Genomic DNA, 72,089 nt, shown 5'->3' with positions numbered 1-72,089 from the left:
AATTTTAAATAATCTCTTGGAGCTACTCTTAGACAATGTGCACATTAGGGGGCGCAAGCAGCAACGGCGATTGGGGTGGGACGTGTCGTCGCCCAGTCCAATCATCACTGCTTGTAGGATTGTATATTGGGCAGCATAAGTGGCGTGGCCAGGGCAGGCCCTAAAAATTATGGGCCCTCCTAATCTGAGCATCTCCAACAGTACCTAAAAAGTTCTTCCTAAAATCATTCAGTTTTCCAAGTCCCAAAACAATATTGGAAGCATCACAGATGGGTTTCTCTAATAGTTTTCTAAAAAAGCACTCCTAAAAAATAAAAAAACAAACCCAGTGGCATTTTCGTAAATGGCGCATCTAAAGGTACCGAAAAAAGCATCGTGTGCGTCGCTGCGGTTCGACTGCTCCTCGGACTCGGCGAGGGGCGCGATGTCGGAGCCGACGGGCGCCGACTCACCGGCCGGCACCTGGACCGTGGCAAGGATGCTGTGCTGCTCGAGCAGTCAAGCTCATCACCGGCCGCCGCGCCATCAACCGCCCTGTTTGCTTGACTTATAAGCCATACTTTTTCAGCCAAAGAACAGTATTTTTCTCTTACAACAAATCAGTCAGCCAAGTGAACAGGACAAACATCGCCGGCCGTCTGGCGAGCTTTAAAAGGCGCAGGGCCGCGTCATCCAATTGCTGTGCAGCGGCACGAGCACGATGGGGCGCGTGGCTGTGGGTGCTCGTGAACGCTGGATTGGTGGTGTCTGAGCTCCGGTTGATTCCGTAGTGGATGCGTCCGTGTACGTAGTGGATGCGTCCGTGGGGGCTGGGGAGCTCGCGCGGCTTTATGTTGGAGCATGCGTGGCACGTAGCGGTGTGTCCGGACGCCGGCGATAAGCCTCTGCGGCGAGGAGCGTGCAGTCGATACTGGACGCCCAGGGTGCGGGGCGGATACGCGGACGCGACCGCGCGCGTATCTTTACGCGCAAACAGCTCGGTTTTCCCAAATGCTAAGACATGGGGAAGTGGGATTAGGAGAGGTTAGAGATTGGTTTTTTCCAATCTTACTAAAAATCCTAGATTAGGAGAGTATTTTGAGGACTCTTGGAGATGCTCTCAGTAATTAGTGACTAAGCTTAACTAATTTGAGCCCAGTTAGTCTAAGTGTCAGTTACATTTTTTTAGTTCTTTATGCAGCTTACTAGAATCAATGTGCAAACATTCACCAATTATCTACATTGCGATGTTCTAACTCTCGAGTTCACTATGACGACTCGTCTTCCACGTGATAATTCATTATTGGACCCGGCATTGGCATCCACTGACACTCAACGGCCAATGCATACGGCACGATGACAACGAGGAGGCGACACTTGCCATGACGAGTTCCTCCTAGCTGCCACTAGTTGGCCAGTTAGTCCTTCCTGTTGCTATCGACATGCCTTCTCAATTTTCATTCTGATCTAACTTTTCAATTAAGATAATAGTGTACTTTCTTGACTAGTAGTTCAATGAATGGTTGAGAAGGTGGTTAAATACCTATTTTATGTAGTTCTTATTATTGAAAATTGTAAGCTGTATAATGGAACCTAATTTAGTTATTTTATTTGTCAAGATATAGTAACATCATTTGGGGCCTGGCTGATTGGATCGGTAGTGTTAAGTTCACATGCCCATGACAAGAGTTTTGGTTTTTCCACTATTAATATTTAATAAACAAGAACATAAACATAGGTTGATTATAAGTTGCTTAAGCTATCACCAATATAAATGTGTGAATGTTTAACATAGACGGTTTATGTAAAACAGTCGTATCTATTAATTCATTTTCAGTGGTGGCTTAGTAACATAAACCATATATAAAAAATATTTTTAAAAATTCAAATGTTCCCCGTCATATTATAATCAGTAAAGCATAATTTAACATATAGTTATGAATAATTAATTAATCTAATTTAATAAAGAAATTCACCATCTAGATCTAGATAATGAAAATCTAGGTCTAGATCTATAACTACTCCACTCATGTATGGAGATTTTTTTTATTTTTAACACTTTTTGTAAATTAATTATAAATCTAACACTTTTTTTTTCAAAACTAACACTTTTGGCCGCGCCTATTGCCATGGCGCGGTGAAACGCCTGTGCCACACCATGCATGGTGGCGCGGCAGTAGGATGACATGGCGACGACCGGGGCTGCTGACTGGTGACGTGGCGGGGTCTGCTGCGCCACCGATCTTGGCGCGGCACTGACGCGACACGGCGCATGGCGCGACAGGACCTGGACATAGATAGAAGATCGGTTGCTGTTGGTGAGGATCGGCAGCGACGCGACCATAGACCCTGGCTTCCTCGACCCCTCGCCGGTGGGCTCCGACTAGGTGCTCTAGTCCAACATGATCGACTACTGCGCGTCTAACCAAGGTGCCTTCTTTGGCGATTTCGTGGCGGCGATGACCAAGCTCGGGAGGATCGGGGTCAAGACGCCGGTCACCGGCGGCGAGATACGCTGGGACTAACGGTTCCTGAACTAGTTGCTAGTTAATCTCGCCGGCAGTGCTGTCGCGACGCATTGAAACGAATATGAAGCAAATAAATGAAGTCCGTGCGCAAGTTGACAAGCTGCCACATAACATTTTTATTAGTTTGACATAAGTTCGACATAACATAACCAACTAAGCCTGCAAGTTTCGGACGACAATATTTGTAACACCCAAAAAAAATGCCTCTTTTGAAATAGAGCTAAAATGATTTATTTATGAATTTTGTGCACATGAAATATAGGGAAATAAAAATTTTCATTAATTTAAAATTCAACATAAGGTAGTAACATGTGTGAGCATACATGCTGTTGCATCTTATTCATTGTGATGAATGGTGTTGATCCAAACTCCAAAGTAATTTGGAATGCTTTTGAAAAGAGTTTGAAAATGGCTTTGAAATAAAAGAAAAGAACATTAGGAAATAAAAGAATTTAAAAAGTTGTATAAATTATTTTTGAAAACTTACTAAAATTTTCTCACTTTTATTGGAATTGAAAAGTATATTCAAAACTCTATTTGAAATTGCATTTGGTTTACATTAGAATTTGGATTTGAAAACTAAAAATAAAAAAGGGATTTTTATTTGAAAAACTTATTTTCTTCCCTTTTCAGCCCAGCACAGGAATAGTCCGGCCCTTTTCCTCCCTCCTCTTCCCGGCCTTGGCCCACTCGGTGGCCTGCTCCTCCTCCTCCCCATTCCGCGCACTGGCGGCCCAGCTCAGCTCCCGGCCTGCCTCCGCACCGCGCGCCTGCTGCTCCGCGTGGCCTGCTCGCGACCCGCATGCGCGCGCGGCCAGCCCACCAACGCAGCCCGTTCGGCCCTTCACCGCGTGCCTACGCCGCCCGCGCGAGCCGTCCGCTCCCTCTCGCTGCGCCTTGGCCCAGCTTGTCAGCCACCCACCCTCCCGTCGTCTTCCTTTCCTTTCTTTCCCCCTGCTCCTTTCCTTCCCAGCCGCCGTTGATGGCACTGCTTCCACGGCAAGACGCCGCGCCCACGCCGAGCAAGGCAGGCGACCAATCCCGCCCGCGCGCCTCGCTTCCCTTCCTTCCACGCCGCAGCACCCCCGGCCTATAAAGCCGAGCCGAACCCCCATTCCTTCTCCCTTTTCCCGGCCGCGCTCAAGCAACTCCCCGCCGCTGGCAATCTCCCTCACCCTCGCCTCAATCCCCATCGCCGAGGTGTCCCGGAGCTCCGCAGCGATCCACCGCGCCTGTAGGTACCTCCATATCTTGTTTTTGGTCACGTTTTGGTCGGATTCGCCCTCACCCGCGCCCTCCCTCTCTCCTCAGATCGCCGCCGACGGTGACCCGCCCCATCGAAGCCTCCCGGACGCCACAACCACCCCAGTACGAGTCTCGGTGAGCTCCTCGTCCCTTCTCTGCCCTCCGTTCGTCAATTAGTGCGCTAGAACGCCGTAACCACGAGCTCCGAACCACCAGTCATGGCGCCACCGCGGGAAGACTCTTCGGTTTGTTCTCGGTCCTCATTTTTGGCGCTCCGTTGAGTTCGCGAAGTCCTGCGCTTCACGTACGTACTTTCGGCTTCGACCGAGGAAGTCCAGAACGCCTCCCCGACTAAGGATGAAAACGGAACGGAAATATCCCGAACCGAACCGCATCGTTTTCTATATTTAATCCGACCGATTCCGCATTTTCTTGTCCGACTTTACCGTTTTCGCTTTCGCATTTGAGATGTTTCGTATTTCGAATGTAAAAGTAGAAAACGGTTTACACATTTTTCGACCGTTTTCTACTTTTCTACTTTTAATTTGAAATATTCCGAATTCAAAATTCTGTTTAAACCGAATTTGGCCAACTGCATAGGTCATACAGCCCAATTACAGGCTGCTCACCACGCAGTTGTGTTCTTTCTACCGGTGGCTAGCTGCCCTCTCTTATAGACGGCGCCCAGCCTCATCTCTCTTATTATGTATTTGGTCGTGCACTTGTTTAATGCTATGCACTTGAACTAGATCATGCACTTGTTAGTTGTGAACTTGTTATGTATTTGGTCGTGCACTTGTTTAATGCTATGCACTGTGGGTCGGTATTTCATATTGAATTTTCGCATACCGACCGTGTTCGACATAATTCCGCTCGAATTGGTTCGTTTTCGAAATTCTAGATATTCTGTAAGTTCGTGTTCGTTTTCGTGTCCGGCTTGTCCGCTTTCGCTTTCGCTTTCGTATTTCAAATGTAAAAGTAGAAAACGGTTGAGGAGTTTTTCGACCGAGTTCGACTGTTTTCATCCTTATCCCCGACGCCCGCCGCCGTGCTCGGCTCACCGCTAGCCATGGTGCCCTCGCCGGAGACGAGGAGCAGCGCTGGTCAATCGCTTGCACTCACCTGCACCACACGATCTTGGATGGATGGCCTGGATTAGAACGTAACGGTTCGGTTCACCGCGGACTGTGGACTCGGTCCACCGAGCCAAGTCAGCGCGCGTCCACCGCACGCGTGGCACACCGCGCCAATAGCGTGCTGCCACGTGGCTGCCCGGTCAGCAGCCGAGTCAACCCAGCAGTCAGCCACGCCTATTTTACAAAATAGCCCCTCGGTTTTTAGTGAATCAACCCGCGATCCAAAGCAGTTCAAAATAATTTCTTTTAGGCCCTGTTTTTATTCGTTGAGGACCCTGTATTTTCCAGAATTAGTGTGCCCAGTCCAAAGTACATTTAAATTCAGATTTTAAACTGTTTTAATTCAAATTTGAGTTCAAATATTCACAGAAATGCCACTGAACCTTATTTCATGCGTAACTTTTGCGTTTTAAGTCTGATTCGACCCGTTCGAATTGCGTTAGGATCGTAGGTGACGCCCGGGCGGCAACTCTCGCCGCGCTCGCCAGGCACGACGCGAGCAGAATCACCCCGATGTTACGCGAATCCAGGGTGACTCACCGCTCTCCGCCGGTATCCTACGACCAGCTGTTGGCGCAGGGTCCCTAGTTGGGGATCTGTCTAGCCTGAGCCTGGACAAGGGAAAAATGCCGGTGGCACCCAGTGACGCCCTGACATCAAGCTCCGCTCCACCACTTCCTGAGGAGCCAACTTTGGCAGAGCAGAGCCCGGCGACGGCACTATCTCCATACCCCTTCAGATTGAGAAATGCCGCTGCCTCCTATGCTTACGCCTATGCTTCCACTCACGCGGATCTCTCAGAGCGCCGCCAGCGCTTCGCTCTCATCTTTGACACCACCGCGTCGACCCACACCCACGCTGACTCCTCAGAGGAGGACGAGGCATGGGCCGGAGTGGATTTCTTCGACCTCCATGACCGCAAAACCATGCGCCGCTTCTCGGCCGCAAGTGACTATTGCTTTGGCTACTCCGATTCCGACGATGAAAGTACTTACGATCCCACTTGTGAGTGCTTCCACGTTGGACTTGGGATGCCAAGTGTGGGTGACGAGGACGAGGGGGCAGACAACCGCACTCCGCTTCATCAGGGAATGGGCGATGCTACGCCTTCGCACATTGTCCCACCGGCAGCATGGAACAAGAACCTTGCCCCCGGACAATTTCGACGCCCGGACCTAGAGAAGCTCCGTGAGCTTTAGGCCAAGGTTGAGCAAGATCGGCTCCTCCTGCAACAACTCCGAAACACTCTCGAGCAGGAGCAGCAGGGCCGTGGTGACAGCGGAGGAGCCCGGTGACGGGCTCGCGACGTACACCATCGCATCAACGACGATGAAAGGGACGATTGTCCCCCAATCTTTAATCACGCTAGCCAGAATATCGCGGCTGCAGCAATGCTAGTGCGCGTGATGCCCGAGCCCTCCACCACGGAAGGGCGATGGGTTCACGGTGAGCTCTGGGATCTCCTCGAGACTGCAGTGGTGCAGCAGGTAGAGAGTTCCGCCTCTCGGCGGTGCAAAGCCGTCTCGGACCTCCCCTCAGCACCACATCGATAGAATAGGGAGGCCTCAGTTCGTCCCAAGCCCGCTTGGGCGCCGATAATCAACAGGGTCCCCTCGGTCCATGACTGCCTCAACAACCGACGCGAGGCGCAGGGTGACCACGAGGTGGTCGGCCAACGACGGCGCCACGATAGTGAGGGGCCCGCTCGAGGCTACCATCTGCATCAAGGCGGCTGTTATGACAGTGAGGAAGACTGCAGTCCTTCTCCTGAACCACCTGGCCCTCGGGTCTTTAGCAGAGCCATCCACAACGCTCAGTTCCTAGCCCGGTCTCGCCAGCCTGCCAACCTCACCAAATATAGCGGCGAGACCAACCCCGAGCTCTGGCTTGCCGATTACCGCCTGGCTTGTTAGCTAGGCGACGCAGACGATGACCGACTCATCATCTACAACCTCCCCTTGCTCTTGTCAGACTCGACGTGAGCTTGGCTTGAGCACCTTCCTCCCTCTTAGATCCATGACTGGCGCGACTTGGTTAGGATCTTCGTTGGGAATTTCCAAGGCACATACGTGCGCCCTAGAAACTCCTAGGACCTTAAGAGCTATCGCTAGAAACCAGACGAGTCTCTCCGAGACTTCATCCGGTGTTTCTCTAAACAGTGCACCGAGTTGCCCAGCGTCGGTGATTCAGAGATCGTCCAGGCTTTCCTCTCCGGCACCACCTACCGAGACTTGGTCCGAGAGTTAGGCCGGAACATGCCACGCTCGGCTGCCATGCTCCTCGACATCGCCACCAACTTTGCCTTGAGCGAAGAGGCTATAGGGGCCATTTTCCCTGAGAACGACTCCAAGGGGAAGCGGAGGGATGAGGCCCTCGAGGCCTCGGTTCCCCACCTGCCCAAAAGAAAGAAGAAGGATCGCCAGGGGAAGCGGGCTGTCCTCGAGGCTGATTTGGTCGCGGCCGCAGAACACAAGAATCCCTGAGGCCCCAAGGGCCCCAGACCCATCGACGACATGCTTAAGAAACCTTGCCATTACCACCAAGGCCCGATAAAGCACGCCCTCGAGGATTGCTCCATGCTGCGGTGTTACTACGCCAGGCTCGGGCTCCCTGACGACGACGCCAAGTAGAAGGGCACCGGCGACTGGGACGATGAGAAGGACGACGGGTTCCCTGAGGTACACAACGCCTTCATGATCTTCGGTGGACCCTTGGCGTGCCTTACGGCGTGGCAGCAAAAGAGGGAATGCCGAGAGGTCTTCTCGGTCAAGGTGGCCACTCCCCGATACCTCGACTAGTCTCAGGTGGCGATCACCTTTGATCAAGATGACCACCCCAACCATGTTCCAAATCCCAGGCAGTACCCACTTATTGTCAACCCGATCATTGGCAACACCTAACTCACCAAGGTGTTGATGGATGGAGGTAGCGGCCTCAATATCCTCTACACCAACACCCTAGAGCTCCTGGAGATCGACCGATCGAGGCTCCGAGGTGACGCCGCACCTTTCCATGGCATCGTGCCAGGGAAACGCACGCGACCCTTTAGGCGCATCGACCTTCCCGTCTGCTTCGGCACCCCCTCCAACTACCGCAAGGAGGTCCTTACCTTCGAGGTGGTCGGGTTTAGGGGAACCTACCACGCCATCCTAGGGCGGCCGTGCTACGCCAAGTTCATGGCAGTCCCCAACTATACCTACCTCAAGCTCAAGATGCCAGGCCCCAGCGGTATCATCACAATTGAGTCCATGTACGAACATGCAAACAACTGCGACATCGAGTGCATCGAGTACGCCGAGGCTCTCGCGGAGGCCGAGACCCTCATCGCCAACCTCGACCAACTCAGTGGCGAGGCGCCTGACTCCAAGCGTCGCACAGGGATGTTCGAGCCCGCGGAGGCCATCAAGCTTGTCCCGGTTGACCCCGCCTGCCCCGACGACCGGGCGTTGAGGATCAGCACCACCCTCGACATCAAATAGGAAGCCATGCTCGTCGACTTCCTCTATGCAAATGCCGACATGTTCGCATGGAGTCCTTCGGACATGCCGGGCATACCGAGGGAGGTCACCGAGCAAGCATTGGACATCCGAGCCGGCTCTAGACCGGTGAAGCAACGCCTACACCGATTCGACGAGGAAAAGCGTAGGGCCATCGGCGAGGAGGTGTAGAAACTCTTGGCGGCCGGGTTCATCAAGGAAGTGTCCCACCCAGAGTGGTTGGCTAACCCCATGTTAGTTAGGAAGAAAAATGGGAAATGGAGGATGTGTGTAGACTACACCAATTTGAATAAAGCCTGTCCAAAAGTCCCCTTCCTACTACCCTGAATTGATCAGATCGTTGACTCCACTACGAGGTGCGAGACCCTGTCCTTCCTTGATGCGTATTCTAGTTACCATCAAATCAAGATGAAAGAGTCCGACCAGCTTGCGACTTCTTTCATCACCCCATTCGGCATGTACTCCTATGTGACTATGCCTTTTGGCCTTAGAAATGCGGGGGCCACGTACTAGCGGTGCATGACCCCGGTCTTTGGCAACCACATTGGGCGAACCATCAAGGCCTATGTGGACGACATTGTGGTCAAGTCCAGAAAGGCCGAAGATCTCGTCAACAACTTGAAGATAGCCATCAAATGCCTTAGAGAAAAGGGCATCAAGCTCAATCCCGAGAAGTGTGTGTTCGGGGTCCCCCGAGGCATGCTCTTAGGATTTATAGTCTCGGAGCGCGGCATCGAAGCCAACCCAGAGAAGGTCTTGGCCGTAACCAATATGGGACCAATCAGAGACATCAAAGGGGTGTAGAGGGTCATGGGATGCCTTGCGGCCCTGAGCCACTTCATCTCGTGCCTCGGCGAAAAAGGCTTGCCTCTGTACCGACTCTTGAGAAAATCTGAGCGCTTTTCTTGGACCCCCGAGGCTGAAGAAGCCCTCGATAGACTTAAAGCACTGCTCACAAATCCTCCCGTCCTGGTACCCTCGGCCAGGGATGAGGCCCTCTTACTCTACGTCGCCACAACGACCCAAGTGGTCAGCGCTGCCGTAGTAGTAGAAAGGCAGGAAGAGGGGCATGCTCTACCCACCCAATGACTTGTTTACTTCATCAGCGAAGTGCTCTTCGAGACCAAGACACATTACCCCCACATCCAGAAGCTGGTCTACGCCGTAGTCCTGGCCCGTAGCAAGCTGCGTCACTACTTTGAGTCTCACCCCATGACTGTGGTATCGTCTTTCCCCTTGGGAGAGATAGTCCATAACCAGGAAGCCTCAGGCAGGATAGCCAAGTGGGCCGTCGAGCTTATGGGGGAAGCCTTGACTTTTGCGCCTCGGAAAGCAATTAAGTCTCAGGTCTTGGCCGATTTTGTGGCTGAGTGGACCGACACCCAATTACCACCTGCTCAAGCCCAGACAGAATACTAGACCATGTACTTCGATGGGTCTCTGATGAAGACCGAGGCAGGCGCGGGTCTCCTCTTCGTCTCGCCCCTCGGAGTACACATGCGCTACATGGTGCGGCTCCACTTCATTGCCTCCAACAATGTGGCCGAGTACAAGGCCCTCATCAACGGCTTACAAGTCGCCATCGAACTTGGGGTATGGCGTCTCGACGTTCGGGGCGACTCGTAGCTCGTCGTCGATCAAGTCATGAAGGAATCAAACTGCCTCAACCCCAAAATGGAGGCGTACTGCCAGTTGGTACGTCGCCTAGAAGACAAGTTCGACGGTCTCGAACTAAACCACATCGTGTGGAAGTACAATGAGGCCACCGATGAACTGGTAAAGATGGCCTCGGCTCGGGCTCCGGCCCCCCCGAACGTCTTTGCCAAGGACCTCCACAAACCTTCCATTGACTACACCTTGGTAACAAAGGAGGGCCCATCTGTCAAACCCATGACGGGACTCGACGCCCCCTCTGCTACCGAGACTCTCTCAACCAAGCCCGAGGTCATGGAAGTCAACACCAAAGCTCCCCAGACCGACCAAGACACAGATTGGTGAATCCCGTTCCTTGATTGGCTTGATTGGGGGGAGCTTCCTAGTGACAGGACCGAAGCCCGATGGCTTGCGCACCGAGCCAAGACTTACGTCCTCTGCAATAACGAATTATACAGGCGAAGTCCCTTCGGTGTCCTTCAATGATGCATCATCGCCGAGGTAGGCCAAGCCCTACTTTGGGACTTGCACGCAGGGGCCTGCTGGCACCATGCGGCGCCACGGACGTTCATGGGAAACGCTTTCCGCCAAGGGTTCTACTAGCCGACGGTGGTCACCGACGCCACCAAGCTAGTACGCTCCTATGAAGGATGCCAGTACTACGCTCGGCAGACACATCTCCCGGCCCTAGCCCTCCAAACCATCCCCATCACGTGGCCGTTCTCCGTGTGGGGGCTCGACATGGTCGGGCCTCTGCAAAAGGCCCCCGAGGGCTACACCCATCTGCTGGTATCAATCGACAAGTTCTCCAAATGGATCGAGGCTCGTCCGATCAATCGAATCAAATCCGAGCAAGCAGTGCTATTCTTCACTGACATTATCCATAGGTTTGGGGTCCCTAACACCATCATCACCGACAATGGGACATAGTTCACCGGCAAAAAATTCTTGATGTTTTGCGACGACCACTACATCTGTGTGGCCTAGTTGGCCGTAGGACACCCAAGGACCAACGGCCAAGTAGAACGTGCCAACAGCATGATACTACAAGGCCTCAAGCCAAGAATTTACAATCGGTTGAAGAAGTTTGGCAAGAAATAGCTCACCAAACTCCCATCGGTCATCTGGAGCCTGAGGAACACCCCAAGCCGAGCCACGGGGTTCATGCCTTTCTTCCTGGTCTATGGGGCCGAGGCCATCCTCCCCACTGACTTGGAATATGGTTCCCCAAGGCTACATGCCTATAACGAACGAAGCAACCGCACCACCCAAGAGGACGCCCTCGACCAACTGGAGGAAGCCCAAGACATCGTGCTGCTGCACCCGGCTAAATACCAGCAGACCCTACGGCGCTATCAGGCCCGGTGCGTCCGAGGCCGAGACTTGAAGGTAGGCGACCTGGTGTTGAGGCTAGCACAGAGCAACAAGGGCCACCACAAGCTGACCTCACCATGGGAAGGACCGTACATCATCGCCCAAGTGTTGAAGCCCGATACCTACAAGCTAGCCAATGAAAAGGGTGAAATCTTCACCAACGCTTGGAACATAGAACAACTACATCGCTTTTATCCTTAAAATTCCAAGCATTGTATATATTGTTCCTCAGAAAACAATTGAAACCCATTTTTTAGTTGTTCTAGTTTTTCAAGAAATTCCTCGAGCCTATCGTTGGTCTCGGCAACATGATGACACTGTAAGGGAGACTCGGCTCTGCCTCCGTAGAACTGAATCTCCCTCGGGGGCTAGATGGGGGATTCCCCCTAAAGTCCCATGCACCATTTTTTAGTCGTTTTCAAAAAAATTCCTACGCCAAACCCTCTAGCACGCTCTGACGAATCGGTTGCGGAAAACCCAAGGACCAAAAGCTCATCTCAGGGCTAGAAGGCCGGTTGAGTCACGAGATGGCCTAAGCCTCTGGGCTATGGCGCTCCCTCACCACCTTTCGCCCCAGGGACAGCTTAGGCTCCAAAGAGATTTTTTGCAAAGAAATCAGATCGGAGATAACAAGAGGGTAGAGGCTCGGAAATACAAGACAAACGATTAAAGAAACATGAATACTTCCAAAGAAAGGCCTCCACGGCCACAAACATTATGATACATAGTTAATTCCTACTCTATTTACATGGCCGCTTAGGCCCAGGTCAAGGCTCAGCACCTCTGGCATCGGCAAACGGCGGGGGAGGGACCACCTCCTCTTCAAACAATGTAGCCAGCGCGGTGCTAGGGCCTTCCGCCGCCTCCAACAGCTTCGTCACCACCTCGTCCGCCTCATCATCATCATCGGGCAAGACGTAGCCATCGCTGATGGCTTGAAGGTCAATACCAACGTAGTGCGAGGCGATGACGGCCAGTGCGCGCTTGACGCCCGTATGCAGCGCTCCTCGGAGCTGCTCATGCACTTGACCGCTCAGCGCAATCAGATGGCTCCCAAGGGAGCTGCCTGACTGAACCCCCTCGACCACTAGGGCCTTGCAGGCGGCACGAGCGGCACTTTTCAGCGCCTCATGCTCCCCAATCTCTGTCTCAAGCACCGTCTGCACCACGCTGGAAGCCTCGGCTGCCCGAGTAACCTCCGCCTCTGACTCTGCACCATGGAAAATGGAATGGGGTTGAGCGGGAGAAAAAACAAGCTAAATAGGGATGGAAGCCTACGGAACTCACCCTTGGCCTTAAGCTCCTAGTGTCGGGCTTCGACCCAAAAAGCCTCGGCTTTCTCCTTCAGGCGCTGAGCCTCGACCCGAGAAGCCTTGGCCGCCCTAGAAGCTTCACTCCCCAGCTCTGCGTCACATGAGGAAGTTAGGGAACAAACATAAGAAAAAGCGAGTAAAACGAAGGGACTAGGACTCACCCTCGGCCTTCCCCCTCCAAACCACAGCCTCGGTTCGCGAGGCCTCAGCCACTACAAGGGCCTCATCCAAAGAGCCTTTCGTCAGCCGGTGCGCATTCTGTTTTGCCCCTAGCTGCCCAGCAAGAGCCGTGGCCGAGATCGTAGCTTCTTCGGCTCGAGACCTAAAGGCATCCCGATCACTGGCCGCGCAGGTGAGCTCCTCCTCCAACTCCTTGACCCACGCCGCTAGAGGGGCGAGCTGCTCCTGGGCCGTGGCTGCCTCGACCTTCATGTTGGCGCAACAAAGACGGAGGTCCTCCACCTCTGTGCTCCGTGCCGACAGGAGCTCGTTGGCACCGGCAAGAAGGCCCTTCTGCCGCTGAAGCTGGTCCCAGACATCCCTCTCCCGGCGGAGGAAGACCGACTTCCCAAGAGATCGGGTCTTGAGCACCTGGGGGAAACAGAACAGGGGTCAATCCCTACAGAGAAAGCTCAGAAAAAGACCACCGCATGGGAAATGAAAGCACGAACCTAGGCGACTACGGGCAAATCGTTGGCCACCACGGACAGCGCTATCCGTAGAGACTGCTCTGCCAGCTGGCGGTACTGCTCGAACGTGTCCCAGCGACCGCCCTCGGCCGTGTCCTCGAGGGCAAATAGAGGCTCTGCCTCAGGATCATCCCGGCTTTGCCACAGGACACGCGGGTGGTTCCACCCGTGGGGCTCGGGTGCACCCGCGCGAGGGCCGAGCTTCCCTCACCCGGGGTTCGAATCGGTTGTTCCACGACACCAGCCGCCTCGGCACTGGCCATCTCCTGCACCCGAGAAGTATCGTCGGAGGAGATCGGAAGAATCTCCACCTCCTAGACGCTCTCTCGCAACAGCGGCTGGCCCTGAACCAAGGGTGTCGCCAAAGCCTCCGCCGCCTTCATCTCCATTTCCTAGGTTGGCAGCCCCACCATGATCATGTCAGCGTCGGTGGTCCCGGGGCCTCCGGGCTTTGCCATCGTGGCCTCGGTGGTCCCGGGGGCTCCGGCCTTCGCCATCGTGGCCTCGGTGGTCTCGGGGGCTCCGGCCTCCGCCATCGTGGCCTCGACGGTCGCGGGGGCTCCGGCCTTCGCCATCGTGGCCTCGGTGGTCTCGGGGGCTCTGGCCTCCGCCATCGTGGCCTCGACGGTCGCGGGGGCTCCAGTGCTCGCCGTAGCGGCCTCGATGGTCCCGAGCACCGCAGTCTCCATCGCCCCGGCCTATGAAACCCCGGGGACCTCGGTCCCGCGGGTCTCGGCGGCCAAGGGAACCTCGACCGCATCCGACCCATGGGCCTCGCCATCACGGAGCGGAAGCGCTCCCTCCCACTCCTGTGTTAGGGCCGCCTCGTCAGCCCCTCCTTGGGTGGCCGGCTCCTTCGGGTCAGCCTTCACCAACGCCATGCCACGTTGTAGGGTGGCTTGCGCCTCCGCCACCTAGTGGGCGGTGGAGCCAGGGTTAACCTTGAGTGCTTTAATGGGTGCCAAAGTAGGCACCTCCACAGGCCACTTCCGGCTAAGGACAAGACGATCACAGGGTCAGCACAAGACAAAAGAACAAACGCAAGACACTATGACCCCACCAAAGATACACCTACCTTGAGCGAGGCGGCAACCGCTTCATCATGGCAACCCTTGTCCGCAAAGGCGGTGGCGGCGGCAGAGGCATGGCCTCCATGTCCATCAGCGCCGGTTGGTCCTCAACGGACCCCGGCGCCCCCTCGGTCCCCTACGGGGGCAGTTGCGTCGCCTCCGCCACCACTTGCTCCACCGCTGCCGCCGAGCCCACTAGGCTAATGGCCCATTTGCCTAGCGCCTATGCCTCGGGCGTGTCGGCCTCGGCCCCGGAGCGAGCAATTTCCGACCCTAGGTGAACTCCTCCTCCTCCTCCTGGGAGTACCAGGCTGCTTGCCAACACCCCGGGCACCACCTCCCCTATGTTAGGGAGATGGTCTAGGGGACCCCGCCCCATCTCGTCCTCATCATCCCCGTCTAAGGCATCCGTCAATATCGACGGCGATGGGGACTCCTACAACAGGAGGCCATCCTTCCTTTGTTGACGGCGGCGCTTGTCTAGTTCCTCGCATGCGAGGTTCTTTTTCGTGCGCTTCACCGCCTTGGCGTCCTACCGCTTTTTCTGCGCCTCGGCGTTTGCCCGGTTGATCGCCCGCCGCCTCGCGTCCTCAGGAACGGGCGGCGGAGAGGTGCACATGTCCCTCATCCCTTGCAAGGGTGGCCAACGCACATAAGGGATCAAGAAGTAAGGGAAAACGGAGAAGGCTCAGGGGCTGTAGCGGCGCATGACTTACCAGCGAAAGGAACTCCCGCGACGGGCGCATCGCGATGGGTGTCAGGTTGCCGCCCCTCAGCTTTGCCTCCACAGTCTCCCCCACCCGACGAAGAATTTCCTTGTCAGAAAGGGCGGAGGAGGACATCCGGATGCCCTCATTTGGCTCACCCGGCCTCATCTCAAACAGGCGCTACTGCCGAGTCATCAGCGGTAGTACCCTCCGACGGTGGACGGCAGCCACGACCACGGCCGCGGTAAGGCCACGGCCCCGCAGCCTCTCTAGCCCCTCCAGAAGCGGCTGCAGCTTGGGCTGGTCGTCCCTCGGGACACCGTACTTCCACCTCTTCGGGCAGCTCCCCACAATCCACCCAGTGTAGGGGGAAGTCCTCCGTCATCGTTGTGAAGGTAGAACCAACTCGTGTACCATCAATGATTGGATGATGCGAGCTGGGCCAGGATGTAGAGGTGCTGGCGGTCTTGACGCACTTGGAGAGTGCAGCCGCCGGCCCTCACCGCTTTTCTCATGCCCGACGTGCCCGTTGGCTTAGTTGTGTGCCCCGCTCGGAAGAGATGGAGCCACAACTCCCAATGGGGAGCAATCCCCAAGTACCCCTCGCAGACAGCGACGAAGATGGCCACCTGCACAATGGAGTTGGGGTTGAAGTTGTGGAGCTCCACGCCATAGTAGTGCGGGAGCGCCCACATGAACCGATCCGCCGGAACGCCGAGGCCACGCTCGTGAAAGGAGACGAAGCTCACAACGTAGCCATCGCGAGGCCTCAGCTCTGGCTCGCTGTACGGAGCGATCCACTCTGGCCTATTGGGGTCTGTCACCAGACGAAGGAGTCCGCCGTCGATGAGCGACTGAAGCATCTCCTCGGTGACGTCCGATGGATCCTAGGGGTCCGCCTCGATGACAACGATGTCACCAGCCATGGATGCGGTGGAGGGATCGAACGTGGCGGTGAGTTTCTCTCTCTCTCTCTCTCTTTCTCGCTCTCCCTAGCTCACTCTTCTCCCTTCTTCTTCCCGGCACCCGCTGCTCTAGTGATGGCTCGATGGAGGCAGAGCTAACGCAGGCAAGGTAAGGTGAGGAGGGGCGAGGCTCTTTGAGTATTTATGCAGGGTGAAGGCGAAACGGACGGGCGATGAAATCGGGGAAGTTTCCCCTCGATCTGGCGTGGTTAACCACGATCCGATTTTACCGCCCACGCGCCCACTTTCCTTCTCATTAATTGTGGGAACAGTTACGTCCCATCCACCACATCGCGCCCGACCACTACGGCAGCAGACGTCGTTCCGCCTCCCCAGAAAACCGCCTCAAAAGGCATGCCAGCTGTTGCCGAGCCAATGGGGAAGATATCCCCCCCTGCCCCATTCCTTTCAGATGAAGGAACCAGACTCTGAACCTATTACGGTCTAGGGGTTCGAAGGCTAGGCCCCTAGGGGTTTCGATAGCCGCCCTAGGACAACAAAGTCAGGGACGACCACGGGCGAGCCCACGAATGGCCGAGGCCCGAGCAAACAGTCGCTCGGGGCATCCTAAGTCGTGTCCGAGACTGGCAGGGAGGTCTCCGAATGGGATCCCACCGTAGGGAGGCACCGAGCCACCGAGGCCCAGTGAACGGCCTCGGCACCCACTAGAGAAACCCTCTGGTATTCTTGGAGTGTGTCTCTGGACCGCTAGCCATCCCTTAGCGAACGGGGTACGGGCCTCCACTCGGACTTACCCGATAACAGCTCACCGGAAGTGCCAACGCTCTTGCCCACCGAGGATAGCCTGGCACATTCCACCCCTCCTTCCGAGCGAAAAGGAAGCGTGAGGGTCGTACAAAAAGCCTGGGGAGTCCCTGACGGACCTCTTGCTCTATGTAGAGGCTAGGGGGCTCTTCCTGCAACCTTGCCGAGACCCAGCGGCTCCGGCTCGCACCTGAATGGGCTCAGCAAAACAACCCCTCCTTCTGAGCGAAAAGGAAGCGCGAGGGTCATACAAAAAGCCAGGGGAGCTCCCGACGGCCCTCTCGCTCTGTGCAGAGGCTAGGGAGCCCTTCCGGCAACCTTGCCGAGACCCTGCGACCCAGGCTCACACCCAAAAGGGCCTCGGCAAACAAACCCTCACGCGCGAGGGTCGTACAAAGAGCCAGGGGAACTCTCGATGGCCCTCTCGCTCCGTGCAGAGGCTAGGGGGCTCTTCCTGCAACCTTGCCGAGACCCAGTGGCTCTGGCTCGCACCCGAATGGGCTCAGCAAACAACCCCTCCATCCGAATGAAAAGGATATGTGAGGGTCGAACAAAAAAGACAGGGGACCCCTGACCGCCCTCTCGCTCCGGGCGGAGGCTCGGGGGCTCCTCCTGCACCCAAGACAAAGACAAATGACCTAAGCCCGCGTTAGAAGTTTTGTTACAAATACGATAAAGGGCACCGAGCCCGTTACAGTCCAGGGGTTCGAAGGCTGGGCCCCCTGAGGTTTCGACAGCCGCCCCAGGGCAACAAAGTTAGGGACGACTTTGGGCGAGCCCACGAATGGCCGAGGCCCGAGCAAACAGTCGCTCGGGGCGTCCTAAGTCGTGTCCGAGACCGGCAGGGAGGTCTTCGAATGGGATCCCACCGTAGGGAGGCGCCGAGCCACCGAGGCCTAGCAAACGGCCTCGGCACCCACTAGAGAAACCCTCTGGTATTCTTGGAGTGTGTCTCTGGACCGCTAGCCATCCCCTAGTGAATGGGGTACGGGCCTCCACTCGGACTTACCCGATAACAGCTCACTGGAAGTGCTAACGCTTGTGCCCACCGAGGGTAGCCTGGCACATTCCACCCCTCCTTCCGAGCGAAAAGGAAGCATGAGGGTCGTACAAAAAGCTAGGGGAACCCCTGACGGACCCCTTGCTCTGTGCAGAGGCTAGGGGGATCTTCCTACAACCTTGCCGAGACCCCGCGACCCGAACTCGCACTTGAGGGCTCGGACGAACACGATAAAAACTCCTCACCCAAAACACGAAAAAAGACCCTGGAGGAATGACTCCACTCCTCCAGGGCCTCGGGGGCTACACCCGGCGGGTGCACTCGCGCGCACCCACTGAAACCTCAAGAAGCAAAACACAATCCCTACAGGAGCGGCTGTAAGCCAAGTCTCGACAAACCCTCAGGGAGTGTGCACACACTCCCCCCGAGGCTTAGGGGCTACTATCGGGCACCATAGAACGGGGTACCCCGAGCGTACACCAAAAGAGTCACTTAAATCTCATCAACAACGAAGCCAGAAGGTAAGCCGTTGGTTCATCACCGGCCCCGTCCAAGCCCACCAGGCTCTCCACCTCGCCTCAGGCCTCGCACGGGAGGTCTCGGTGCCCTGACGCAATCTTCGCCTCACGCGAGGCCTCTCGCGAGAGGTCTTGGCAAGGAGCCCAATCTCAGTCTCGCCCAAGGCCCCGTGCGAACAGCCTCGAATAAGACAGCTATTCTCCATATCGCTCGAGGCCGGTTTGTCAACAACCCATCGCTTCGGCCTCGACCAGTCTTCTCGACAGCATGTCACGTCCTATTAATGCGTCAACCACTCCCACAATCTCAGCCGGACAACGGCTTAACACTACGGAATGGCCGACGAGACAAGAAGTCACATCAGCACCATACCGGCTGAGGCGGGGCACGACGGGGATTACCGGCCACTGTATTCTGGCACTGTGCACACGATCAGCGCTCGCACCGCACTGTGCCCCGCAATTCCCGCCCCAAAGACAACGCGGCATGGGAAGTCTGGCTCGGGTCATCATCGCCTCCGAATCAGTGTACCAGATCGACCGCTCCCTCTAGGCCTCGGCACTCCACGCCAGGGTCTTGGCTATCTCGGGATTCACGTCCACCGAGACCCCCCATCGTGGTTCGGCCTCGGCACCAACCGAGCCTCGGCCTCACGCACAGTCAATCCACAGTGACCCACACGCTGACCGCCGCACCCGCTCCAAGGCAGCCCTAGAGCTCCCATAACGCACAAGATCGGATGTGACCAGCACATCGCCCCAGCGCTCTAAGGACGGACCAGTCCGATGACTACACCGCCACAGGAACGGGCTACAGGGCTCAGACATGCCGTCTCTGTTCGCACGACGCCGTATAGTTAGCACATGTACTACACTTGTCCTCCCTTCAAACTATAAAAGGAAAGGACTTGGGCCATTTCGAGAGACAGGTTCTCACGAAGAACAACACCCTGTAACACGCTCACTTCCCTGCCGCTTGAGAGCAACGTCTCAAGCAGCCCACATCACTCCCCGCCGAGACCTGGGACTAGCTCCCTCTCTCACCTAGCTTGTAACCCCCTACTACAAGCACTTCGGTGCAAGGAATACAAGATCAATCTCCCAGACTGGACGTAGGGCATGAATTGCCCGAACCAGTATAAACCTTGTGTCTCTTTGCATCACCATCCGGAATCGGGAACACGCAGAACAAATTCACTAGTTGGTTGAGGACCCCCCGGTCCAAAACACCGACACGTAGTATGTCAAGGAAGATCTAGTTGATGGTGTTGCCCGAGGCGTCTGGGAAGTGGAAAGCACCAAGGAAGTGCCAGAGCCAAACTCTAGCGAACATGTCGATCTGAGCCTCCTCAGCCTGTGGGTCCAAGTAGTCAAAGCGCTCTGTGATCTAGGACGATGAAACACCAGAACTTTTCCTGAAATTCATCAAAGAAAATGAGACCCGATGGCTGCAGGAAAGCAATGCAACTATTAAATAGGCTTGAATTGCTCACTTATTTTCCTTTGAAACCTCGTCGTCCGGTGGAAGAAAGCCAGTGAACTGAGCCACCAGCTCCCTCCAGTGATCGTTGTCAACTATACCCGTCACTGGAAGTCCTCCCAACCAAAGGCCAAAGATAGCCTTCACGTCCTGCATGGTCAAGGTCATCTCGCCGAAAGGTAGGTGGAACATGTGGGTCTCAGACCTCCACCTATTATAAGAATAGAATGACTATTAGTTGACTCAAATTTGTTATAAAAATATTTACGTACAAAGAAGGCACTCGCACCTGTCTACAGCTGTAGTAAGTAGTGCTGGGTCAAGGGGCGGACGACCATAGTTGACAACACGGACAAGCTCGAGAAAGTTGGCACGCCGTATATACGGCGCGTAACGCTCGTCCCACTGGTGCGCCCTGGTATGCGTGCGGGGCCTCAAAGAAGGCAAGGCCACCTCTGCGTCGGTGTCACTCAAGATGTGTGCTCGGTGCTGGTCGTCGTACTCCACCTCAAGAATGGGATACAACGGGTGCTGCGTGGGAGGGGTCATCCTATTACAAATTGATAAACAAAGGGTTAGAGTATTCAAATTAACAATATTTAAATTAACATTATGTAGCATTGCAAAATTTGAACTACTTGTTATGCAATACGAACACAATATGAAAGCACATGTATATATTCAAAGTAACATTAACAGACATATTAAACAACTTCACTAGGAAAATAAGCATTTGACGAAACTTCATCAAGTCATCCAAATCGACGTATTATGCACTACTAAGTACCGACACTTGAAAACTAGTATCTATACCCAAAATCCTTAACTAAATAACTAACTATAAACTAAATAATAAAAACCTAATCAATCCCTAAACCCAAAATTCTAACTAACAGTAACCTAAACCCTAACTACCTAACCAAACCTTAACTATACTACAACACACAACCTCAAACCTAAAAACTACCTACCTAAATAAACAAATTCACTAACCTAACTATCCTAAATCACTAACTATCCTAAATCAATAACAATCATAAAACCCTAACTATCCTAAATCACTAACTATCCTAAATCAATAACAATCATAATAACATGAAATTGAGAGGGAGCTACCTTGATATGAGCGGGCGGCCGGCGGCCGTGACGCGCCGGCGTTCGTGGCGTGGCCGGCTTGGGCGGGCGGCGGGCGCTGCGCGACGTCGGGGGGGGGGGGGGCTCCGCGACGTGCGGGCGGGCAGGCTCGCTCATGATATTTATCTGGTCCTGCCACGCCATGCGCCGTGGCGCGTCACTGCCGCGCCAAGATCGGTGACGCGGCAGACCCTGCCACGTCATCGGTCAGAAGCCCCGGTCGTCGCCACGTCATCCTCCTGCTGCGCCACCATGCATGGCGCGTCACAGGCGTTTCGCCACGCCATGGCAATAGGCGCGGCAAAAAGTGTTAGTTTTGAAAAAAACAGTGTTAGATTTAAAATTAGTTTACAAAAAATGTTAAAAATAAAAAAAAATTGTATGGATCAATAATTATGAAATTGATGATATATAATGGAAGAAACATGCTTTGCATTCCCCCTCCATACACACACACCATAAAACCTAGATCGAATCAGACCACAAATTATGAAGATTCCTCCAAAAAAAATATATAGGACAATGCATTAACTAAACTTCTTGAGCAACCTCATTTAGAGAAATGAAGATCAAAACCTACCCTTGTATTTTGCATGTTTGAATCTCTAGGGACATCTAGAATGGGGGGGCTGGCTTGGTTAGTACAGTACTCGTCGGGGAGGAAGAATGGTATTTATAGGGTCTGCCTGGCACAGCTCAGCTTCACTAGTAAAACTGGGTTTTTTTTAATACAGCTTCATGAGCAACTTTTAAGGTGAAGCTGAGCTGTTTTGAAAAATTTGTTTGGCAAAACAGCTTCGTGCATGGATGGGAAAGAGAAATAAGGAAAAGAGTTGGGATAAGCTACTTTTTTCAGTTTCATCCCAACTCATGTCTTTGTGAGAGAGGGAGAAAAACAACTTTATAGATAAAACTATTTTAGAAATGAGTGTTTGGCAAATAAAACAGCTCACAATAGCTCGTGAAGCTGTTGTGAGCTATGCCAAACAGACCCATAGAGTTGTTTGTATAATCAGTAGGTTAAGAAAAACACTGGTGTAAATGTATCTACAGTGGCGTAAACCTTAAGAAAACTGCCCGTGTAAATCCTAGATCTACACTTGGGGTCACACTTAAGCTAACTGTCAGTATAGATATATTTTACACAAGCGGTAGTGATTTATCCTTTGTGGTTTTCTTAAACCTACCTGCACTGATGGTTCATAACCATGGGCCCACTCTTCTCTTTCTATTGACTCCTACTCTTTATGAATCGTCTATGAAAAAAACTAGACGTCAGAAAAAAACTATTTCTGTATTAGTGAAAGGGGCCCATATGTCATAGGCTCTTGCAGAATTAATTTTATAAACATGTGCCATTCATACGGCCTCCAAAATAAAGTGTCACGCAAATATTGACGCTACTTTAATTAATCCTAACATATTTCTTAGTAAAAATAATCATCAAACACTCAGCACATGATGATTTTCCCCCCACCCTACATACCCAAGATTGTCGGTCTATCTTGAGGTCGTCGACAGGCATCAACTTCAGAGTTCGCAGACCGTGCTAGATCCGTTGGGGAGTGGAGTGGAGCCGCCTTTCCCTTTGTTTCAACATATAACTGTTTCTGCACCAGTACCCAACAAAGACAATGGTCATCAGTTCCAGAACACCGTTTTAGACCCGTTAGTGCTGATTTCCCCGGTCTGTGATAATGATATATAGAGCTGTCCTGAAATATTGGCCGGTGCTCGTCGATACGACGGCTCTGACCACTATCGGGCACGGGAAAAGGATGGGAAACAAGAGGAAGGCACTGCGAATCCATCTAGGGGATCATAAGGGACTACGACGGCACGGGGATGAGCTAGAGCTCGGTATGGCGGATCGGGTTCGCCAGAGATCAACGGTGACGCGGATACAAACACAGAAGGCAAGGGAGAGGGCATGAGAGACACCCGCAAGTTACCTTCTTGCGGAGCTCGGAGATGCGGTCGTGGCGGCGGAGGAGCAGCGAATCGCCCTCGGCGGTGGATCTCCTGCGGCTCTGCTAGGGCTCGAAGTCGTACGGCTAGCTCGCGACTTCTATGAGGAGGCGGCGCGGGCTCAATTGCTACTTATGAGGGTGGTGAGGCTTGCGGTGCACACACATCGGGGCGGAGTCGGGGCGAGCGCGGACTCCCGAGCGGAGTCGTGGCCGGCTCGGACATGAGCGCGAGGTGGAAGACACGCGGCTGACAAGTGGGCCTGGGTAGTCAGCGACAGGCGAGAGGGGAAAGGGCGCGGGCGACTGCGCTGGCTGCGGCTTGCTTTGCTGCGCCGCGCGAGGAAACAAGGGGAGCGAAGCGGCCCAAGAGCGAGAGAGAGGCGCGGGGACTGCGCTGAGGAAGAGCGGGCCAGCGACCGGGCCATCAGGCCGAAAGCAAAGGAGGGGAGATAAAATCCTTTTCCTTTTTCTTTTCTATTTTTTCAAACTAATTTTGAAATACAAATTCAAATCAATTTGAAGTTTGATTTCAAACCACATAATTCAAAAATAATATGCAGCACCATGAGTGCATAGACATGTATGTAGACCTATATTTGATTTTAATTTTTTACAAAGTTGTTATTTTTTTCTAATAAATGCTCAAAAAATACATAATTAAATCATTTTTCCCTATTTTAAAATTATGCAAATTTTAGGGTGTTCCAAAAACTGCCCGTGTAAATCCTAGATCTACACTTGGGGTCACACCTAAGCTAACTGTCAGTATAGATATATTTTACACTAGCGGTAGTGATTTACCCTTTGTGGTTTTCTTAAACCTACCTGCACTGATGGTTCATAACCATGGGCCCACTCTTCTCTTTCTATTGACTCCTAGTCTTTATGAATCGTCTATGAAAAAAACTACGCCATGTTCGTTTGGCTTATAAGCCGTACTTTTTCAACCAACGAATAATATTTTTCTCTCACAACAAATCAGCCAACAGTACTTTGAGCCAAGTCTTATCAGCTAAGCGAACATGGCACTGGACGTCAGCAAAAAAAACTATTTCTGTATTAGTGAAAGGTGCCCATATGTCATTGGCTCTTGCAGAATTAAATTTATAAACATGTGCCATTCATACGGCCTCCAAAATAAAGTGTCACGCAAATATTGATGCTACTTTAATTAATCCTAACATATTTCTTAGTAAAAATAATCATCAAACACTCAGCACATGATGATTTTCCCCCCACCCTACATACCCAAGACTGTCGGTCTATCTTGAGGTCGTCGACAGGCATCGCAGACCGTGCTAGATCCGTTGGGGAGTGGAGTGGAGCCGCCTTTCCCTTTGTTTCGACATATGACTGTTTCCGCACCAGTACCCAACAAGACAATGGTCATCAGTTCCAGAACACCGTTTTAGACCCGTTAGTGCTTATTTCTCCGGTCTGTGATAATGATATATAGAGCTGTCCTGAAGTATTGGCTTGAACACATCTGTAATGATGCAATGCAAGGGCGGTAACCAATCGCTTTTGACTGAAGAAACCTGAACCCATCTCTGTACTCCCTTCATATGAAACGGCAGCTGGATCAGTAAATCCGGTATCTCTGCTGTGGCTCAAAGACTTTAGAGCCTTTTTGACAGGGCTCCTACAGGGGCTTCAGCTCTGGCTCCTGTTTTGGAAAGGGCTCCGCATGGAGAGCCGGTCAAGAGCCGGAGCCATTTTTTGCCTGCGCAGGAGAAGCCTAAAAAACGAGCTTCGCGCGGCTCCTTACTGTTGGTTCACGTCATCTAGTGCGAAGGAGTCGTTTTGCCAAACGTTTTACAGAACGGCTTCAGCTCCTCCAGAGAAGCTGCTCCTTCAGAAAAGCCAGAGCCGGAGCCATTTTCAGAGGAGCCAGAATCCTATCAAACAGACCCTTAGCAGCCATGCTGCTTTCACAAGCAGATGCCGCCTCCTCCAGCTATTTCGATATAGGTCACGTTTCTTCCTAGCGAAGCGGCAACCGGCAAGGCCACCTCTCTCGCTGGTGAAGTAGCCAGGGCTCCGGCTTCTCCAGGCCTCTCCAGGCTTCGTGAGGCTGGCTCGCAGTTCCAGGTCCGGTCCCCTCCGCGTCAATCTCTCCTCTCATACCTCTGGTGTGGACTTTTTTTTTTGAAATTTCTGAAGAATTTGTAAACATATACTTCTCTAATGTCTGGAATCTATAAAAATAATTTATAATTTTTTTAAAAAAATTTGGCATATATTTGTGTTATTCTTAAATTATATCACTCTATCCAATAAATTACACTGAAAAAATAATTGTAAAATATAGTAATATGGTGGCCTAAATATATCTATAACACAATGTAAGTGCATGAAAAAAATTGATTAATGGAAGGGGCTAAAACAACCTGTTGTTGGCGACTAGACATCTCCCTTATGTTAACAACAATCGAGGATAGCAATGTTGGAGACCACACCTGTCTCGGTAAGGGTGCGTTTAGTTCGACAAAGTTTACACCTGCAAACTTTGCATAGTGCACGATTCTCCACTGTAGCATTTCGTTTGTATTTGTGAATTATTGTCTAAACATTGACTAATTAGGCTCAAAAGATTCGTCTCGTAAAGTTAAAGCAAACTGTGCAATTAGTTTTTGATTTCGTCTACATTTAGTACTCCATGCATATACCGTAAGTTTGATGTGACGAAAAATCTTCTTTTTGCATAGTATATTTGAATCTACGAACTTTCTTTTTCTCAGAATAGTTAATGTGGGTTCAGAAAGCACAAAGACAGAGAGCATGACATGGTCACATGGCTCGCTTTACATTTATTTACCAGTCTGCCGTTGCACGTACCGTTAAAAATTTTGCACCACAGGCCAGGTCGAAGGCTATCAGACCTACTACTTATACACCCGTCCAAAGCTTTTGGGGACAAGCAGCAAACAGTATATATGGCCTCGAATTCCAATTGGATATAGTGGCATCCCTCTCTGTGTCTAGATAGGGGGAAAAAACATGGCGAAGCTCCGCTCAAAAGTGCCACCCACCCTAGCGCTAATCTTTGCCTTGGTGCAGCTATGCCTCTTCCTGCACACAGGTGCGGACGGAGGCGTGTCTCTACGATCCCAGCAAGAGGCCCTCCTCCAGTGGAAGTCTACTCTGCGGCGCTCACCAGCGCTGGACTCATGGCGGCAGGGAACCAGCCCGTGCAGCAGCAACTGGACGGGCGTTGTGTGTGGGGTCATGCACCAGGGGCGACATGCTTCTCCGGTGGTGACCAACATCTCCTTGCCAAAAGCCAGCGTCGATGGCCGCCTCGGTGAGCTCAATTTCTCAGCACTCCCGTTCCTCACAAACATCGACCTCAGCTTCAACAGCCTTCATGGAGAAATCCCGGCGGTCATCGCCTCCTTGCTACCAGTGCTCTCCTACCTTGATCTTAGCTACAACTGGCTCCATGGACAGATTCCATCGGAGCTGGGCAACATGAGACATCTTCGTATTTTGATACTTGATTACAACAACCTCACAGGTCCTATCCCTGCATCCCTTGGCAACCTGACCACTATGGTTGTTCTTTCATTGGAGCAAAATATGTTGGAACCGGTGGTGACCACCGAGTTCACGATCTTGGAGTTGGCTTATAGCCGGCCCGGCTCGTTACCACGAGCCTGCGCTCCGACAGGTCCCAGGTCCACCGGAGCTGACAACATATAAGGCCTTTGGGCCTTCTCAACCCAAAAGACTAGCCTGATAGGTGGGGGCTTCTTCCGCCTTATATGTTGTGCTCCCCTACCATCGCTACACGATGTGGGACTAAACCCCAACAATCTCCCCCTTAGTCACACATCGGGGTGCCCCCACCATATGTGTGACGCTCGAGATTTTTTATTGGGTTTAGCTTTTTTTTGACCATGGGCTCTGATACCAATTGTTGGAACCGGTGGTGACCACCGAGTTCACGATCTTGGAGCTGGCTTATAGCCGGTCCGGCTCATTACCACGAGCCTGCGCTCCCACAGGTCCCAGGTCCACCTGAGCTACAACATATAAGGCCTTGGGCCTTACTCAACCCAAAAGACTAGGCTTATAGGTGGGGGCTTCTTCCGCCTAATATGTTGTGCTCCCCCACCATCGCTACACGATGTGGGACTAAATCCCAACAATCTCCCCCTTAGTCACACATCGGGGTGCCCCCGCCATATGTGACGCTCGAGATTTTTTTATCGGATTTAGGTTTTTTTTTGCCATGGTCTCTGATACCAATTGTTGGAACCGGTGGTGACCACCGAGTTCACGATCTTGGAGCTGGCTTACAGCCGGCCCGGCTCGTTACCACGAGCTTGCGCTCCCACAGGTTTCAGATCCACCGGAGCTACAACATATAAGGTCTTTGGGCCTTACTCAACCCAAAAGACTAGCCTAATAGGTGGGGGCTTCTTCCGTCTTATATGTTGCGCTCCCCCACCATCGCTACACGATGTGGGACTAAACCCCAACAATCTCCCCCTTAGTCACACATCGGGGTGCCCCCGCCATATGTGATGCTCGAGATTTTTTTATCGGGTTTAGCTTTTTCTGACCATGGGCTCTGATACCAATTGTTGGAACTGGTGGTGACCACCGAGTTCACGGTCTTGGAGCTGGCTTACAGCCGGCCTGGCTCATTACGAGCCCGCGCTCCCATAGGTCACAGGTCCACCGGAGCTGACAACATATAAGATCTTGGGCCTTACTGAACCTAAAAGACTAGCCTGATAGGTGGGTGCTTCTCCCGGCTTATATGTTGTGCTCCCCACCATCGCTACACGATGTGGGACTAAAGCCCAACAATCTCCCCCTTAGCCTTATAGGTGGGGGTTTCTTCCGCCTTATATATTGTGCTCCCCCACCATCGCTACACGATGTTACTTAACCCCAACAAAATATGGTCAGTGGACCGATTCCGGAGGATCTTGGAAACCTCACCGATCTAGCAGAAGGTTTGTGGCTATGTAGCAACTTGTTAAGCGGCCTAATACCTGAAAGCCTTGGCAACTTGACCAAACTCGAGGAACTAATGCTTTACAGCAACCAGCTATCAGGGCTTATACCATCTTCTCTAGTGAACCTCTTGAATTTATTTTATCTGGAGCTCGACCACAATAACTTGACTGGTGGAATTCCATTAGGAAACCTCATGAACTTGCTTTATCTTCGGCTCAATCACAATCACTTGAGTGGTGAAATCCCAAACACTTTAGGAAATCTTACTGAGCTAGAATTACTCTCTCTCCACGATAATGAGCTCACAGGCTTGCTTCCCCAAGATATAGGTTTGCTAGTCAAACTGGTCTGGCTAGACTTAAACACGAACCATCTAAGTGGCCCTATTTCGCCTAGACTGAGCAACCTAACCAGGCTATACTACATTGACCTCTCGCAAAACCAATTAGTTGGTTCCATCCCAGGTGAGGTTAGTAGTTTGGCTGATCTCAACTCGATTTCTTTATCTGTCAACCAGATTTCAGGTTCAGTTCCAGCTTCTTTCGGGAATCTTACTGGCCTGAGAGAACTTGATCTCTTCAGTAACATGTTGTCGGGACCATTGCCTCAAGAGTTCGTTTATCTTACAAACTTAACTTGGTTAAGTCTTGCCAACAACTCTTTCACAGGGGCATTGCCCTCTGATGTCTGCAAAGGGGGGAACCTCATAGTGTTCCATGTTGCTGCAAACATTTTCACTGGGCCTATTCCTAGAAGCCTGGAAACATGCACAAGCCTGATGAGTGTTCTCCTCCAATCCAATCAAATAACAGGTGATATATCCAACTTTGGGCCCTACCCACACCTTTTTTATGCAAACTTTGCAAGAAATAACATCCGTGGACACTTGTCGAAATCCTGGGCATCAAGCATCAATTTAACCTTTTTTTCTGTGGAAGAAAACATGATAACTGGAAGCTTGCCACCAGAATTCTTGAACCTAGTAAAATTGGAGGTACTTCTTCTCAGCACAAACAACCTAACAGGCGAAATACCACCAGAATTAAGCAAACTACCGAATCTGTATCAACTCAGCTTATCAAGTAACCAGTTCTCAGGAAATATACCGCCTGAATTTGGTCAGATGAGTGAACTGAGATATCTTGATTTATCTGTGAATAAGTTGAGCGGGTCAATTCCGGCTAGAATCCTTGATGGTTAACCATAACAACTTGAGTGGAGATTTGCCAACGACCATTGGTAGTATGGTAAACCTGCAAGTTGTGTTGGATGTCAGCAACAATAAACTCACTGGTGAGCTACCCACACAGCTGGGGAACTTGATGATGCTGGAGGTCTTGAATATTTCCCACAATGAATTTAGTGGATTCATACCTTCCTCCTTTGGCAGCATGGCAAGTCTATCAACACTTGATGTGTCTTACAACGACTTGGAAGGGCCCCTTCCATCAGGACGACTATTTCACAATGCTTCAATAATATGGTTCCTCCACAACAAAGGTCTATGTGGTACCCTCACTGGCCTGCCAACATGCTCTTCAAGTTCAATAATAAAATATCACAAAGCAAGAGTACACAGCTTGGTGCTATTGATTTCTTGTTGGAACCGGTGGTGACCACCGAGTTCACGATCTTGGAGCTGGCTTACAGCCGGCCCGGCTCGTTACAACGAGCCTGCGCTCCCACAGGTCCCAGGTCCACCGGAGCTACAACATATAAGGTCTTGGGCTTTACTCAACCCAAAAGACTAGCCTAATAGGTGAGGGTTCTCCCGCCTTATATGTTGTGCTCCCCCACCATCACTACACGATGTGGGACTAAACCCCAACAATCTCCCCCTTAGTCACACATCGGGGTGCCCCTGCCATATGTGACGCTCGAGAATTTTTTTTATCGGGTTTAGCTTTTTCTGACCTCGGGTACCGGCTCTGATACCAATTGTTGGAACCGGTAGTGACCACCGAGTTCTCGATCTTGGAGCTGGCTTGCAGCCGGCCCGGCTCGTTACGAGCCTGCGCTCCCACAGGTCCCAGATCCACCGGAGTTGACAACATATAAGGCCTTGGGCCTTACTCAACCTAAAAGACTAGCCTGATAGGTGGGTGCTTCTCCCGCATTATATGTTGTGCTCTCCACCATCGCTACACGATCTTGGAGCTGGCTTGCAGCCGGCCCGGCTCGTTACGAGCCTGCGCTCCCACAGGTCCCAGGTCCACCGGAGCTGACAACATATAAGGCCTTGGGCCTTACTCAACCTAAAAGACTAGCCTGATTGTTGGAACCGGTGATGACCACCGAGTTCACGATCTTGGAGTTGGCTTACAGCCGGCCCGGCTCGTTACCACGAGCCTGCGCTCCCACAGGTCCCAGGTCCACCGGAGCTGACAACATATAAGGCCTTTGGGCCTTCTCAACCCAAAAGACTAGCCTGATAGGTGGGGGCTTCTTCCGCCTTATATGTTGTGCTCCCCCACCATCGCTACACGATGTGGGACTAAACCCCAATAATCTCCCCCTTAGTCACACATCGGGGTGCCCCGCCATATGTGTGACGCTCGAGATTTTTTATTGGGTTTAGCTTTTTTTGACCATGGGCTTTGATACCAATTGTTGGAACCGGTGGTGACCATCAAGTTCACGATCTTGGAGTTGGCTTACAGCCGGCTCGGCTCGTTACCACGAGCCTGCGCTCCCACAGGTCCCAGGTCCACCGGAGCTGACAACATATAAGGCCTTGGGCCTTACTCAACCTAAAAGACTAGCCTGATAGGTGGGTGCTTCTCCCGCCTTATATGTTGTGCTCCCCACCATCGCTACACGATATGGGACTAAACCCCAACAATCTCCCCCTTAGTCACACATCGGGGTGCCCCCGCTATATGTGACGCTCGAGATTTTTTTATTGGGTTTAGCTTTTCTAACCACGGGTACCGGCTTTGATACCAATTGTTGGAACCGGTGGTGACCACCGAGTTCACGATCTTGGAGCTGGCTTACAGCCGGCCCGGCTCGTTACAACGAGCCTGCGCTCCCATAGGTCCCAGGTCCACCGGAGCTACAACATATAAGGTCTTGGGCTTTACTCAACCCAAAAGACTAGCCTAATAGGTGAGGGTTCTCCAGCCTTATATGTTGTGCTCCTCCACCATCGCTACATGATGTGGAACTAAACCCCAACAATCCAGCCCGGCTCGTTACCAATTGTTGGAACCGGTGGTGACCACCGAGTTCACGATCTTGGAGCTGGCTTACAGCCGGCCCGGCTCGTTACCACGAGCCTGTGCTCCCACAGGTCTCAAGTCCACTAGAGCTACAACATATAAGGTCTTGGGCTTTACTCAACCTAAAAGACTAGCCTAATAGGTGAGGGTTCTCCCGCCTTATATGTTGTGCTCCCCCACCATCGCTACACGATGTGGGACTAAACCCCAACAATCTCCCCCTTAGTCACACATCGGGGTGCCCCCGCCATATGTGACGCTCGAGAATTTTTTTATCGGGTTTAGCTTTTTCTGACCTTGGGTACCGGCTTTGATACCAATTGTTGGAACCGGTGGTGACTACCGAGTTCACGATCTTGGAGCTGGCTTACAGCCGGCCCGGCTCGTTACAACGAGCCTGCGCTCCCACAGGTTCCAGGTCCACCGGAGCTACAACATATAAGGTCTTGGGCTTTACTGAACCCAAAAGACTAGCCTAATAGGTGAGGGTTCTCCCGCCTATATATGTTGTGCTCCCCCACCATCGCTACACGATGTGGGACTAAACCCCAACATTTCTATCACTGTGTGCGTTGTTATCGTCCTTGCATTTTTTTCTGTAGTTATGATTCTTCAAAAAATGAAAAGACCACCAGTGGTTATGATTACAAATACAAGAGATGTTCTCTCAGTGTGGAATTTCGACGGGAAGCTAGTGTTTGAGGATATCACTGGAGCAACAGAAAATTTCAGTGATAGGTACATCATTGGTTCAGGGGGTTATGGCACTGTCTACAAAGCACAGCTTCAAGGGGAGCGATTGGTTGCAGTGAAAAAGCTTCACCAAACTGAAGAAAAGATTAGTGATGAAAAGAGATTCCTTAGTGAAATTGAAGTCCTGACAACAATTCGGCATAGAAGCATCGTAAAACTATATGGGTATTGCTCTCATCGAAGGTACAAATTTCTAGTATATGATTACATTGATAGAGGAAACCTTCATGGTATCTTGGAAAATGAGGAACTTGCAAAGGAGTTAGACTGGCAGAAGCGAGTTACCATGGCACGAGATGTTGCTCAAGCTATCTACTACTTGCACCATGAATGCAACCCACCAATTATCCATCGTGATATAAAAAGTAATAACATCTTGCTAGATGCAGCTTTCAAGGCTTATGTTTCAGATTTCGGAATCGCAAGGATTCTAAAACCCGATTCGTCTAATTGGAGTGAATTAGCGGGAACATATGGTTATATAGCCCCAGGTACGTATTCATTTGCTTCTTGCACAAAAACAAATTCTTGTTTCAACATGCAAATTACAATGGTATTGCAATTTATTTGCTACCACACATTGGGTAATATTAACTCTAGGGATTTACTTTAATGCAGAGCTTTCATACACATCAGTAGTGACGACAAAATGTGATGTCTACAGCTGATACAGCGTTGTCGCCGTGGAGTACGCAGGGGAGAGTGGAGAAGAGGCCGGGACTGAGAACTGGAACGGAGAGGGTATCGTGGCAATGGTGCAGTGGAAAGTTCGTCGGCGGCAGCGGCAGAATCGCGCGCAGCCACCGTCGAAGATGAACCCCACCCACACGGGAGGTTCTATTCTTCTTCGATGCCCATTACAGCATTCCTAGGACACCTTTATACTCCAGGTGTCTTCCTAACAAACCAAGACCCCGATCCTATAATTCCTCCTGATTTATTGCTTTCTAAAACAGATAGAGGCGCCTCAGCCACTAGTGGCGCGCCTGGCCTTGCGCCGATACTGCCTGCCTATGAAGGAGTCCACAACATTTCCCTCCTCCCCAACAAACAGCTCGTCCTCGAGCTGAAATGTAGGATAGCGCTCCTTGAAATCGGCGATAGGCTCCCAGGTAGCATCAGCAGCAGGAAGTCCCTCCCATTGCACCAGGAGTTCCCAGCGGCCGCGGTTGAGACGAGCCTGAACCACTTTAGTCGGGGTTGGAACCCCACGGCCCCTGAGGATGGCAGGCAGAGGCATGGGTGCGGCTGGAGGAACTCCCACGAATTTCTTCAGCAGAGCCACATGAAAGACATCATGGATGCGGGCCTTCGGTGGTAGCTGCAGGCGGTAAGCAACAGCGCCCAGTCGCTCGACCACCTGATATGGACCAAAATAGCAGGCCGCAAGCTTGGAAGGAGATGCCGCTGTAATTCCCACCGCAGTGCGCTGATGAAGGCGGAGCAGAACCCATCCGCCAACAGCAAACTCCACATCGCGACGCTTCTTGTTGTGGTGCTCCCACATGGTGTCCTGAGCAAGGATGAGGCGCTCTCTGATCTCGGTCAAGAACGTGTCACGGTCCTGGAGCTGGCGACCCACAGCCGCGACACGAGCTGTTCCTGGAGTGTAGGACATCAAAGTTGGTGGTGCCCGGCCATAGACCACCTCAAACGGCGTGGACCGAAGGGTGGACTGGTAGGAGGTGTTGAAGCAGAATTCCGCCCAGGGCAGCCATTGAAGCCACGAGCGAGGACGATCCCCCGCTAAGCACCGCAGGTACATGATGATGATCCGGTTAGTGACCTCTGATTGTCCATCCGTCTGAGGATGGAAGGCCAAGCTGCGCAGGAGCTTGACACCAGCCAACTTGAACAATTCCTCCCAGAAGTGGCTGGTGAAGACCGTGTCATGGTCACTGATGATTGAGCACGGGAAGCCGTACAGCCGGACGATGTTGTCGAAGAAAGCCCGGGCAACGGACTGTGCAGAGTACGGATGGCTCAAGGCGACGAAATGAGCCATCTTAGAGAAGCGATCAATAATGGTCAAGATGACCGACTTGCCGCCAACCCTTAGGAAGCCTTTGACGAAGTCCATTGCGATGTCGCTCTAGATAGAGGTGGGCATGGAAAGGGGCTGCAGCAGACCAGCCGGATGGAGATGCTCCGTCTTGTTGCGCTGACAGACGGGGTAGCCCCGGACGAAGTTCCGGGCCATCTGATGGAGCCGGCTGTGGTAGAAGGAGGCACGCAGACGGTGGAGAGTCTTTTGTGCACCTTCATGTCCAGCCTCGTGGGCATCACGAAGGAGTTGTGGCCACAGGCTGGAGCCCTCTAGAACGAAGACACGGCTGTTGTACAGTAGCAGCCCGTCCACCAGCTGCCACCCTTCCGACGCTGTGCCAGCAGCCAGCTGGTGGCACAAGTCTTTAGCCAAGCGTCCTCCCGCAGTTCCTACCGCAGGGTGTCATAGTCGGTGAAGAGCGGTCCGGACAGGGTCAGCAGCGCTGCCCCCTCGTCACGGCGAGACAACGCGTCGGCGACGGTGTTGAGCCTCCCTGCGCGGTATTCGACCGTGAGGTCGTACCCGAACAGCTTGGAGACCCATGTATGCTGAGGAATCGTCGTCAGGCGCTGGTCGAGGAGGAACTTGAGGCTCCAGTGGTCAGTGCGGACGGTGAACGCGTGACCCTAGAGGTAGGGTCGCCAATGACGGACTGCCTTGACCAGCCCTATGAGTTCACGTTCATAGGCTGGTAGCTTGGCATGATGAGGAGCAACCGGGCGGCTGAAGAAGGCGATGGCACCGTCTCCTTGGTGCAGCACAGCGCCAAAGCCAGCATCTGACGCATCGCAGTCCACCACGAACCGCTTGGTGAAGTCGGGCAGCTGAAGGAGGGGTGCCGTGACCAGCGCCGACTTGAGAGTGAGGAAGGCCGCCTCAGCCTCAGCTGTCCAGGTGAAGGCCTCGCGCTTGAGGAGGGCGGTCAGCGGTGCTGCCACACCGCCGTACCCGGCGATGAACTTCCGGTAGTAACCGGTAAGGCCAAGAAACCCGCGCAGCGCTCGAACCGAGCGGGGTGTTGGCCATGCCTCCACCGCAGCAACCTTGTCAGCATCCATGGTGACTCCCTCGGCGTTGATAATGTGACCGAGGTAGGCCATCGAAGGCTCGCCGAAGGAGCATTTAGAGCGCTTGGCGTAGAGATGATGGTCACGCAGCTGCTGCAGCACAAGCTTGACATGTTGTAAGTGCTCAGCCCATGAGTGGCTGTAGATCAAAATATCATCAAAAAATACAAGCACAAAGCGGCGGATATATGGCTTCAAGATGTCATTCATGAGTGCTTGAAAAGTAGCAGGCGCGTTGGTGAGGCTGAAGGGCATGACGAGGAACTCAAAATGCCCACGGTGCATCCGGAAGGCTGTCTTGGCGACGTCATCCGGATGCATGCGCACCTGGTGGTACCCGCTGCGAAGGTCGATCTTGGTGAAGAAGCGGGCACCCTTTAGCTCATCCAGGAGCTCATCGACCACCGGGATCGGGTACTTGTCCTTGACGGTGGCGTCGTTGAGGGCTCGGTAGTCGACGCAGAAACGCCAAGTGTCGTCGTGCTTGCGGACCAGAAGCACCGGGGAGGAGAATGGTGAAGTCGACTCCCTGATGATCCCTTGGCCGAGCATGTCCTCGCACTGCCGTTCGATCTCATCCTTCAAGAGCTGCGGGTATCGATACGGCCGCACCGCCACCGATGGAGTGTTGGGCAAGAGGTGGATCCTGTGGTCATGGCGGCGCTGCGGTGGCAGGCCACGAGGCTCCTCGAAGATGTCATTGTAGGACTAGAGGAGGTCCTCCAGGACAGCACGGGGATCAGCCATGGCGCGAGCGGCCAATCCCCGGCTGTGGACACCGGTCTAGTGGTGGGAGTGACCGTTGTACCAGAAGGACATCGCGAGGGCGTCGAAGTCCCAAACGATGGGTCCCAGCATCCGGAGCCACTGGACGCCAAGGACTAGGTCGAAGCCGCCCAAGTCGAGGGCGAAGCAGTCGATGGAGAACGCCTCACCGCTGATGGTGACCGGAGTAGCCAGGTAGACACCGGGGCTGCGTACCCGATCACCATTGGCCACCATGACGTTGAGGCCAGCTCTCGGCGTGACGATGAGTCCCAGGCGCTGTGCAAGCGTGGAGTGGATGAACGTGTGCATGGAGCTAGTGTCCACCAGCGCACGCAGCTGTGCCCCGCCCACTGTGACCTGCAACAACATTGATTCCACGGCCTTGAGGCCAGTCAGGGCGTGGAGAGAGATCTCCAGGTCATTGATGTCGCTGAGGGGGTCGTCGTCGTCATCCGCCAAGTCCATGAGGAAGACGCCGTTGGCGGCGCACTGGTGCTCCTTGCTATAGGGTTCCGGGCAGAAATAGCACTACCCGTTTCGGCGTTTCTCCTGCATCTCCGCCGGTGTAAGACGGTGGAAGCGTGACCGAGTGCCCTTCGGCTTGCCCTCTGGCGGAGGGCCACCCGGGGCGACGTTGGAGGAGGCCGACGCGATCGTGCGGCGGCCGGAGCCCTTCGGTGCCGTCGAACTGTTGACAGCAGAGGACTCCACGTGACGCTGCTCAAACGCCCACGCGAGGCTCATGGCCTTCTGGAGGTCGACGGGGTACTGCATCTCGACGTCGTGCGCGAGCGGTTGACCCAACCCTCCAGTGTAAAGGTCGATCACCGTCCGCGGGGCGAGGTCGGTGCAGCGCGCGAGCAGGGCCTAGAACTGGCGCGAGTATGCCTCCACAGTACCCGTGCGGACCAGCGCCTTGATCTCAGCCATCGAATTGGTCCGGATTGGTGGCCCGAAACGGAGGTTGACGAAGTCGACGAAGCATGGCCACGGCACCAAGCCGAAGTCACGCTCCATCTGGTAGTACCAGTCCGCCGCGGTGCCGTTGAGGTACAGCGATGCCATCCACACCTTCTCATCTTCGGGAACCTGATGGCCATGGAAGAAGTTGTCGCATTTGTTGAGCCAGGTCAGCGGATCAGACTCACCGTCGAAGGTGGGGAATGGAATTTTGGGCGGACGGTGAGGTTCGCGGTGACGGTCGATGAAACGGTCGTAGTCCCGATCGTAGTCGCGCCCGCCGCGTCCATAACCACGGCCCGCGCGTCCTGACTCGCAGCCACCGCCGCCGAATCGACCAAAGCTGCGGAAATCGCGCTCGTCGTAGGCGCGGCTGTCGGTGTAGCGGCGCCCGGCGCGATCGTCGAACCCGCGGTCCTCGAAGTACCCGCGTCCGCCGCGGTCTGCATACCCGCGGTCGCCAGGGCCGTCGGAAAAACGGCCGCCACGGGCGCCGAAGTCGTGCGCGTCCCGGTCATCGAAGCCGCGCCCGCCTCGGCCGTAGAAGTCGTGGTCGAAGGTGCGGCCGCTCGGACCGAAGGGGTCGCGATCGCAGAGGGCGCGCTCGCGGAAGTCTGCCCAGGCGCGGTCACGGTGGAGCTCCTGGTCCGTGTCGTCCGCGTCGGCATCCTCCCCGTCGGCGCCCTTCCCAGAAGCAGCGGGCTTGCCGCTCTCCATGCGTGCAAGACGGGAGTCATGGGAGTTGAGTCGATTGGTGATGGTGGTGAGTTGACCCAAGATGCGATCCAGCTTCTCGTCCATGGTCGCAGGAACAGGGGAGGTGCCGGACCGAGAAGTCGATGCACCGTAGATGGTCTCTGATACCAAATTGATACGGCGTTGTCGCCGTGGAGTACGCAGGGGAGAGTGGAGAAGAAGCCGGGACTGAGAACTGGAACGGAGAGGGTATCGTGGCAATGGTGCGGTGGAAAGTTCGTCGGCGGCAGCGGCAGAATCGCGCGCAGCCACCGTCGAAGATGAACCCCACCCACACGGGAGGTTCTATTCTTCTTCGATGCCCATTACAGCATTCCTAGGACACCTTTATACTCCAGGTGTCTTCCTAACAAACCAAGACCCTGATCCTATAATTCCTCCTGATTTATTGCTTTCTAAAACAGATAGAGGCGCCTCAGCCACTAGTGGCGCGCCTGGCCTTGCGCCGATACTGCCTGCCTATGAAGGAGTCCACAACAACAGCTTTGGCGTGGTTGCCCTGGAGATTGTGATGGGGAGATACCCAAGGGAGCTGCAGACCTTTGCTTCCATCGGAGAGCATCATGAGCTTGCAGTGGAGTACATGCTGGACCAGCGCCCATCATCACCGACAGCGGTGGAGCAGGAAGAAATTGCTCAGCTTGTTGAAGTGGCATTTTCATGCCTGAAAACTTCACCTCGGTCAAGACCAGAAATGCAGGAAGTCTATGAAACTGGGTCACCACTACCCATCGTATGCTTCTGCAACACCTTGTCATGCAGTTACACTAGAAGTAGTGGATGAAGTGTAAGGTCATTTCTGTTAGTCCCAAGCATTAATAAACCCACAGCATTCACAGGAGCTAATAAGAGTTGCACTGGAATCGTGATTTAGAGCTTTATCGTAATAAAAGAAACAAATATCAATATTGAATAATGTCGAACAAAGAAGCAGTGTGCGCCGACTTGATGAGTTGATGTAACAAATTATAAAATCAAGAGAATAATATGATTATTATTGCCTTTTTTTTACATCTGCCTCAGTTTTATTTCTTTCTTTCGGAAGTTAGACATGCATGTTTTTTAGGAAATGTGGACATGGTTGTTTTGCTTCTGTAGAAAGTATGACTGCATATAATTGCTGTCAATATAGGTGGAGCTGAGAGAGATGACAAACTAATAAACAATAATAAAAAAATATTTCGCACTCGTGTGCCATGTAGTTATATCGAATAAATTAGAACAAAGGCAAGTATTTAAATGTCATAAGTGAAGGGGTACCTCTCAAGGAAGAGTAAACAATATTTGTGCTCCAAAATTCAGCATACATCAGATTATCAATAGAATAAAAGACCAACCTGGTCAAATAAAAAAGCAGAAGAATTAGTGCTAAATAATGAACGATCAGCTGATACCTCAAAAATCCATACCACTACTAAAGAACTATGCACGTCTACGTCGACTAGGTACCCGAGTTGGCCTTGGCAAGCGAATTATGCAATCTTCATGGCTTTGTAACCTCTTCTTGACTTTCTAACAATGAAGTCCTCTAAAGATATCCTTCTCAATGTAGCACCTCCCTTGATTGTGCCTATGCCTCTTCCCTGATTGAAACTCATAATTGCAAAATAGATCTTCAAATCTAAGAAGAGGAAAAAAACCGAATCATCACCACATTGCTCCAAATCTCCAATCAAGGCATTTAGCAGTTCTGTACAGTACAGAACATGAACAATTGGTGAAAATTTGAAACTGGTATTGAACCAATTTTGACCTCCAGTTTTTGCCTTGTTGCCGAGAGGTACACAATGATCTCGGGCGGCCGCTGTTGCTCTTTGTCCATCCCTGGCCGCCGGCGCCGGCAGCAGCGCTCCTCCAACTCCGCTCCCTACCGCCGCTCGCTCCTCTCCTTGCTCCATGGCCACATGAGGCAAGTTGCAGTCACCATCTTGCACATCCAAGAGAGCCTGCCGCCAGGCGCAGGTCGCCATCATCTTGCGCCGGCCGCTGGGGCTCGGCGCCGCTGCATCGCCGAGCGATCGACCGCCGAGCGGCGAGAGAGGGAGCGAGCACTTGGTACCACGACTTGGGCCAGTACCCAGCGGATCCAATAGGCAAATGGGCTAGGCCCAGGTTTGACGCAGCTCAGCTTCGCTAGTAAAGCTGTTTTTTTTAAACAGCTTCATGAGCAACTTTTTAAGTGAAGCTAAGCTGTTTTGAAAAAACTGTTTGGCAAAACAGCTTCACCAACACCTTCAAGCATGGATGGGAAAGAGAAATGAGGGAAAATCTTATGTGTGCCAGAGATCAGTCACATACATAAACCGATAAATTATAAATAGTATCATCATAAGTGTTTATTACATCACAAATAATAAGACAGAGTTTTCACATAAATATAGCGGAAGTATAAAGAAAAATCTCTCGTGGAAGCTCCATATCACAAAGACGTCAACTGGTTGACCACAAGTATAGTAATCCTCAGGAAAGTCGTCATTACCATAGCCATCTGTTATCCATCTGGAATTTTTATCCAAATAATGAAAATAAACAAGCGTAAGTACGTGTCGTACTCAACAAGTGTAACATGGGGTTCATGAGGCTCAATAGGCTTGATACAGGTTTAACAACATTCAGCTTTTAGTTGTTATAATTTTAGCATAAGAGTAGCAACAAGTTATTTCAATCCCAAAGTAAAATACATGATCAATGTAAATATGAATAATGAATAGCATAAACAGATAATTCTTAGTGATCCACTGTTCCATAAGGGTCTAAGGCCGCTCGTGACCGTGAGCACGGCTGATATACCAGTTTTACACTCTGCAGAGGTTGTACATTTTCACTGTGAATCGTGATACCCATATGCCCGTGTTAATTACTCCCAAAACACTTCCAAGGTGAGCAGGCAGGGGTCACTATGAAGCCCTTCAAAGGTTCGTCTAACAAGTTAGGGCCATCAGATTCACTTGGCAAACAGATATAGGAACCCCTGTCGAATGGCACAATTCCATCGCGGCTATACACATAAGAGTAGAGGTTGTCCTATACCCGATTCGTCAAGTCATTCTTACACTAATAAATGTAACCGCTAACAAGCTACAAATTATCCTCATACTGAGCTAAAGCCAGACCCATGTAGCCCTCACAGCTGTACTGTAAGTCCCGAATGTTCGCTTACAGATAAGTTCTTAAGGAGAGGAATATGAAGCATTTACAAAGTAGCTAAACACTCCAGCCCCCTATTTCCAAGTTGCTAAAAAGTCATGTTTTAACGTTTATTGCATTTACCATTAGTCAAGTTACAAGATCATGGTTTACTTGAGCACTAGCAAAGCTACCCAATGTATATCCCATAGGAGACAAGATATAAGTTCAATTCTAGGAAATCCCTATCAAAGTGAGACATGCAACATGGATTAAATGTATTAAAGTTGATAGAAAACAATGATAATCCCATGCTATACTTGCCTTGAACACCGTGCTCCTGTTGATCCTTGTCGGGGACCTAATACCGGGGTACCCCAGAAGGTGGAACCAATAACCATCGAGCGTTAAAAACTTCTGGACGGATAAGGGTGCCGTAACGTCCCTTGCTCGAATGACAGGAGTTTGGTTCTGCCTCGCCCGACGCCTTTGAGATAGCTCTGCCTCGCCCGAGGGCACAGGGCTAGTGTCCGTCTCGCCCGACGCCTTTGGGGCGGGCTCGGTCTCGCCCAAGGGCTGAGGGATAGACTCCGCCTCGCCCGACGCCTTTGAGATAGCTCTACCTTGCCCGAGGGCTCAGGGCTAGTCTCCGTCTCGCCCCACGCCTTTGGGGCAGGCTCGGTTTCGCCCGAGGGCTGAGGGATAGACTCCGCCTCGCCCGACCCTGGAGGAGCGGGCTCGGTCTCGCCCAAGAGATAAGGACTGGTCTCTGCTTCACCCGACAGCCAGGAACGAGCCTCGCCCTGCTCGATATCTAAAGACTGGTTTCATCTTACCAGACAACTTCTCCCCATTCCCTCATGATGATGGGTACAGGGCAAGACAAAGACGTTCGGGTCAACCATGGCTCCAAGGACCATACCCTGTGCCCTGGTAGGAAAAGTACTGCCAGGGAACGACGGGACAGGTGCTTTAGACCCTTCTAGGCGCCGTAGAGCCCAAAAGGTATTACAGGTGCGTGCTCCTCGCCCTATAGAGTTGTAGGCGCCGCCTTCAGCTCTGGGACACGGAACCCGACGAAGATATACGACAACCACTACGCTCTAGAAAAGGATTTGCTATCTCCACGAACAACGGATATTCCGTCACCACGCTATGGACCCAAGGGAGTGGCGCCCGCTTCTTGACCCCTCAGGTCCACCAAGTCAGAAGACCTTGGCCACGGCGCTACTCTAGACCCTGACCCCACGTCCCTCCGACGAAGACTCATAGGAACCAGAAGGCGTGCGGAGCAAGGCTAGAGGAGGCTCATAAGTCAAAACCACTGTACTGCAGCCCATACCCTGCATAGGGCAGCATTCTGTAACCAACCTAACATTCTACAGAGGCATCGACAGTATTGTAGGCGCTTATCTTCCTTCGCACTCATTAGAATAAAGAACCAGGCCGGGTAGACGTGCGCCACAAGACTAGGTAGAGTACGCATCCTAAAGCCCTCACCCTTGTAAAGCCAGCCCCTTCATCTATAAAAGGGGATGCGCTTCCTCCATCAAAGGGACCAATCTTTGACGGCATAGTACACAACACTCACACAGTCAAGCTGTGATCAAGCTCTTGGCCTCCTTTCAACCCTTCCATCAGAGACTTGGGACCAGTCCCTCTCTCGATCGTTTGTACCCCCTACTACGAACCATTTTCGGTGCTAATAACACGAGCAGCAACAAACTGGATGTAGGGACATTCGGCCCGAACTAGTATAAATCTTGTGTCCTTTAGCGCACCATCCGAGCCTAACGCGCATTACTATAAATTTACTTGCCGGTGCTTGTACGAAACACCGACAGTTGGCGCGCCAGGTAGGGGGTTGCGCGTTCCAAATTAGGCCTCGGATGGCTACCCATGCAATCAGCTGGGCCCCGGGTGCACACGTGCGTTTCGGTGACCTAGATTTTATCGTCACACTAGGAGGAGAGCTGGCGCTGACTCACACGGCCACCCAGTCTCTCCCTTCCATCAACCTCAGCCGTCTGAGGCTTGAGGGCCCCCTGAGCAACTCCCTTGGACCCCAGTCATCAAGGGAGGCCTCACGCAATGTCGCCCTGTTTCCAGAAGGCCCCGTACGGAGCGCCCTGACAGCGTTTCCGTTCGGTCTCCGCAACGCTGTGGCGACCGCTGGCCACCTTCTGGCACTACGTGTGGTTCAGTCACCCACGGACATCGAGTTCGTGGGGGCGATTGAGCATGATACGGAGACTCTCTACGGGCTCCTCAATGAGGAGCCAGGATCGCTCTCTAGCTCAGACTCCAGTAGGGGGAGCCACCACCCTTCCTGGGAATGCTTCATGGCGTAGACCCCCGAGGGGCACGTCAAAAGTGTCTCCGGGGACGAGGTTACCCCGACAAACAACCCTGATGGCAGATCCGGGGAAGAGACGACATCCCCATCTCGCCTAAGGATGGAGCAGCTGAGGGCCCGTCAGCAAGAAATCGATGAGGTCGGGCAAGGGCTCGTCCGGGAGTACGCGGACATCAATCGCGAGATTGAACGCCGCAAAGATGGGGGGCGCGCGCGCCACGGCCCGCACCGTACACCAAAGGATACTCACCGACGATGGGACCCTTCCTCACTTTGCCTGAGCAAGACAAAACATCGCCGCAGCAACCGCCTTGCTGCATGTCCTTTCGGAGGCCGCGACGTCCAAGGATCACCGCGCCCACCGAGAAATTCGCACGTTGCTCGAGCGTGCGGTGGCGCAGCAGGCGGAAAGTTCATTGTCTCGATGACGCAAACCCGACACCAGCCAGCGCACGCCCTCAGTGCGTCCCACCAAGGACGCGTTCGTTCACCAAACACCGCCAGGCGGTAGGCAGCCCTCCGCCGTCCTAGTGCATCAATGCCTCAGCCATGGCCGCGACATACGCAGCATCATCGACGCTCAGAAACGCGCCCATGGCGATGATGGAGAAGCAGAACGCCACGGCTACCATCCCTGACGTGGCGGACGCTACGACAACAATGAGGACCGAAGCCCGAGCCTTGGCCTGCCAGGTCCTCAGGCCTTCGGTCGACACATCCTCAACGCTGCGTTCCCCCTAAAGTATTGACCGCCTACCAACATCCCTAAATATTCTGGCAAAACAAATCTTGGGCTTTGGCTCAAAGACTATCGGCTTGCATGTCAGGCCGGTGGTGTGAGTGATGACGATTTCATTATTCGCAATCTCCCGTTGTTCTTGGCCGATTCGGCACGAGCATGGCTGGAGCACTTACCGTCCAACGCCATTCAAAGTTGGGCGGATCTGACGGAGATCTTCGTGGGCAACTTCTAGGGCACGTACAAACGCCCTGGAAACCCATGGGACCTCAAGAACTACCGCCAGAAGGATGATGAAACCCTCCGCGGGTACATTCGGCGCTTCTCTCGGTAGTGCAACGAGCTCCCTAATGTCGCCGATGCCGACGTGATAGGAGCCTTCCTATCCGGGACAACCTGCGAATCCCTGGTCCACAAGCTAGGACGCAGGGGCCCATGGACTACCAAGGAACTCCTGGACATCGCCACCAGTCACGCCTCTAGAGAGGAGGCGGTCGGAGCCATCTTCGATCGCTCCGATAGAAAGACGAGGCAGGACGAGGACGCTGGTGAAGGCGCCTCCAACTGTCCCGCCAAAAGGAAAAGTAAGAAGCAATGGCGCGACAACTCGCTTGTGGCCGCTGTCGACCGCAAAGGTGGCCAGAAGCCCACGGAGGGCACTCTAAACCACTTTGAGAAAATGCTTGAGGGGCCATGCCCAAACCATGCCTTCCCGGCCAAGCATCTATACAAGGATTGTGGCCTCATGCGCAAATACTTGTCCGGGGGCCTTAACAAAGGGGAACAGGGGAAGGAACCTATTCCCACCACAGACGACGCAGAGGAGAAGGACGATGCCTTCCCAACACCGACTGGCGCCCTCATGATCTTCAGAGGATCAACGGCCTACGACTCCAAGCGCCGCCAGAAGGTCGCGTGCCGTGAGGTCTATACAGCCAGACCGGCCACGCCTGCCTTCCTCCGGTGGTCGAAATCCACCATAACCTTCGACCGGACCAACCACCCGGATACCGTCCCACACCTAGGAAGGTGCCCACTTGTCATCGATCCAATTGTCGGTCCAAAGCGGCTCATGAAAGTACTAATGGACGGAGGCAGCGGCCTCAACATCATGTACGCCAATATGCTTGACAAGATGGGCGTCGACTGAACGAACCTCCATCCCATCCGAGCACCTTTCCATGGCGTCGTGCCTGGTAGGCAAGCCGTGCCACTAGGGCAAATTGATCTGCCGTCACTTTCGGGGGTCGGTCCAATTACCGGACTAAGACCCTCACCTTCGACGTAGTGGGGTTCCCGAGGACTTTCCAGGCCATCCTGGGACGACCATGCTACGCGAAGTTCATGGCAGTCCCCAATTATACGTACCTTAAGCTGAAGATGCTGGGCCCCTGTGGGGTCATCACCATCGAAACCTCCTTCCAGCACGCTTACGAGTGCGAAGTCGAATGCTGTGGACACGCATCCGTGGTCATCGTCTCCAAAGAGCTCACCACCCTCAGGGAGGAGGTCATTGAAGAGGCACCCAACGTGAAGAGGTCATCTGGGTCGTTCAAATTGGCGGAAGGACCCAAGGAGGTCCTCTTGGACCCCATCAACTCTGAGGGCAAAAAAGTCTATATCGGGACCGCGCTCTCCTTCAAATAGGAAAGCGCGCTCGTCGACTTCCTCCACGATAACAAAGACATCTTTGTGTGGAAACCTCGGATATGCCAGGCATCCCAAGGGAGGTCGCCGAGCATACTCTCTAGATCCTCCCGGGCTCCAAGCCAGTGAAGCAACGCCTGCGCCGTTTCGACGAGGAAATACGCCGAGCCATGGGTGAAGAAATAGCAAAATTGTTAGCTGCTGGGTTCATTAGAGAAGTACACCACCCAGAGTGGTTGGCAAATCCTGTTCTTGTGCGAAAAAGAGTGGGAAATGTAGAATGTGTGTCGATTACACATGCCTCAACAAGGCGTGTCCAAATGATCCGTTTCCTTTGCCACGAATAGACCAAATAGTCGATTCCACCTCGAGGTGCGAAACCCTCTGTTTCCTTGATGCATACTCTGGTTACCACCAAATCACGATGAAAGAGTCCGACCAGCTCGTGACATCTTTTATCACCCCCTTCGGATCGTTTTGCTACATTTCAATGTCGTTCGGTCTGAAGAATGCTGGGGCTACTTACCAGCAATGTATGCTCAATTGCTTTGGAGACCTCATCGGGCGAACCGTTGAGGCCTATGTCGATGACATCGTAGTCAAGTCCAAGTGAGCGGACCACCTTGTTGCCAACCTTGAACAAACCTTTGCGAAACTCCGAGCAAACGGCATCAAACTCAATCCCAAAAAATGTGTTTTTGGGGTCCCGAGGGGCATGCTGCTCGGCTTCATCGTCTCCAAGCGCGGCATCGAAGCCAACCCGGAAAAGATATCAGCCATCACAAGGATGGGCCTAATCCAAAACATAAAGTGGGTTCAGCGGATCACAGGGTGCCTTGCCGCCCTCAGCCGATTTATTTCGCGCCTCGGCGAACAAGGACTCCCCCTTTATCGACTCCTGAAGAAATCTGACTGCTTCGAGTGGACAGCCGAGGCTCAGGAGGCGTTTGACATGGTTAAGCGATTTTTAACTAAACCTCCGGTCCTAGTTCCTCCATGCAACGGAGAATCCCTCCTACTGTATATATCGGCCACCACCCAAGTAGTCAGCTCCGCCTTAGTGGTAGAGCGAGGGGAAGATGGGCACGCCTTCAAGGTGCAGCACCCTGTATATTTCATTAGCGAGGTGTTATCCGACTCCAAAGCCCGCTACTCCCAAATCCAGAAACTCCTCTACACCGTCCTCATCACCAAGAGGAAGCTATGCCACTACTTCGAGTCACACCCTGTAACAGTAGTGACATCGTTCCCCCTTGGTGAGGTCGTCCATAGCCATGACGCTATGGGAAGAACCGCAAAATGGGCGCTCGAGCTGATGGATCAGGGCATTTCTTATGCCCCCCCGAACAGCGATCAAATCTCAGGTACTGGCTAACTTCATCGCGGAGTGGACCGAGGTCCAGATGCCACCAGCAGTCGTCGATCAAGAGTACTGGACAATGTACTTCGACAGATCGCTGATGAAGAAGGGCACTGGAGCAGGACTAGTTTTTGTATCCCCCCTCGGGGTCCACATGAGGTACATGGTTCGGCTCTATTTCCCCTCATCAAACAATACTGCAGAATACGAAGCGCTCATCAATGGCCTACGAATCGCCATCGAGCTAGGCATTCGACGCCTCGACGTTAGGGGCGACTCTCAGCTGGTCGTTAACCAGGTCATGAAGGAGTCATGCTGCCACGACACCAAGATGGAGGCATACTGTCAAGAAGTCCAACAGTTGGAGGACAGATTTGATGGCCTCGAACTCAATCACATCCCAAGGTGCCTCAACAAAGCAGCCGACATGCTCGCGAAAGCAGCGTCCGGCCGAGAGCCAGTCCCAACAGGCGTCTTTGCCAGTGATCAACACAAACCCTTGGTACGCTACGTGGGGTCGAAACAAGCCAGTGATGGCCCATCTAGTCTGACCCCAGGGGCCGATCCGCCAACTGCTCTGCCTGACCCCGAGGTTATGGAGCTTGAAGAGGACCCAGCAGCGGAGTTCGACCCCCCCGATGACTGGAGAACGCTTTACCTTGACTACCTCCTCCACGACATACTATCGGCAGACAAGATGGAAGTCCGATGGTTCGCGCAACGCGCCAAGTCCTTCGTTCTTGTAGAGGGCGAACTCTACAAATGGAGTCACATCGGTATTCTGCAACTCTATATCCCTAGCAAACAGGGGAAGCACCTGCTGGGCGACATCCATGGTGGAATCTGCGGTCATCATGCCGCACCAAGAACCTTGGTTGGAAATGCATTCTGACAAGGCTTTTACTGGCCCACCACAGTAGCCGATGCCGAGCAAATTGTACGCTCCTGCGAAGGGTGTCAGTACTACGCTTGGCAAACACACCTCCCGGCCTAGGCACTCCAGATGATCCCCATCATGTGGCCCTTCGTGGTCTGGGGGCTCGACCTGGTTGGGCCACTCAAAAAGGCGCCTGGGGGCTTCACCCACCTGCTTGTCGCCATAGACAAGTTTACAAAATGGATTGAAGCTCGACCAATATCCACGATCAAATCCGAGCAAGCTGTGCTATTCTTCCTCGACATCATCCATCGCTTTGGAGTACCAAACTCCATCATCACAGACAACAGCACGCAGTTCACCGATAGGAAATTCATTCGATTCTGTGATGAACAACACATCCAGATCGATTGGGCAGCCGTCGCACACCCCGGACAAACGGGCAGGTCGAGCGCGCAAATGGCATGCTCCTTCAAGGCCTCAAACCTAGAATTTTCATCCGGTTGAACAAGTTCGGCGTGCGCTGGCTCACTGAGCTCCCGGTCGTGCTCTGGAGCCTAAGGACAACTCCTAGCCGGGCCACCGGCTACACACCTTTCTTCATGGTCTACGGTTCCGAGGCCGTTCTCCCAATGGACCTCGACTATGGAGCACCAAGAATCAGAGCATACGATGAACAGGGGGCCGAGGCATCTCACCAAGATGCCATGGACCAGCTAGATGAAGCCCGCGACATCGCCCTCCTCTGTTCAGCTAAGTACCAATAGGCGTTGCGATGGTACCACAGCCGACGGGTATGGGGTCGAGCCTTCAACGTCGGGGACCTCGTCCTCCGCCTTGTGCAGAGCAACAAGGACTGCCACAAACTCTCTCCACCCTGGGAAGGGCCCTATGTCGTCGTGGAAGTACTTCTCCCGGGCTCCTATAGGTTGAAAACCATCAACGGCGAGGTCTTCACCAACGCCTGGAACATTGAGCAGCTACGTCGTTTTTACCCTTAAAATAAGCGTATACTCTTCCTTATCAGTTTTTGTCATTACAAAACCTTGATCCTTAGTGACTTCCGACCCCTGCAAATCGCGAAGGGTCAGACCTCACTCGGGGGCTGACATGAGTAATGCAAGTATTACGCTTGCAAAAACCTCTTGTGTTATATTTGCAAACATTCTCTAAGTTTTCCATTCTTCTCATAAACAAGTCCTAAAGGCTAAGATTTTGGGAACAAATTCTGAATACAACTGGTAGGACTACGGGAGACCCACGCCCCAGTGACTGCAACCTCTTTGCTCACTAGCTCAATCAGAATTAGTTCACCCATGTTCCTAGTTTCTTATGACTTAGACCGTGAGAAGGGTCGGAGGGCACTAAAACCGTTTCTACAAAAAAGAGAAAGATAAAAAATTGCTTGCCATAAGCAAAAGATGAAAATTTGTTCATTTTTTGCACAAATTTGCCAATTACAAAGTGATTTCATTACAAAAAGGACTAATATACTTGTAAATTCAGAGGACTATTTACTCGGGGGTTCCCCACAAAATTATTCAATTACAGTCTCTGCTTAGCTTTACTACAAGTATTGCTATGGTCGCCGCACCACGCTCTCCATCGGCGACGCTTGGGGCGTGTACACGGGCCAGCTCGTCTACTACGGCCACCACGCCACACTCTCCATCGGCGACATCCCGCTGCTTTGTGGGATCCTCGAAGGCACCATCATCTACAACGCCTCCGCCGGGGCATCCAGGGACTACGCCATCGTCGTCAGCCACAACCCCGACAGCGACGCCTTCGCCAGGGCATCCGAGGACTATGCCATCGTCGCCAGCCACAACCCTAACAATGGCATTAGGGTAGGAACCGCCTCCCGCCAAAGGAGGAACATAGCAAATGACAGTGAAGTCGACAACGTATGGCGCCCACCAGCGCTCCTTCTCCTTCAGTAACAGCGACTCTCAGCAAGGGCGGCACGCACCATCTCATCTACGTTGGATGACCTTCGGCTCGACATCATGCTCTAGATTCACGAGCAGATTTGTGAGTTTTCTCTCTCTCTCTCTGGCATTACTCTTCCTCACTCAGGAACCGCCGTGACGCATGGACGCATTCGGCGGAAAGGAAGAAGAAGGAGAGGTAGCAGCTCAGAGGCAGAAGAAGAGGTGGGATGAGAACTCCCCTCCCCCTCCCTATTTAAAGAGGAGACACTACAGCTAAGGAAATGCGAAAGGTTGGATGAAAAACCCTCTCCCTTCCCCTCCTTAAATATGGAATTAATGATGATAGACACCTGAGGGGACGCGCCGGAACTGACGGGACGCGCCCTGGTTGACGAGGCGTCCCCCCCGGTCAAACTGGACACTGCCTGGGTATGGCCCGCCACTGACCCGCTCCGGACGCGGCAATTAAGGCGCCCACATGGGCAGATGACCCTTCGCCTCCCCATGCAGGATCACGAAACAATCTGACGACAAAAACAACGAACGAACTTCTAAAGAAAGATAAGCATCTCTGCCTTTTTACTTTACATGTTAAAATTCATTACCGAGCTTCCAACCCCGTCAGACGGTGGGGACATGAACATCACTCGGGGGCTGTCGAGGGTGTCTACCAGTCTAGATATCCTCCTCACCCGACCCCTCCATACGCTTGAAACTAGGGGCACGAAATACGGGCATAAAACTTTGAGTAAGACTGGGCAAACTAGCAGACCCTATGCCCCGATAGCTACGGTGTTTCTGTTCACTAGAAAAATCATACTCAACGCCTCCTGCGTCTCTAGCTTCGACACCTACCTTCCCATGAAGGGTTCGGAAGGGTCCGCCTACAGAATCTCCCCCAAAGGAGAAGCTGTCAGGTTGCCCAAGTCAATCAAACAGCTCGGACCGCCACCGAGGTACAAAAAACAAAGAACAGCGATTCTTATGCAGGTTACTCCAATCTCGTCGCAAACATCAGGGCCCAAACCCCGCACGAACACATCTGGAAGGAGCTTTTCCGTCACTCATGCTACCAAGGTAACGTTACTGACCCCACCTTTATTTCGATTAAATTACACATTCAAACATTACATATGCAAAACATTGCATCTCAACGCTTCGTGTCGTGTCACGAAACTGCTATCGCCTCATTCGATATAGGTGGCAGCAGGCCGAGGTTTGAAGGCCGGCCCACAAAGGGCTCGAGGCCGCCTCGTGCCGAACAGAGCTAGGGAGAAATAACTGAGACGAGCCCCAGCGGCCCTGCCCGACCCCGCTCAGAAGCGGACAGGGACGTCTCAATCTTTTCTCGTTCGATTCTAACCCTGAGCCAAACCCACAGAATCTCCATCGAGGAGAGGCCATTGGGCCACCTAAGCCTATTGAACGGCTCGGGCATCTGCCGGGAGGCGGGTTAAGAAGTTGTGGAGTGCCACCAGAGGGCTCTACCGACCCCATCAGCAAATGATGGACCCGGATTCCACACGAACGTACCTGTTAGCGAGCTCATTGAGCGCGATACTTGAGCCGTCGAGGCAAGTGTCATCTACTCAGCCCCTCCGATTACAAAAATCGAGGACAGGGTAACGCGCGAAACACGGCCGACCCCTATCAGACCCTAAGAGGGCTTAGGGGCTCAAGCCGCTCGATGCAGGGACAGAGGTTCAAAGGCCCCCTTTGCCGAGCCCATAGAGTCCCCATTTTAGGGAATTCTATTGGAAGGCAGGGCGGGGAATGGTGGAACGCCATCCAAGGACTTTGCCGACCCTGTCACAAAACCATGGAGCAAGATTCCATCTGAACATCCCCATTGGCAAGCTCAACGGGCACACCATCGCTCCGGTCTCCAGTAACACCTGACCCCAGCAACCCTAAGGGGTTGGATCTCACTCGGGGGCTGGTAAAGGTACGGCTACCTCCCTTCCTCTTTTTGAAACAATCATTATATCAGATTCTCTCCTCGCATCAAGACCAGCGACAAGATTCGAGGGAACAGATTGGTTCCCTTCCTCTTTTCGAAACAATCATTATATTAGATTCTCTCCTCGCATCAAGACCAGCGGCAAGATTTGGGGGAACAGATTGGTAAGATCACAAAAAATCAAACAAAACAAAATTACGAAGCAAAATCACAAAATTGCTTCCAGACTCAAAAGTACCGACACTTGTTCACATATTACATATAAGTTGTGCTCAAAATTATTCGACTAACTACTCCCACAAAGGGAGAACCATTTCTTTCAGATTATCCGCCAGGTTTTTCACAAGGGGAGCAACCATCTTCTCAATTGCCTCCAGCTCATCATCCTCATAGGTAGACGGGAAACCTTTGCTCATCACCTTCAGGTTGATCTCCTTCTCGTAATGAGCATGGGCGACGGTGAAGACCTGGGTGATCCCGGCGTGAAAAGCACTCTCCTCAAGCTGGCCCACCCGAGCCGTGATACCTGCGGCACGAGCCGCGAGCGGGCTGGTCTCCACTGGCTCCACCACCTTTAGGGCATCAAGGACCACCCTGACCGCAGCTTGCATAAGATCGTGCTCGTCGCTCTCAGTCTGAAGGGTCCTTCGTACATGGGCAAGCTCCTTTTCCAGCTTGACAGAGACGTTTTCGGCGCTCAACTTTTGGCTCACCACGTCACCGAGATCTGCCCAAAGAGAGCGGACCACCTCGACGTCCTCATCCACCTTCTGCTGAAGGGCCATGGCCCTACTCTCGGCCTTTCGCCTGAGGTCCCGCTCCATCTCCAGCTCCTTCAGGACCTCACCGGCCTTCTCATTAGCCACGGCATTCCTCTATAGCAGCTCATCTTGCTCCATTTGGAGCCTGGCGATCTCCTCCTCATCCAGCTTTGACCTCACCGACTAATCCTCAAACATCCCATGGGCCTCCTCCATGTCCTGACGCGCCTGGGCCTCCCGCTCCTAGGCGGCAGCAAGTTGTGCGGCCATATCTGCTCGCAGCCAGGCCTCCTCGGAAAGGTGATCCCACTCCGCCTTCTGCTAACGGAGGAATCGGGATTTATTCTGACTACGAGCAACAAGAATCTGAAGAAGAAGAAGACTGGCATCAGAAATACGAAAACACAAAAACAAGCGAAGAAAGAAGAAAACCAAGCGAATACCTGGGTAGTAGGAACAACGATTTCACGCAGGGCTCCTCTGGCCTGGTCCAAGGCATTGAGCATGGTTGAGATCCCGACGTCAAGACCCTCCCACTCCATGCTCTCGGCATGATCATCGAGCAAGAAAAGAGCCGACGTCGGATCCTGGGCAGCCATCCACTAGAGCGGTGGCTCCCCCGCACGGGGGAGCGGCTTCCTCCCGACAAAAGGGCCAGGGGCGGATCCCTCCTGACCCTATGCGGCACCACAGCCATGCTCGAGGACCCTCCGACATCTAGGCCGCTTTGAGCATCACGGGCGGATCCACCTAGGCCCCTGGTGGCACGGACCGCACTGCGCCCTTAAGCACCACCGTGGTGGCGTTCGGCTGAGCTTGGCTTAGCGCGGTCGCAACCACCTCCATCGGCGTCACCCAACCCTCGGCCGGCTGTACCACACCCACCACGAAAGATGCCGCCTGTTCGGCAACCACTGAGGGCGCGGGCGCCACCACAGGCGCCGTCGGATTGGCCAATGTGGCCCCAACATTAGCACCGCACCTGCCCGAAACATGGGCGACACCGGGCAGTGCCATCCGTCCCGCCTGTATGGCGAGGCTCTTTTTGGGTGCCAGCCCCAGGGGGTGACCTGTCCGCAAGAACCTACACAAAGGTAATAGCCATTAGGTCAGAATAGAAATGGAAAAAGGATGAAAACAGGGGAATCAGCAGCTCATGCTGACGCCCTCGGCCAGTGGAAGCGTTTTGGGGACGGATCCCCAGATCCCTGCCCCGACTCGTCTGTGCGGGACCGTTTCGAGCCTGCCCCCTGCTCCGAGGCATTGGGGCTCATCTCCCTCACCTTGTGGGGCGCGGCACCAGAGCCACTCCCCTCCATCGTCTCATGGGGCGTGGCACCAGAGCCACTCCCCTCCACCATCACCTCGGGGTCGGCGGCGGTAGGCCCACCTTCCCCCATCCACCGATCCTCGGCCGGCACGCCGTGCGAAGCGGTGAACTCTCCGGCCTCCATCGACCTCACCGACTCACTTTCCTCCGCATGGAACGGGAAGGGTCCCTGCATGGACGGGTGGGCACTTGTCAGCGTGTCCTCGTCCTCTAGGATGCCCCAATCCACTTCGACGACTACCTCGTCGTCATCATCATCATCGGCGTTGTCATCATCACTGCTCACGTCCTCTCCCCGATCCTGTGCCTCCTGTTTTAGTCGTTTTGCCTTCTTCATCTACTCCCTTGCTTCCTTGTCCCGCTCGGCCATGAGTCGATTCGCCGCAGCCATAGCCTTGTCCTTTGGCAGCAGAACCGGACTATCTTTGAAGACTAGCCCCCCGGCTGGTCCCAACGTCGCAAAAGCAAGTATCAAAAAATGGAGATTCAGGAGAAAGAAAGAGCATAGGAGAAGAAGGCTTACGAATTCGAAGAACCCAGGTTCCAGCCGCATTGGGGGATGTCCGGGCACCGGATACACAATGTCGAGGACGCTGCCTGTGGAATCCTTCGTTGGCTCCGTCGCCTCCTTAATGCGCTGCGCCACTTCCGAAAAAGGGAGCGCCTCGTCAACAAGCACCATCCCCTTGAATGACATCCTCGGCATCATCCGATGTAGGGGAAGCATGCACGCCATCAGCGGCGCCACCCTCCTCGCATGATAGGCGCCGATAATCCCCGCCCCCTTTACGCCCCGTTCCTTCAGGGCTTGGAGGGCGGAAAGAAGGTCGGAGAGGTGTTTCTTGTCTTTGAACTGGACGCCCCAAGCCCACGACTCCGGAGCCTTTTCAATAAGGCGCCCGGTGTACCTTGGCAGGGTGGCACTCACATCATCCCTGACATAAAACCACTGTGAGTGCCATCCCTTGTTGGAGGTCGCCAGACGCATGAATGGCTAGCCCCTCGACCGGGTATGACGCAGATGAACGCTGGCACATCCCATCGGCACGCTCACATCCTTTCCCCCAACCTTCCTCTTCGACAAACTAATGGTAAAGAAATACCGCCATAGATCGAAATGGGGATCGATCCCTAGGAAACCCTCACATAGGGCAACAAACGCCGCCATATGTTGAACCCCATTGGGAGTTAGATGCTGCAGCTCCACCTCATAATAATCCAGCAGCTCTCGAAGGAATCTATGCGCGGGTACCACAAATCCCCGCTCATGGAAGATGGCAAAAGATATGACATACCCTTCGGGCGGCTCCAGCTCACCCTCATCGCCAGGTAGCAACCCCTCCTAGACGGCGGATAATGGACGGAGAAGGCCACGGCGGACGAGGCCCTCCAAACGCCAAGAGGTGATGCTAGATCTGCCCCACAACTCCATTAAAGCAATTGGAGAGAAGGTGAGCGCAGGCTTGACGGCGGCTGCAACACGGACACGAGCTAATCAACAGTGGCGGTGCGGGCGCAGGAGGCTGGGGCGATTGGCGGTGGATGTTTCAGACGCAAAGGCAAGGGGGCAAAATACGGAACCTTGGGGGCGAACCCCGTGGTTTTATAGGGGCGACGGACGCGAGAAGGGCAACCGTCCGCCTCGATCTCCAGGCCTGCCATGCGCACCGCTGCGTCACGTCGCGGGACACGCGCCCGCAGTCCCTATCCTTTCCCACCGAAAATCACGGTGGACAGTTCGCCTTCCCCAGGCAAATCCAGACTCTCTTCCCACCTAGGGAAGGCAGGTCACAAATATTTTTTCTATTTGGCCCACCTAGGGCCCAGAAGCTCGATGGCCGGCCCAACTGAGGACGGGTCCGTGAACGATCCAAAATCAAGGGCGCAAGTATTACTGGGATCCCGATCCACGGACAAGCCCCAGTTAGGTCAGCCCTGAATGAGATCCCCGCGAACGAGATACCACGACCCCCTCGAAAAAATATCCAGTTGATGAAAAACTAAGTCCTTCGGCCTTACCCGCAAAGGGTCCGATACAACCCCCTAGGCGACCCTACTCGAATCATCCGGGGGCTCGGGGGCTACACCCATAGGGTGCGCTCGTGCGCACCCTCTAGCAAAGTAACTCCGATGAAATCAAAAGCACCCTCTAGGCGGTTCTATCTGAATCACTTAGAGGCTCGGGGGCTACTGTCGGGGACCTAATACCGGGGTACCCCAGAAGGTGGAACCAATAACCACCGAGCATTAAAAACTTCTAGACGGATAAGGGCGCCGTAACGTCCCTTGCTCGAATGACAGGAGTTTGGTTCTGCCTCGCCCGATGCCTTTGAGATAGCTCTGCCTCGCCCGAGGCTCAGGGCTAGTCTCCGTCTCGCCCAACGCCTTTGGGGCAGGCTCGGTCTCGCCCGAGGGCTGAGGGATAGACTCCGCCTCGTCCGACGCCTTTGAGATAGCTCTACCTCGCCCGAGGGCTCAGGGCTAGTCTCCGTCTCGCCCGACGCCTTTGGGGCGGGCTCGGTTTCACCCGAGGGCTGAGGGATAGACTTTGCCTCGCCCGACCCCGGAGGGGCGGGCTCGGTCTCATCCGACCCCGGAGGGGCGGGCTCGGTCTCACCCAAGAGATAAGGACTGGTCTCTGCTTCACCCGATGGCCAGGAACGAGCCTCGCCCTGCTCGATATCTAAAGACTGGTTTTATCTTACCTGACAACTTCTCCCTGTTCTCTCATGATGATGGGTATAGGGCAAGACAAGACATTCGGGTCAACCATGGCTCCAAGGACCATACCCTACGCCCTAGCAGGAAAAGTACTGCTAGGGAATGATGGGACAGGTGCTTTAGACCCTTCCAGGCACCGCAGAGCCCGAAAGGTATTACAGGTGCGTGCTCCTCTCCCTGTCGAGTTGTAGGCGCCGCCTTCAGCTCTGGGACACGGAACCCGACAAAGATATACGACAACCGCTACGCTCCAGAAAAGGATTTGCTATCTCCACGAACGACGGATATTCCATCACCACGCTATGGACCCAAGGGAGCGGCGCCCGCTTCCCAACCCCTCAGGTCCACCAAGTCAGAAGACCTTGGCCACGGCGCTACTCTGGACCCCGACCCCGCGTCCCTCCGACGAAGACTCATAGGAACCAGAAGGCGTGCGGAGCAAGGCTGGGGGGAGGCTCATAAGTCAAAACCACTGTACTACAGCCCATACCCTGCATAGGGCAGCATTCTGTAACCAACCTAACATTCTATAGAGGCATCGACAGTATTGTAGGTGCTTATCTTCCTTCGCACTCATCAGAATGAAGAACCAGGCCGGGTAGACGTGAGCCACAAGACTAGGTAGAGTACACATCCTAAAGCCCTCACCCTTGTAAAGCCAGCCCCTTCATCTATAAAAGGGGATGCGCTTCCTCCATCAAAGGGGCCGATCTTTGACGGCATAGTACACAACACTCACACAGTCAAGCTACGATCAAGCTCTTGGCCTCCTTTCAACCCTTCCATCAGAGACTTGGGACCAGTCCCTCTCTCGATCGTTTGTACCCCTACTATGGACCGTTTTCGGTGCTAATAACACGAGCAGCAACAAACTGGACGTAGGGACATTCGGCTCGAACCAGTATAAATCTTATGTCCTTTAGCGCACCATCCGAGCCTAACGCGCATTACTATAAATTTACTTGCCGGTGCTTGTACGAAACATCGACAATCCTGCTCAACAAAGTAGTACTCTTGTTCACCCATGAATTGCTCACCATCTATACTCGATAATCACAGCAACATACAAGCATCCAGAAGCAATCATGCATAGCAAACAAAGCTATAGATTAGAACAGTACACCAACTAGCATAAAATCAAGATGAAAAGTTTGTAAAACGAATCTACCTCTCACTACGAACACACAGACGCGAAGATCACAAAAATCGGGGCTAAAATGAAGAAGTTATGAATTAAACAAGATTTCCTTTAGCAAAATAATAGATTAAATCTAATCTCGAATTTTAAAAGTTGAAAACATACTTAACATATGAACATGTAGATTATGGAATTACGAACCTAACGCATGTTGAATGGATCAAATCGGAGTTAAAACAAAGATTTTATAGCCTACAAAAGGTAGAGGCAGTTTTGTAAATAGAAAAAACTTAATTTTCGAATTTAAAATAATTAAAATCTGATTTTAAACCGAACCAGGGACTATGGATACAATTTGAAGAAAAGGCAGGGGCTCTTTAACAAAAGTTCAGGGACGGCGGGTTAAGATCCAAATAATTGTAAGGGCCTTTTTGCAAAAACAACAGACGAAGGGGTATCTTAAGATCTGGACCGTTGGATCAGGATTGGATGGTGCGGATTGGATCGGGCGGGGGAGAGAGTGTGCTATCATCGACGTTGATAGGGACAGTGGTGCCATGGCCAGAATTTGCCGGTGCTCGTCGATACGACGGCTCTGACCACTATCAGCACGGGAAAAGGACGGGAAACAAGAGGAAGGCACTACGAATCCATCTAGGGGATCATAAGGGACTACGATGGCATGGGGACGAGCTAGAGCTCGGTATGGCGGATCGGGTTCACCGGAGATCAACGGTGACGCGGATACAAACACAGAAGGCAAGTGTGAGGGCATGAGAGACACCCACAAGTTACTCACCTTCTTGTGGAGCTCGGAGATGCGGTCGCGGTGGCGGTGGAGCGGTGGAGCGGCGAATCACCCTCGGCGGCGGATCTCCTATGGCTCTGCTAGAGCTCGGAGTCGTACGGCTGGCTGGCGACTTCTATGAGGAGGCGGCGCGGGCACGATTGCTACTTACAAGGGTGGTGAGGCTTGCGGTGCACGCACATCGGGGCGGAGTCGGGGCGAACGCGGACTCCTGGCCGGAGTCGTGGCCGGCTCGGACATGAGCGCGAGGTGGAAGAAACGCGGCTGACAAGTGGGCCCGGGTTGTCAGCGACAGGCGAGAGGGGAAAGGGCGCGGGCGACTGCACTGGCTACGGCTTGCTTTCCTAGGCCGCGAGAGGAAACAAGTGGAGCGAGGCAGCCCAAGAGCGAGAGAGAGGCGCGGGGCCTGTGGTGAGGAAGAGCGGGCTGGCGACTGGGCCATCAGGCCGAAAGCTAGGGAGGGGAGATAAAATCATTTTCCTTTTTCTAATATTAGTGAAAGGGGCCCATATGTCATAGGCTCTTGCAGAATTAATTTTATAAACATGTGCCATTCATACGGCCTCCAAAATAAAGTGTCACGCAAATATTAATTCTACTTTAATTAATCCTAACATATTTCTTAGTAAAAATAATCATCAAACACTCAGCACATGATGATTTTCCCCCCCACCCCTACATACCCAAGACTGTCGGTCTATCTTGAGGTCGTCGACAGGCATCAACTTCAGAGTTCGCAGACTTTCCCTTTGTTTCGACATATGACTGTTTCCGCACCAGTACCCAACAAGACAATGGTCATCAGTTCCAGAACACCGTTTTAGACCCGTTAGTGCTGATTTCCCCGGTCTGTGATAATGATATATAGAGCTGTCCTGAAATATTGGCTTGAACACATCTGTAATGATGCAATGCAAGGGCCGTAACCAATCGCTTTTGACTGAAGAAACCTGAACCCATCTCGGTACTCCCTTCATATGAAACTGCAGCTGGATCAGTAAATCCGGTATCTCTGCTGTGGCTCAAAGACTTTAGCAGCCATGCTGCTCTTCACAAGCAGATGCCGCCTCCTCCAGCTGTTCCTGTTAGTGCTCTCCACCACCACAACTAACCGTGCAACTGCTTCCTCATCTTCGTCCACGGGCCGCGAGGTAACTCTTCTCGATTTCAAGGCCAAGATCCCCTGCCTCTCCGCCGTGCTGGACTGGACTCGTGGAACTAGAGCACCCGCTACCAGGGGTTTCTCTACGGGTATTTTTAAAATCTCGGTGGTCACCGATAAATAGAAATATAGGATATATCAGATATTTATCGGCAATAAAAAACTTTGGCAGAAAATTTACAAAAATTGGTTATTTTTGTCCAGGAAACCATGTATATCATTTTAGATAAAAAAACAAAAATGAATCCATCCTATGACCTATAGTACAAAGAACCATTTTCACCACACAATGACGTCTGGATGATTGGACTATAAACTATATGTCCCGTAGCAACGCTGACATTTTTCTAGTATATCTGATGGAGGAAAGGTTCCGCTAACCAACTCATTTAGTGGAGAAATGGACTTGGCGAATGACCCATAAACAGAATTTGACTAATCAATACTACCTTTTTGACTGGACTTGCTACTTGATGGAATAATGATACGCGCGTGCATAGAGCACAAGCACAGCTGGGCCTTGTTTAGATCACCTCTAAATTCCAAGTTTTTTCACTTTCTCTATCACATCAATTTTTAGACGCATGCATGGAGCATTAAATGTAGGTTAAAAAAAACTAATTACACAGTTTGGTTGTAAATCACGAGACGAATCTTTTGAGCCTAGTTAGTCTATGATCAGACAAAGTTTGTCAAATACAAACAAAACGTGCTACAGTGTCCAGATCGCAAAAATTTGCAATCTAAACAAGGCCCTGCCCAAGTTGTGAAGTGTTGACGCACTCTGCATGCTATTTATGAAACCCTTGACTTCCTGAGCGCACAATGCTACTAGCTACCAGAGGCAAGGAGACCATTCTCTGTACTGGCTCAAATCCCTCCGCACCTAGCAGCCTAGCTATGATGTTCCTCCAGCTGCTTTTGCTGCTCTCCGCCATAGCAACCAACTGTGCAAGTGCAACCGCTACCGCTTCCTTGCCAAACCATAATGGTGACGAAGGAGCTCTTCTCGCTTTCAAGGCAATGATGTCCGGCCACTCTGGCGTGCTGGACTCGTGGAACAAGAGCACCAGCTACTGCAGCTGGGAGGGCGTCACCTGCGGCAGGAGGCACCGGTGGAGGGTGGTAGGCCTGAACCTCAGTTCCCAGGGGCTCGCCGGCACCATCTCCCCTGCCATCGGCAACCTCACCTTCCTGCGCTTACTCGACCTGAGCTACAACAGCCTTCAGGGTGAGATCCCAGCCAGCATCGGCTCCCTCCGGCGGCTCCGAGGCCTTCACCTGGTTCAAAACACGCTCACTGGTGTCATCCCGAGTAACATCAGCCGCTGCATCAGCCTCCGTGAGATTTTCATCCAAGACAACAAAGGCCTGCAGGGAAGCATACCAGCCGAGATTGGCAGCATGCCATCGCTCGGTTCTAGCGCTGGACAACAACAGCATTACCGGAACCATCCCGTCGTCTCTTGGCAATCTTTCCCGGTTGGCCGCGTTGTCCTTGGCAATCAACTATCTTGAGAGATCAATCCTTGCAGGCATCGGCAACAATCCATATCTCAAGTGGCTTCAACTCTCCCTTAATAATCTCTCTGGTGTGCTCCCTCCTTCCCTATTCAACCTGTCATCTGTTTATTACTTTTTTGTGGCAAATAACAAGCTGCATGGCCATCTACCAACTGACCTGGTGAAAAGCATTCCGAGCATCGAAAAACTTTTGATTGGAGGAAACCGATTTACTGGAGCTCTTCCGCTGTCGCTAACCAATCTCTCCAGGCTCCAGCTTCTTGACTTGGGATTTAATAATTTTACTGGAGTTGTTCCTGCTGAATTGGGCAGGTTGCAACAACTTCAAAAGTTTGCTCTGTCTGATAACATGTTAGAGGCAAACAACGAGGAAGAGTGGCAATTTATTGGTTCTTTGGTGAATTGTAGCAGATTACAGGGACTGGGCTTTGGATGGAACAGGTTTGTAGGGAAGCTGCCAGGTCCGTTGGTTAATCTGTCTATTAATCTCCAGTGGTTGCAGATTGCCAACAACAACGTATCCGGTGTCATCCCATCAGATATTGGAAATTTGGCAGGACTTGAGGTGCTTGATTTTGGCAAAAACTTACTCACTGGGGTCATTCCTGAAAGCATTGGGAAGCTTACACAATTGAAGGTGCTAGGCCTCAATTCAAACTACCTCTCAAGACATCTACCATCCTCCATCGGGAACCTGTCTAGTCTACTTCAGCTTTATGCAGGCGGCAACAGCTTGGAGGGGCCAATTCCACCAACCATTGGAAACTTGAGCAAACTTTTAGGCTTAGCTCTGCAAAATAACAACCTTACTGGATTGATTCCTAATGAGATTATGGAGCTGCCATCGATCACAATGTTTCTGGCTCTGTCCAACAACATGCTGGAGGGACCACTTCCGTTAGAAGTTGGTAGTTTGGTACATCTTGAACAGCTCTTCCTATCAGGAAACAAACTATCAGGTGAGATACCTGATACTATTGGCAACTGCAGGGTCATGGAAATCCTCTCAATGGATGGCAACTCGTTCCAGGGAAATATACCTGCTACGTTCAAGAACATGGCAGGCTTGACTGTACTTAATTTGACGGACAACAAACTAGATGGAAGCATCCCTGGCAACCTGGCTACCCTTACCAACCTACAGGAGTTGTATCTTGGCCACAACAATTTATCCGGAACAATCCCAGAGCTTTTAGGTAATTCAACATCGCTGCTTCGTCTAGATCTGTCCTACAACAGTTTGCAAGGTGAAGTACCAAAAGGAGGAGTTTTCAAAAATTTGACTGGACTATCAATTGTTGGTAACAATGCATTGTGCGGGGGATACCACAGCTCCATCTGCCAAAATGCTCGAGCTTTCATGCAAGAAAGAATAGCAAAGGCATACCCAAGTTTCTTCTAATAACAATCCCAACAATAGGAAGTCTCATCTTATTTTTTCTGGTTTGGGCTGGATTTCACTACAGAAAGTCCAAGACAGCACCGAAGAAAGATCTGCCACCACAATTTGCAGAGGTAGGGCTTCCAATAGTTCCGTACAATGATATACTGAAAGGAACAAATGGATTTTCAGAAGCAAATGTGCTTGGAAAGGGAAGATATGGTACAGTATACAAGGGCACACTAGAAAATCAAGCCATTGCCGTCGCCGTAAAGGTGTTTAATGTCCAGCAATCAGGATCCTACAAAAGCTTCCAGGCTGAATGTGAGGCACTAAGAAGAGTGAGGCACCGATGCCTTCTAAAGATCATTACATGTTGTTCTAGCATCAACCACCAGGGTCAAGACTTCAGAGCACTAGTCTTTGAGTTCATGGCTAATGGCAGCTTAGATAGATGGATCCACTCAAATTTAGAAGGCCAAAATAGACAAGGAGCGCTCAGTCTGTCACAGAGGTTGGATATCGCTGTGGACATTGTGGATGCTTTGGACTATCTTCACAACGGTTGCCAGCCATTGATCATCCATTGTGATCTCAAGCCAAGTAACATTCTTCTCAATCAGGACATGAGAGCTCGAGTTGGAGATTTTGGCATTGCTAGAATTCTAGATGAAGCAACAAGCAAACATCCTGTGAATTCCAGTAGCACCATAGGAATAAGAGGTTCCATTGGATATGTTGCTCCAGGTAACTAAAGTTATTTTATTTCATGCTTCAAATAATAGCATCTATCCCTATTAGCTAATCAATATGTGTTGTTGCATGGGTTAGTAATTGTTAAAAAATAAGTCAGAAATTCATGGATAATTGGGTTAGAGCTCAACAAAATTGCTTATCTTTGCTCTTTCCCATTTGCTCATATGCTTGCCTTTAGTTTGAATCTTAGCTTCCGCTATGTGTTGGATATAGAAACTGCCATTCAATGCTTCCCTCAAACATGTACCCATCGTCTGCGACACACATCATGCATTTATACCATAAGTGGATAACTTGGAAAATATATATGGTTACTTGTAAAATAGTTTTTTTTAACAGACGATGTATGCTATTAGATTTTGACTCAGAATTAGTTTAAAATGTTTATAATAACAACACAGGTGGGTTATTTTAAGTTAGTTTTCACAATGTCATATGTTGGTAATTTAAATATACAAGATAGGAAAGGCCATTTAAGAATGTTTTTATAATGGCCGAGGTGTGTAATTTTTTAGAAAGCACAATATACCAAATGCATATTATCACCACTGGTAACTATAGTATACTGAATTGATGACTAATGCCTTTTATTTTTGTGAGAACATCTCAGATTTACTTTTAGTTATGGCTTATTGTCTTGTGAGCACTAATGTGGAGGCTCCAATAGGATTATCCAATTGCTAATAGTAAGATGCACATCAAGTAGTCGTTGAGTTTTATACATATATATACCTATGTATCCTCATATTTCATTCCACTACAGAATATGGAGAAGGGCTTGCGGTGTCAACTTCTGGAGATGTGTTTAGTCTTGGCATCACTTTGATCGAGATGTTCACAGGGAAGAGCCCGACAGATGATATGTTTAGAGATGGGATAAGCTTGCATTATTATGCCGAGGCAGCTCTTCCTGACAAGATAATGGAGATAGCAGATTCCAACATCTGGCTGCATGATGGAGTAAACAATAGCAATGATACAAGACACATAACAAGAACCAGGGAATGTTTGTCGGCCGTCATTCAGCTTGGTGTCCTTTGTTCAAAGCAATTGCCCACGGAGCGATTGTCAATGAACGATGCTGCTACAAAGATGCATGCTATCAGAGATAAATATATTTTTACTCAATAATAAAATGGTGTTAGTTCATACTATTAATCACCACTACCTTATACTATCATGTTTCTCTAAATGTATTGTTGGAGTCTATAATATATTTGCTTATCTTTTTTCGGTAGTAATATCTCCTTCTATTAATATATCTACCCAGGGAGCAACCCCCTCCTGTTATGTAAACAAGTATACATATTTGATTATTTTGGGGATGTGTTGTACATGATTTTTTATCAATTTTGCTGTGTTGTCTTTTATCATAGGCTGATAGGCATCATCATTGGTTAAGATGTTGGTGATCCCAAAAGATAATGGGTTAGTTGGAATCATGCTAGTATAAATGTCACGATGCCATTACACTATTTGTCTGACTTGTTATTACATTTTGCTGTATAATCAAACCATACCACTTTATACATATTTGATGATGTTGAGCCCACATATAGTCAATTGTATTTCGGTATTGCCTACAATCCCCTTTTTCTTCCCCTCCTCCGATGCCTCCAGCTTGCCTAATGCCCTAACCCACTAATGTGGGCTCAATGATGGTGGCCCTCCTAGGCTTTGGAGAGGGACACAAGGCCCGTGTGGAAGTCCCAGATTGGTTTTGATAATTGAGTGACAACCTTAGGTGGTACACTAGGTTGAGCAAGATATAGAACCATGGTGAAGATGTGGATTGGTGATGTGATGATAGTGCCCATGTGTGGTTAATGTAATGATTTAAACTATTGTAATAGTAAATACGTTTAGTCTGATATTCTATAATTTGAAATATATATGTGTTTGGACTTCCTAGGTCCACATATATATATTGGTACTTGATTTTACATTGTAAAACTGGGTGCGGCAAATTGTTATCGGAGCCTAGTTGATTGTAGGATGATCAGCCTAGTTAGAACTACACGACTTTTAGGCTTTTATCTCTTACTCCTCCCTCATGTGGTCAGGCATAGCAAGGAGGCCAGCAGGGAGCTAGCGACCCTGACGGAGAGGACTCCGATAGCTCCGATGATGACGGGGCAGTGGTGGCAACGACAACGACTAGGGCTAATAGGACGCCAAGTGTTGGACCATGGAATTATGCACCCACGTACAATGGTAACAACTTCTACCACCTATGTATGTTGCCTCTCCTGCATCATTTCTACACTCAAGTAGAGGTGGGGTACATGACTGAGCACTGGATTCACCCGAGGCACTAGGGCTTTTGGAAGACCTTGGTGTACATCAACATGGCTGGACAGGTGCGCTCTGTCCACAACCCGAGGCACATGAGACAGTTGTTGGAGATGATGTCAGGTAAGATCTGGGGATCTACCGCTCCTTCTTCCCTCGGATAGAGGGGGAGCCAGACTGCTACCTTCATCACCATGAGAGCGGTCAGTCTAGGTGCCAAGTGTCTTCAGTTGTAATATGTATGTTTCCTCCGATATTCTATAATTTAGAATATAAATGTGGACGTCGACCATCGTGCCGGCTTTTTCTTGCTGGTTTTGGAAACCTCCCCACACAGGGGAGGTTCTGCCGAAATTTTGTACTTATAGTGTTGTTTTTCTTGTTTTGTAGAGCAGGGCTTGTCGGAGGGGACCCGGAGCACCTCGGCGACCCTAATCGTTGACCGGCCCGCTACCCGCCTCTGCGCCCCCACCCTAGGTATAAATCACCTCGATTACTCGCTTACGTTTGCGCATGACAGAGGATGGCTGACCGTGAGTGGATGTACACAGGGTTCAAAGACAAGACAGAGGAATGGGTAAAGGGGACCGGTCACTTCCTAGAGCAAGCATTTGGCCCAGCTGCTGAAGGGGCAATTCGGGTGTGGTGTCCCTGTAGCAAGTGTAAGAACGACAAAAAGAAAGAGAGGCGGCCGATGTACCATGATATTTGGAAGAACGGATACGTTCCAAACTATACCCGCTGGATCCTCCATGGGGAACGCCAACGGCTTAGGGAGGCGGTGGTGAGACCGAACCTCGAGGGGTTTGATGCAGATGCCGGAATGGCAGACTTGCTGGCAGACGTTAATGAAGCGCTGTTCATTCAAGGAATGGAGGTGGAGGAAGAAGATCCAGAGGAGACCGCAAAGGCGTACTACACCATGATGGAGGCGGCACAGCAGCCCCTTCACGCGAACACCCACATTTCTAAACTGGATGCTATTTCACGCCTAATAGGGTTGAAGTCGTCACTGGGCATCAGTCGAGATGGTTTTGATCTCGTGTTGGCGACTGTTGGCGGGTTGCTTCCGGAGCTTCACTGCCTGCCAAAGAGCACGTATGAGTCACAGAGGCTCCTTCGAGCACTCAAGATGCCGTATGACCCGATCTAAGCCTGTAAGAATGGGTGTGTCCTGTTCCGGGGAGACCACGAGACAGCAACACACTGTCCGAAGTGCAAAGCCTCTAGGTACGTGGAGGTAGAAGGCAGTGATGGCAATAAGAAACAGTCTAAGATCCCTAAGATGGTCATACGGCACCTTCCTATAGTACCGAGGCTGCAACGGCAGTACATGATAGAGGAGTCCGCGAAACAAATGACGTGGCACAAGAATGGCAAAAGATACAGTGACAAGATGCAGCACCCAGCGGATGGTGATGCATGGAAGCACTTCGATGCCATGAATCCTGGCAAGGCCGAGGAGGCTCGGAATGTACGCGTAGCACTGGCAACAGATGGGTTCAACCCGTTTGGAATGATGGCGGCCCCATACACTTGTTGGCCCGTGTTTGTGATCCCCCTCAATCTTCCCCCCGGCGTCATGTTTGAACCCAAGAATGTGTTCTTGACATTGGTAATACCTGGACACCCGGGCAACAATATGGGTGTGTTCATGGAGCCAGTGTGGGATGAATTGCACAAAGCTTGGGAAGAGGGGGTACTGACGTACGACCGAGCTACAAAGATGAACTTCACGATGCATGTGTGGTACCAGTACTCAATGCATGACTTCCTGGCGTATGGCTTATTTAGCGCGTGGTGTGTTCACGGCAAGTTCCCTTGCCCAATATGCAAGACAGATGTGATGTTCACCTGGCTGGCCAAGGGTGGCAAGTATTCTTCTTTCGACAAACATCGTCAATTTCTAGAGGAGGACCATGAACTGAGACGAGATAAAAAGCACTTACACGAAAGGTGTTCAAGTCACCGGCCCCATCCCTCAGGAAAAGCGCCCAGCTGACATCCTTGCACAGATAGAGGCTCTCGAAATTGATGAAGAGAATGGTGGTGGTTTTAAAGGATATGGTACCGACCACATGTGGAGTCATATATCGGGCTTGACTAGGCTCCCCTACTACAAGGACCTTCTTCTTCCACACAACATCGATGTAATGCACACAGAAAAGAATGTCGCCGAGGCACTGTGGGCAACACTCATGGACATTGGCAAGAAGTCAAAGGACAACGTTAAGGCTAGACTGGACATTGAAACGATTTGCGATAGACCAAATCTAGTGATGAAGACCCCTGCGCCAGGCAAGAGATGGAAGAAGGGCCCGGCCGATTACATCCTGAAAAGGTCACATAGGAAGGAAGTACTGGAGTGGATGAAGACGCTAAGGTTCCCCGATGGGTATGCGGCGAATCTGAGTAGGGGAGTGAACGTGCAGACTGGCAAAGTCTTAGGGATGAAGAGTCATGACTTCCACATCTGGATTGAGCGGATCCTTCCTGCAATGACCCGGGGATACCTCCCCGAGCCAGTGTGGCGCGTCCTGGCAGAGTTGAGCTTTTTCTTCCGCCAGCTTTGTGCCAAGGAGTTGTCTCGGGACGTTTGTCTTGAACTGGAGAAGGCTGCACCTCTGTTGCTCTGCAAGTTGGAGATGATATTTCCACCCGGCTTCTTCCTGTCCATGCAACATCTGATTTTGCACCTACCAAGGGAGGCACGGTTGGGGGGGCCTGTCACTAACGAGCGCCCGGTGATTCGGCCCGCAGGCAAGTAAGTAACCATTATTGATTTCTCTACTTGTTCATATGACATTTTCAAATTCAAACTACATACTAACAATTGTTGTTAATGACTCGTGCAGGGGCTGGAAAAAGGTGACAAAAAGGGGTTCTTCACATTGTCCCACTAGCATCCAGGGCCTGCTGATTAAAAAGCACTTCCCTGGCTTGGTCCTCACTGCCGAGGGTAACCACATCATGCCCGAGAAATGGCACCACTTCTCCCTTGTCAAGGATGAAAATGATGAAGTCCTTGTTGACAAGATCAAGAGGGAGTTCTGGGTGAGTCTTTGCATTGCATCGCATATCTCAATACAACGGATTCGTTGGACTTTCTTCAAACAATGAAATGATGTTTGATGCCTGTGTGCAGTTGTACTTCCAGTTGGAGGAGGGGCAGGACCTCGGGCAGGCGTCACGGCATCAGGACTTGGTGTGCGCTGACTGGCTCAAGGACATGTTCTACGAGGCGCGTACCCAGGCCGCCATCAGCTACTACGCCAACATCAAGAAGGTGAAGGTAGATAAGGAGCAAGCCAGGGAGATGATGTCTCATGAGGAGACCGACCTCACCGAGGAGCAGTACATGCAGGTAATATCAAAAACTTAAGTAATTGTCAGGAAACATCCGTTATGATTTCTTACATGACACATTCAATTCATTATCTGGAATATAAAAAACTTGAATGTCATGCAGATGCCTCCGAGCTGGTGCAGCAAGTACGAGGACTGTTGGCTTGTAATTGTCAGAGGGTGGCGTACGCTGGCGGCGTACGAGGAGCGCAGAGCACGTCGGGCGAAATGCAAGGCAGAGCTCGATAGGTCAGGGGTCTCACACCACCAAGGGAGCCAGATCCTGCCAGAGTTCATGGAAACATGGGTATTCTTCTATTGATGCATTTGTTATAGCACTCAATTGTCACTACTTGTAACCATGTTTGTGTTTGTCCGTAGTCGGCGACACATGGTGGGGAGCAAATCAACGAGTTCACAGGGTACGCGCTTGCTCACATCGGCAAAGCGAAAGCGCCCACCACCGTGTACAGCTCGTTGCTCAGGCCAGAGAAGTACACCAGCCCGGTCATCTACGACAAGCTCACCAAGTACGCCGCAGCAGCTCGAGAGCACCATGGCGATGACTACGACCCCGCCACCGAGCCCCTGGACACTGACCTCGTGATGAGGATTGGAGGAGGGAAGCAGCACGGCCGGTACTTTATGGCCAACAGCGTCATCGACCCGTCGTCTATTCAGATGCTGAGCCAGATCCGCAAAGAAGACCGGCAAAGGGGGGGGGGGGGTGGATCGTAGATCCCCATAGCACCTCGGCAGCAGAGCAGTGCGCAGATGATGATGACACTTCAGGTAAGTGGAGTTTCAATCGTCGTTCACTCGTTTCATGCATGATGTACCTTGCCTTCAAATACCATCAACCATTCTGGTGTAATATTGCAGGCCACGGTCCAAGAGCTGCAGGCGGCCCAGGCAGCCCAGGCGGCTATATAGGCGCAGTGGGATGCGGCCCATCAGGAGCAGCTGCTGGCACTTACGCAGCGCTACCAAAGACAGTTGGCGGACCTGTCCCTACAATTCCGGGCCCAGATCCCGGGAATGCAGGAGCCTCCTGCCTCGATCTTCGCTCCACCACCGGTAGTTCCACTGCCTGTTCCTGTACCTGGTCAGGTGAGTACAATGATTGTCGCTTTAGCTTGTGCGGCCAGCCTACAGGTACTAATTACATCACTTGGTCTTTGTGCAGGCACCGTCGGCGGGTTCGAACCCGACTCCAAGTGGTAGCCCTCCACTGGGTCCTTCTGCACCGCACGGCTGGGCACCTTACCAGAGCTTCCCCGTGCAGCCGTACGTCTGGCCTCCTCCACAGTCGCAGGGGTACTCCTCTTGGCCGCAGCAGGGGCACTACGGGCCTCCAGGCGTCTGTCCGCAGCAGCTGGGGCAGTACTGGTAGTACGGTTCGGCCCCGCAGTCGGGTTGGTCGCAGCGGGAGCAAGGTGGGGGCACGACTCCGAGTTGGTCTCCGTGGGAGCAAGGTGGTGGGGGCTCTGGGACCCCTGGGGACGGCGCCTCGAGCTAGGTACTACACTTGTCGCTTTTGGACCTTGTATGGATGACTATGTATGGATGACGATCGACATTTGTCGCTTGTGTATGGATGACTTGGAGGATATGTGGGTACCATGCTATATATGTGATGTGCGGATGAAAATGGTATTTTGTTGCTATATATGTGGGTCATATGCTATATATGTGATGTATGTGTTGAAATGTCGTGGAAATGCAAGCAAAACAGAAAAGGAAAGAAAAAAATTCCCAGGTTTGCCGATGGCCAGCCGTCGGCAAACCTGAGATTACTTGTCAGCAAATCCCAGGTTTGCCGATGGCTTCCCAGGCCGTCGGCAAAATGACCATAACTTTGCCGATGGCCGGCCGTTGCAAAAATAGTTTGTCGACGACCGTGGCCGTCGCCATAGAAATTCTGAAAAAAAAAACGCTTTGCCGATGGCCGTGCCGCGTCAGCCGTCGGCAAAGCCGCCGTCAGCCTAACGGCGCGTCGGCTGACGTGGCGCCTTTGCCGATTGCTGATGTGGCCATCGGCAAAGCTTTGTCGATGGCCTGACAGTTGGCCGTCGGCAAACCTCCCTTTGTCGAAGAAATGTCTGCCGATGGCTCTTTGCCGACGGCCACGTCGGATTGCCATCGGCAAAGCCTTTGCCGATGGCAATCCAGACTTCGCCGATGGCTGCGGGCCATCGGCAAACAAGCCGGATCCGGTAGTGTCGGTTTGACTATGTAAAAATGGTATGACAAGACAAGACATTTGTCATCCGTTGCTTCCTTCTAATCAGACATACGCACGCTTGTCTCGGTTGTTTCGTTGGTGTTGAACAACAACCGGTACGGTGGTTGTTGAAACCACTTGCATGACAGGTAGACAGTCCCTTCAAACCAAAATGGCACGCATTCCAGCATGACTGCATGGGTTGACCGCTAATAGTATTTAATAGACAAGAGCAACGCTGCCAAAACACCTGCATCCTTCACATTTTCAAAGCCACTTCTTACAGGCAGGAGCTTCCTGCCACGATTATCTCTATCCATTCTCAGTTTCTTTCTGTAGGTATATATGTGTGGCATCGTGTCTCTTTTCTAGAGTTCTTATTAGTATCTAAAATTTTTGAACTAATATCATCTGCTTTGTAATGTGTGCCTCTGATGAGTGCAGACATATATATCGAGCTCAGGATGAGAATCTGGTATCGCCCTGTTCGCTTGGCTTATAAGCCGTACTTTTTCGGCCAACGAATAATATTTTTCTCTCACAACAAATCAGCCAACAGTAACATCCCTAACCATCTCGGTCGGCTTCATCAACTCCAATTGCTAAATCTTAGTGGTAACCTTCTTACCGGAACCATTCCCCCGGCTTTCACAAACTGCACAGTCTCATGACCATCGATTTGTCAGGGAACGCCATTTCTGGTGGAATCCCTGCATCCATGCATCTTGTTCAGAAACTTCGGGTCCTAAACACGGGGAAGAACCAGCTAGATGGCAGTATTCCCCCATCAATTGGCAACTTGTCACTGCTAAGCCATCTTGATGTCAATACAAACAACCTCACCGGTGAAATCCCTGAAGCAATGGGCAGGCTGGATCATATCCAGCACCTCCAGCTCTCCATAAACAGCCTAAAAGGCATAGTTCCCTGCAACTTTACAATCGCTCTACACTTGTTTTCTTTGCATTTGCAAAGAATGACCTTTATGGTGAGATCCCGAGTGACATCGGTTTTCGGCTCCCAAACCTACGCGTGTTCCGCAATTGCTTCAACAAGTTCAGTGGTCCGATCCCACCGTCTCT

The 72,089-nt window shown here is 52.0% G+C and overlaps 3 pseudogenes; all 3 read left to right on the top strand.

Annotated features, from left to right (window-relative positions):
* Positions 1 to 25,993: 25,993 nt before the first annotated feature.
* On the top strand, positions 25,994 to 38,519 carry LOC136548297 (MDIS1-interacting receptor like kinase 2-like; annotated as a pseudogene).
* Positions 38,520 to 60,389: 21,870 nt separating this feature from the next.
* On the top strand, positions 60,390 to 65,331 carry LOC136551207 (putative receptor-like protein kinase At3g47110; annotated as a pseudogene).
* A 6,140-nt stretch (positions 65,332 to 71,471) lies between these two features.
* LOC136548296 (LRR receptor-like serine/threonine-protein kinase EFR) overlaps positions 71,472 to 72,089 on the top strand; it is a 2,673-nt pseudogene continuing 2,055 nt past the window's right edge.

This window comes from Miscanthus floridulus, chromosome 4 (assembly GCF_019320115.1).
Source record: "Miscanthus floridulus cultivar M001 chromosome 4, ASM1932011v1, whole genome shotgun sequence".
Taxonomy (NCBI): Eukaryota; Viridiplantae; Streptophyta; class Magnoliopsida; order Poales; family Poaceae; genus Miscanthus; species Miscanthus floridulus.
The sequence above is the reverse complement of the archived record's forward strand: the minus strand, read 5'-3'. Positions and strand labels throughout refer to the sequence as shown.